Below are 65895 nucleotides of genomic sequence, written 5' to 3' on the forward strand. Positions count from 1 at the left end.
GTGTCACGGTTTAATTAGTTATTTTTTCCTTTTTAGTAGTAGATAAAATAATGATGCATCTTACAATGAATAGCATGTTGAATTTGATGAATTGTGTGCCAAGCACTGCTTGAAATGCTTTATAATATACTCTTCCTCATTCAATCTTCATAACACTTTTATGCAGCTGATGTTACCACCATTTTGAAGGCTCAAAAATGCTAAACAATAGGTTCTAGGACTGCTGTCAAGTAAGTGGCAGAGCAAGAATTTAAAATCAGGTCTGATTTCCAAGATCATGCTCTTATTGTTATCTCAGCACTTACCGTGGGTGATACAAAGGTGAATAAAAACCTATCCTTGTCTGAACTGCTCAAATCAAGGTCTAGCTCAAATATGATCTTTTTGAAACCTTTCCAACTCCCCAGGAAGAATACATCTTGTTCTCATTTGTACCCCCTCAACATTTTAAGAATACTTCTATAATACCTATAATCTTATTATATTACATAATCTCCCTGGGCCCTTGGAAGTCAGGAATATTCTCTTAACCATCCTTTTGACCCTACAGTGCCTACCACTGTTCTTGACATATAGTAGAAGCTCAATAATGTTTCTTAGAAAGGAGACAGGGTCTCTGCTGCTAAGTCTAGGAGACAAGAAATGCACATAAAGCTAAAAAAGATCAAAAGTAGTGTTTAGGAGAATTATATATTTAAGTGCAGGAGAGTTTAAAAGAACCAATGAGCCGGGCATGGTGGCTCCCACCTGTATTTCCAGCACTTTGGGAGGCTGAGGTGGGTGGATCTGAGGTCAGGAGTTCAAGACCAGCCTGGCCAACATGGCAAAACCCCGTCTCTACTAAAAATACAAAAAATTAGCTAGGCATGGGGGCGGGCACCTGTAATCCTAGCTACTCAGGAAGCTGTGGCAGGAGAATGGCTTGAACCCGGAGGCAGAGGTTGCAGTGAGTCGAGATTGCGCCATTGCACTCCACCTGGGCAACATGAGTGAAACTCCATCTCAAAAAAACAAACAAATAAAAAAACACCAATGATAGGAAGTACAAGAGGATACAGCTCAGCCAGCTTCCAGGTTTTCACACACACACACACACACACACACACACACACACACACACACACCAGTGTGAAAAAGCTGAAACCGTCTACAATGGCTTAAACCACGCTGCTGAGGCATTTTTGAATTTTAACTAGTTACCAACATTTATAAATTAAGTTTCACATAAAACCCAGGATTTCTGGATTTTCCTGAGAAACGAAGACATCTCAGAAACTGGGTGCTCATTCTCCTAGAGAAATGGGTTGGATTTGGGTATCAAATTCTCCTTTCAGATGAACTTAATGCTCCCTTATCCATCATAGTACCTTCCACCATTTTTTAAGGCTGACCTTGCATAAGGTAATTTATATTCTCTCGCCAGTCTAGGCATCTGGGTTTATGATAAGGTAATTTATATTCTCTCGCCAGTCTAGGCATCTGGGTTTATGACCCCTTCTCTATACATTACTCACTGCACTATCACACCATGAATTTTCAGGTATCCGTGCTTTGACTTCCACTTTGCCTAGAAAGTCCTTTGCTTTCTCCAAAAGCACTCCTACTCCCCTAAGGCACTGCTTCAATTCCTTTCATTAGCTTTTTCTGACCACCCTCTCAACCGTGTCACGCAGCACTGTGGTAATACCTCTATTAAAACCCTTATCAAAGCGTACGCACAAGCTTCTCCTCTTCGCGCTGACTTTCGCTCCTTGAGGCCAGCGGCCCACAACTAACTCATTTCGCGGCCCCAGCTTCACGTCCATGCCCTGGCACCTACACCCAGGCGTTCAGTACGTTTGCGGAAGTCAGTCTTCCTACTTCACGGCAAACCGAAGCTAAACTAATATTACGACCACAGAAGTGGGGCTGAGGTAGAAGCCAAGACTATCCCAATAACTGGATTCTGGCCGAAAAAAAGGCGCGCGCCAGCACCCGAGTCAGTAAAAACTACCGGTCAAAGTTCGCAGCCGCCACTATCCTGCTCTGAGTCTGAAATAGCTCCAATTCTCGCGAGATTCGGCCTGAGTACCAGCCCTTCAGCTCCAGTGACTTGGGGGTTGGTTTCCTCTAGATTCTCGTGGCCACACCATTCTCCGACACGAGCCTTTCCGGTGCTGTGCCCCGGAAGCGGAAGTGCGATCTTCGGGCTGTCAGAGTTGGTCTGTTACTCGGTGGTGGCGGAGTCTACGGAAGCCGTTTTCGCTTCACTTTTCTTGGCTCTAGAGCGCTTTCCCCCTGGCGGGTGGGAGTGCAGGGACGAAGGTGCGAGATGAGCACTATGTTCGCGGACACTCTCCTCATCGTTTTTATCTCTGTGTGCACGGCTCTGCTCGCAGAGGGTGAGAGCGGGTATTTCTCAGACGTTTGATCAGTCCCCGGGAGGAAGGGCCCCGGGGTCCCTTGTGCCACCAGGGGAAAGATCGTGAGCCTTACTTGCTTGAGAGGCTCATCTACTCTACACCAGGGAATCTCTGGGCAACTCGTGAACAGGAGCAGGAGGGGAGTGTGGAGTCCATTGCCGAGTTTTCTTTGGTCTCAGGTAGATTTCACTTGCTTATTTGTGGAGACACTTTCACAACATGTTACTGTTGTTTTAGCTGAAGAGTCAGTTGTATTAGCCTTTGAAAAAAGTTAACTATGGGTAAATACAAAGCGAAAAGTTGAAATCCCTCCTTCTCCAACAGTAACCACTTTGTTTGTTGTGATCGTTCCAGTCATTTCTCTATTAACACGTTGCTTTTAATGTTTTAGGTATAACCTGGGTCCTGGTTTACAGGACAGACAAGTACAAGAGACTGAAGGCAGAAGTGGAAAAACAGAGCAAAAAATGTGAGTATGGCAACACATTAGAAATAATTTCAACACGTCAAGCTCATTAAGTCCATGTTCACAGTAAATATTTTAAGAACACCAACTGATACAAAGATGAATCTGACTTGAAGCCTATTTAGGAATAGAAGACTTTTATGCAAAATGTGTACTACCAACTAGAGGGAAGTGAGGGACGTAGCAGATATATGTTGTGTGCTGTGGTGGTTCTAAAGAATAGGTTCAGCCTGGCGCAGTGGCTTACTCCTGTTAATCCCAGCACTTTGGAAGGCTGAGGCAGGACTGAACTTAGGGGTTTGAAACCAACCTGGGCAACATAGGGAGACCTTGTCTTTATAGAAAAAATTAGCTGGGTATGGTGGTACACACCTATAGTCCCAGCTATTTGGGAGACTGAGGCATGAGGATCCCTTGAGCCCAGGAGGTTGAGGCTACAGTGGGCCACGATGGTGTCACTACACTGCCTCCTGGGCAATAGAGTGAGACTAGTGTTTAAAAAAAAAAAGAAGGAGAAGAGGTTTCATTCAGTTGTGAGGAACCATGGTAGCCTTCATAATGCTGATGGCCTTGCAGTTGCTTGTGGATAGTTAGAATTTGGATAGAAAATGAAATGGGGAAAGGAAATTCCAAGTAAAGGAAATAACATATGAGCAAAAATATGGAAATCTTGACATATAAGGCATGTTTGGAGGATAATAGGTCATTATGACTGGTGTCAAGGTAAGTGGTGTCTTCAGAGATAAACCAAGTTTCAGTTGGGTTAGTAAGTTGAAGAGGTGTTTGAGGAAAAGATTAAAAACAAGAAGGGTTTGTTACCTTTGAAATAAAGCAGGAATTCCACAGGACTCAGCTAAAGGTACAAGGTGAATGGTTCCTTATAGGCCTGATTTAGTTTTCTCTGTTCTTTTCTTCCTTATAAAGATTAAATATAACTTTTGTTTCTTAGAATTCCTACAACTTTCTGTGTTCTGTGACTTTTTCTTATATCTTCATAGGGGTTTGAAGTTTTTTTCTTAAATTACCACATTTGATCTACACAGCAACCATTTGTGGTCACTCGTATAAATATTACCTCCATGTCATAGGAAAGAAAATTGAGCCTCAGGATGATAATGACAACTTACGTCACAGAGCAAACAAAGAATTAGAGACCAGACTCAGGCTTTTAAAATTACAGCTTACTGTTTCTTAATTTACTCAGTGTTGATTATGTACCTCAGCATATCTGAGCCAAACACGTTATCTTTACCTTCGCAAACATGATATTCTTCCAGGATTTCCCTATCTTGGTGATGGGTAGCTCCATGCTTCCAATAGTGTAAGCCAGAAACCTTGATATGCTTTATTAATTTGGCTCCAGGACACCATACTTTCGGTTTTGCTGCTCTCCATCTGACTAGTCATCCTTTTTTTATTTTTTACTTATTTATTTATTTATTTATTTTTTGAGACAGGATCTCACTCTGTCAGCCCCAGAGCTTATTGCAGCCTGGACCTCCCAGGCTTAAGCGATCCTCCTGCCTCAGACTCCTGAGTAGCTGGGACTACAGATGCACACCACCATGACTGGCTAATATTTTGGAGAGGTGAGGTCTTGCTCTGTTTGCTAGGGCTGATCTCAGACTCCTGGGCTCAAGCGATCCTCCCGGCTAGGCCTCCCAAGTGCTGGGATTACAGGCATGAACCACAGTGCCCAGCCCTTACTGATCATTCTTCTGCAGTTTACTTGTTGGTTTCATTTCTTGACCTCCTGTTGTTGGAGGTGACACAAAATTTAGTTTTTTTCTCTACATTCACTTCCTTGGTGAACTTATCTTTTGGCTGTATTGGCCAGTGACTCCCAAATTTATGTCTGTAGCCCTCTCTCCTTAATGCAAGATTCATATATCCACACATCAATTTGTTATCTCAACTAGAATGTTTGGTGGACAGCTCAATCCCAACACATCCCAAATTGAATACGTGTTCCTCATGTCTAAGCCTGTGTCATTTGTAGCCTTCTTTATCTTGGTCAATGGCATTTCTGTCCTTCCACTTGCTCAGGCCATAATTCTTGTGCAGTTATCTTTTACTCTCCTTACAACCCACATCTAGTCTGTCTGCAGATACTGTTGGGTTTCCTTTTAGAAGAAACACCCCAAACCAGTAAAAGTTCAGAGAGCTTCCGATATCCAGAATCTGACCACTTTTCATTAGCTCCAGTGTTAACCACTGTGGTCTAAGCACCATGATCTTTTGCATGGATTATTGCAATAGTCTCCAACAAGTGTTCCTGTCTCCCTGAAGTCTGTTCTCAAGATGACAGCCAGAATAATCTTTTTAAAAGCCTATTTGATCGTGTCCCTTTCACTCAGCAGAAAAGCCAGCATCCTACAGATGCTTCCTTTTTACCACTCTGATATTCTTTCTTCTCACTTATCCTGCTTCACCCACACTGTCCAGCTTGCTGTTCTTTACGCATACTAGCCATACTCTTGTACTGGGACCTTTCTAGCGGTGATTCCTTCTGCTTAGAAATGTTCTTCCCTACAGTATGTCCTGGGCTAACCCTATTACCTTCTTCAAATCTTTGTTCCAACATCACCTCTGACGCTTAAGTTGATCACTCTGTTTAAAACTGCAAGGCCTGGTGCGGTGGCTCATGCCTGTAATCCCAGCACTTTGGGAGGCTGAGGTGGGTGGATCACGAGGTCAGGCGTTCGAGACCAGCCTGACTAACATAGTGAAACCCAGTCTGTACTAAAAATACAAAAATTAGCTGGGCGTGGTGGCACATGCCTGTAATCCCAGGTACCTGGGAGGCTGAGGCAGGAGAATTGCTTCAGCCTAGGAGGTGGAGGTTGCAGTGAGTCGAGATTGCACCACTGCACTCCAGCTTGGCCAACAGTGCAAGACTCTGTCTCAAAAAAAATAAAAATAAAATAAAATAAAACTGCAACCTGCAACCTGCCCATCTCCCCTACTCCTAATATTCCTTACCCTGTTCTATTTTTTTCTGTTGCTTTTATTACTTTCTAATATACTATATGATTTACTTATTTATCATGTTATTGTTTATTGTATATTTCTACCTGCTAGAATGAAAACTCCACTAGGGCACGGTTCTTTGTTGTTGTTTACCTATGTATCCTGTTTACCTGGAACACTGACTGGCACACAGTAAATGTTTAATAAACATTTGTTGACTTGAATGCTTTCTTCTTTTGCCCCATATATGCAGTCCATTACCAAGCCCTATTGTTGTTTTCCTGAATAGTTTTCAGATCATTTCACATCTCTCCATTTCTCCCACCACTACCTAGTCTAAACTTCTATTATATTTCATTTAATCTGCTGCAGTAACCTCTTCTCTGGTCCACCTGCAGCCACTCAAATTTGTCCCCTATCATTATAGGGGATTCATCTACGGTAATTTTTTAAAACACAAATCTGATTATGTTACTTGTCTTTATTAAAACCTTTCAATTTCTTCACATTGCTTTAGGATAAACATGTGGCCTGTAAGGTCCAGCACGGTACAGTACCACCCTCCCGTCTCCTGGCTACATCTTGTATCATATTCTCTCTTGCTCCCTGTTCTCTATTCATTCATGCCTTTTTTCTGTCCTCTGGGCTAGTCTTATGGTTTCCTACTACAGGCACTTTGTATCTGTTGTTCCTCCTACCTGGAATAATTTTCCCTTCTCATTTTGTTTAGTAAACTCCTACTCATTCTTCAGATCTTAAAGCCTTATCCAGTCTCCCAGACAGGGCCAAATCTTCCTATCATAGTTTATGATTTATCCACATACATCTCCTTAGAGTGGTTGTCACAATTGCGGTTTTACCTATATATGATTATGGTCATCAGGGTAATGTCTCTCTCCTCAACAAAACTGTAATTTCTATGAGGACAAAGACCATTGTATCCACAGTACCCAATGCAGTGCCTGGCACATATTAGATACTTGATAAATGTGTATTGAACAAATTATCTGTGTAGCATAACATCACATATATTCTTTGTGAAAAATTGTTCTACTATGATCCTATGCTAGTTGGCAGCATGCAATGGCATCCTTGTATACATTTCTTCATGTCATTTATATCATTGAGTAGTTTTATGAAATACAAAACAAATCTGGCTTCATATTTGTTTGAATATTCTCATACATTAACTATTTGTATAATATGGATTTGCCCTATAGATTTTGAGCTTCACTGGTATCTACAATATTGCCTTGTCTTTAATTATTTACATTATAGAGATAAATGAAAAGTCTCCTTCACTGTACACTGCAATTCAAAGTAATACAGTTGAGGCCAGGTGCAGTGGCTTACGCCTGTAATCCCAACACTTTGGGAGGCTGAGGTGGGTAGATTGCTTGAGTTCAGGAATTCAAGACCAGCCTAGGCAACATGGCAAAACCCCATCTCTACAAAACGTACAAAAAATTAGCCTGATGTGGTGGCATGCGCCTGTGGTCCCAACTACTTGGGAGGCTGAGGTGGGAGGATTGCTTGACCTCAGGAGGCGGGGTTTACAGTGAGCAGAGATGGGAGATTGGGCCACTGCATTCCAGCCTAGGTGACAGAGTGAGACCCAATCTCGAACAAAAACAAAGTAAAGTAATACATTTGCCAGTTTACATGTCTATAGTTGGAATTTTACTATAATTTCTTCATATGCTTCCTTTGAAGGTAAGTATGAGGTAGGTTGATGATTGGAGTGACTCATGGCATTTCTTGTGGTCTTAGGTCCTCTACTCCAGATAATCTACCAAAACTCAGTAAGCATGTATTATTTTTATTTATATGATCAATTGACATATTTGATTGCTTGCTATGTGTTGAGTTTACCATAGTAAGTACAATATGAAATGAGCAGCCACAAATTCTGTCTGCTGGAATGTATAATCAAATGCACAGCTATTATATTTAGCATGAGGAATATTAAAAAGGAAAAATATAAGGTAAATTTCCTCTTTGAACAAATATCTTAATTGCAAATACAGAATTCCTTCTGATACTTTGTATTCAGAACGTAGTATGAATTTAAGTAGGGGAAGTTTGTAGGGTTTTTGAAGAATATAAAAATATATAAAGAGGTTTGAATCAGAATTTGTTAGAGGTTACTTTGCTTGTGCTGATCTGGTCCTTGGCATTTTTAAAAGAATACTGGTATCCAAAAAGCAGTCCTACTGAGCTGCTTTTAACAAAAGAAAATGCTTTCTTAAAGGTAGTGAGTTGGTTGACTCAGGTGGTCACTGGGCTTATAGAAGTATTCTAAATATCAGTAGGTCTCCTTTTATTGTGTTACTATTATAATATATACTGAGAGGATACTTCAATAAATGAGAAAGATTAAAGTACAGTATATATAACTTGATTCTTGTAACACAATTGTTTATTTGAGAGCATTTACTAAGTATAAATTGCTGTGAAGTAGGAGGTATTTCTGTTGTTTACGGTAAAATAGGATAAATCTTTTAGAATAATTTATAAACTGTTTGGTAGAACTCTGGAATTCAGAATGCAGGAATACCAGATCGTGGACAGAAATGTGTTTCATAGTAGACATCTTTTATTTTTGTCAACTCTGACATTTCTACTTCTTGTTTTCAGGTGAGATTCTGATGAATAAATAACCACACACCAAGGTTTCATCACAACCTTATGAAGTTTGAAAAACATTAGATTAATTTATCCCTAAAAACAATTTATCTAGTCTCAGTCTGGTCTGCTGGAAGACCAGACTAATGTTTATGGAATTGTCTTATGTTTCTATTCTCTAGCCTTCTGTCTTTTTATTGCCCTGTTTTCTATGCAGTCATGGTTAAATGCCAAGTAGTTGTGTTATAGTCCTTCTCGGGTGGAAAGAAATACTTTTATTTCTTTGTTTAATAACAATGATAAACAACAAAACATTAAGTGTTTTCTGTCCATTTTGTCTTTTAAAATGTTATCCTTATAACATTTTAATAAAAATGTTTATTTTTTATTTATTTATTTTTTTGAGACAGGGTTTCACTCTGTCACCCAGGTTGGAGTGCAGTGGCCCAATCATGGCTCACTGCAGTCTTGACTTCCTGGGCTTCCGTGATCCTCTCATCTCGGCCTCCTGAGTAGCTGGGACCACAGGAGTGCACCACCATGGCCGGCTGATTTTTGTAGTTTTGGTAGAGACGAGGTTTCGCCATGTTGCCCATGCTGATCTCGAACTCCTGAACTGAAATGATCTTCCCATCTTGGCCTCTCAAAGTGCTGGGCTTACACACCTGAGCCACTGCACCCAACATAAAATGTTATTTTTATAACATTTTAAAATGTGAAATTTGACATTTTTCTTTTATTATCTCTCACTAGTATGTTCATTCAAAATCTCTCTCTCTTTCCATATACATGATGTTTTATTTTATTTTGGCAACAAAGTCTCGCATAGGCTGGAGTGCAGTGAAGTGAACACAGCTCACTGTAGCCTCAAGCTTCTGGGCTCAGGAGCTCCTCCTGCCTCAGCCTCCTGAGTAGCTGGGACTATAGGCATGTGCCACCACACTCGGCTAATTTTTAAATTTTTTATAGAGATAGTCTTGCCATGTTGCCCAGGCTGATCCCAAACTCCTGGGCTCAAGCAGTCTTCCTGCTTCAGCCTCCCAAAGTGCTGGGATTACAGGTGTGAGCCACCATGCCTGGCCTATATCTTACCTTTCTATTTACCTAGAACAGTATCTGTTACTCAGTCTCCCAGAACATACATATACTACACACACACACACACACACACACACACATACACACATACACAAAACACATATTTTATTTTGGCCAGCCCTTTAAATTTCATTTGCAATATTGGAGTCAAATTGAATTTTGCAATTCTTGGATAAAGCAGTGATACCAATTTTGCTTTTAGAATTCAGGGACAAACTTCATGTACTAAGGGAAAGAGTTCTACCTGCTAATTCTCTTTAATGTAGGTTTTAGAAATTATACCTATACCGTACTGTTTGCTATTAGTATGCTAAGATAATATGGGTAACAGATAATATAAATAAACTAAGTAAAGGTAATTTTTGACATATCCCTAGTCCATTTACAGGTGATTAAAGATAGTAAATATAATATAAATACATTACAGTATTTCTTTTTCTTTTCTTTTTTTTTTTGTTGAGATGGGGTCTCGCTCTGTCGCCAGGCTGGAGTGCAGTGGCGAGATCTCAGCTCACTGCAACTTCTGCCTTCCGGGTTCAAGCGATTCTCTTGCCTCTGCCTCCCAAGTAGCTGGGACTACAGGCACGTGCCACCATGCTCAGCTAAATTTTGTATTTTTAGCAGAGATGGGTTTTCACCATGTTGGCCAGGGTGGTCTCGATTTCTTGACCTCATGATCCGCCCGCCTCGGCCTTCCAAAGTGCTGGAATTACAGGTGTGAGCCACTGCACCCGGACCACTATTTCTTTTTCAAAAGCTTATTGTTATGTAATGATGAGAGTAATTGAAATGCATCAGAAAAAATGGTCTTTTTTTTTTTTGAGAGACAGAGTCTCGCACTGCTGCCCAGACTGGAGTAGAGTGGTGCGATCTAAACTCACTGCAACTTCCACCTCCTGGGTTCAAGTGATTCTCCTGCCTTAGCTTCCCAAGTAGCTGGAATTATAGGCATATGCCACTACGCCCAGCTAACTTTTATATTTTTTTAGTAGAGACGGGGTTTCACTATATGTTGACCAGGCTGGTCTCAAACTCCTGACCTCAGGTGATCTGCCCGCCTAGGCCTCCCAAAGTGCTGGGGTTATAGGTGTGAGCCACTGCGTCTGGCTGGTCTTGGCTTTTTTGGCTCTCCTGATTTTCCTGCAGTGTGCATATATCTATCTTGTCACATTACTGTAATTGTCATTTGATTATCTCCCCGACTAGATTATTCTTTAGAAGGTAGGGATCATATTCTTTTTCATCTGCTTAGAGTTATTTAGGCAGCCAATAACTGAGTGAATAAATTTCTACCTTCTATCATAAGAGAATGGAATTACAATTAACCCTAGTTATCTGAGAGAACAGAAATTTGAAAATTGTGCTTTGAAACCAGCTAAGGTAATCATCCTCAGCTGATGGTCTGTTTTCATTATGATTCTATCAATACAATTCTTTATGGGTATTTGATTAATGATGCTTATAATTGTTGTTTCATTCTTAGAATATTGTATCTACCTTTTACATCAGTAGCTGTGAGAGCGGACCAGTTAACTTAATCATGACCATAATCAGTCAGTGTGTAACTTTCTTGCAAGCTTCTTTCATTGGTTCAGCGTGATAAAGCATCCTTTGTTTCTTTAGTATAATCCAGTTAATTTTTACTGTGTTACTATGTTGTTGACAGTGGAAAAGAAGAAGGAAACAATAACAGAGTCAGCTGGTCGACAACAGAAAAAGAAAATAGGTAAGATGAGATATTAGTCAAAATGAAATTTGGGTTTTCTTAAAAAATTAATTCTTAGATAATGAAAATATAATAAAATTATTAATAGTGATAACTCACATTTCTATGATTTTATGGTTTATAAAGCACATGCATACTTTATCTCACTTGATTCTTACCCATTTTGTGAGGTGTACAGGACAAATTTAAGCAGTTCCTCTATTTTTGCTCTTAGCTTTGGAATTTGAGTTTTGTAAAATGACAGTTGTGGCTTTTGAACTTGGGTGAGGGTTTTTGGCATAGTTTGTAAAACCATATTGTTTTTTATATCTGAGATGATTATTTCCACTTAAGTCTTACTTGTATTCATTGTTTCCATGGTTTCCTTACTGAGTATTGACTAGTGATGGAAATCCACCAAGGGGTAGGAAATTTTCTGAGTAATTTTGATATACTTGGAGAAATAATGACCATATTGTATGTTTTTAGTTTTTTAGTATAACTTAGAATTTAAGTAATTCTGTTTCCAAAAGACAATTCGTAAAGGATTGTATATGATTTGTTTTTATACGTTATGACATTTCTTGATTCTGAAATTAGGAAAAAAATTATTATGAGATTGTGTATTTGTTTCAGAAACTGTGTCTGTATACCTAGGTCACTGCTGTTACAACCCAGGGGAGAATTCCATGCAATTAGACTATGTCAATTCCTGTTCTGATTAAAGTTTTTCAGTTAGTATAGCGATCCTGGATGTTTTTTAAGTGGTCTGTTCACTTAATTCCATGAGAAAATGCTATTGAACATTTACTCTGTTATGTGTCAGTTACTCCTAACAGCATTGGAGAAACAAAGTAGAAAAAGATTCTATTTTTATTAGCTCTGTTTAGACAGGGAAAATAGGCCAGAAAATAAATGATTATTATGCAGGATGATAAGTACTTTTTTGTTTGTTTGCTTGTTTTGTTTTTGTCTTTTTTTTTTTTTTTTTGAGACAGCGTTTCACTCTTGTTTCCCAGGCTGTAGTGCAGTGGTGTGATCTTGGCTCGCTGCAATCTCTGCCTCTCGGGTTCAAGCGATTTTCCTGCCTCAGCCTCACGAGTAGCTGGGACTATAGGCATGCACCACCACACCTAGCTAATTTTTGTATTTTTTGTAGAGACGGGATTTCACCATGTTAGCCAGGCTGGTCTCGAACTCCTGACCTCAGGTGATCCACCCGCCTCAACCTCTCCAAGTGTTGGGCTTGTAGACATGAGCCACTATGCCGGCCAAGAGTCTTGAGGAACAGAAATTTAAGGAACAACAGAAGAAGTAAAGTTCTGAAAAAGTATTGCCAGATAAGTTGGAAAGTAGTAGTGTCACAGAAGTTGAGAGGAGGGTGTCAGAGAGGAGGAAGGGCCTGATGATGATGGTAAATGTCTAAGAAATGGAGGTTATTAGTGCTTTTAGCAAAAATGATTTGAGTGGCATGATCGGGGACAGAAGCCAGATCGTATAGATGAAGGAGAGAATGCAGACAGTGAGAAAATGAAGACGTTGAACATGGACAACTCTTTCAAGTACCTTTGCTATAAAGAATAGGAACGATATAAGAATGGAAGGCAGATTATCCTCTGTCCTTAAATTGGCAACACAGAGTATCTGAATTCAAGTGATCTTAACATGGAGTGCAACCCTGAATTGTTTGCTCACCCCAAAAAAAATCTCATCAGAAGTTATAAGAAATAATATTTATTGCCAGGCATGGTGGCTCACGCTTGTAATCCCAGCACTTTGGGAGACCAAGACGGGTGGGTCACCTGAGGTCAGGAGTTCAAGACTAGCCTGACCAACATGGCGAAACCCCATCTCTACTAAAAGTACAAAAATTAACCAGGCGTGGTGGTGCATGCCTGTAATCCCAGCTACTTGGGAGGCTGAGGCAGGAGAATCCACTTGAATCTGGGAGGTGGAGGTTGCAGTGCACCGAGATCGCGCCATTGTACTTCAGACTGGGCAACAAGAGCAAAACTTTGTCGCAAAAAAGGAAGTAGTGTTTATGAAGAGTTGCTTATCAAAATCTTATTAGAAATTATGAGATGTAATATTTATGAGGAATTGCTTGAAAGATGATCTATCCGTTCTCTAGATTTGTACATTTTAATCTTAGATTAAGCCAGACTATCAGAAATCTGTAAACCTAAACTGGATTATTTTGGACTTCATAAAATGATTTTACCGTATTTCGCCTTGGCATTTGCATTGTTAGGCTTATTATGAAAAATTCAGCCAGGTATAATACAATTTCTTATAGTACTACCATGGAATATATTCAAAAACATCCACAACATTACACAATTGTTTTTTGATAAGAAATTGTGGAAACTGTTTCTATTAGTTTTCAATATCAGGAAAAGTAGCAGTTCTCATAAGTAATTGATTTATTTTATCTTATGGACACCGTGCTTGAACTGATTTTTGTTTTCCTTTGAATTGGCTGCTGATAAGCCTAGAATGAGATTTGCTGTTCATCTCCAGCAACTTTATAGGACCAATTAAATGTATTTTTATGTACTGATCCTATGTAGTTTTATTATTATCTAACCCTTACTTTTTCTTAGCCCAGATTCCTCACTTGAGCTTATTTACAAATATATAGTATCTGGGGAAAAAGGGGGTGTAAAGAGTAAAGCCACTGCACTGAAAGAAGGGAGTTTTCAGTAAGAGGGAAGCAGCCAGCAATATTCAGTGTTCCAGAGAAGCAAAATGTCATTGATTTCACTAGGTGAAGCTCTTTGATAACAATCCTTGAGAGAACCATTAATCTGCAGTGGTAAGTGTCCTTTGCTTTTTAACTGAAGATTTGATGGTCCCGATTCTTAATTTCAGGAGCAAATGTTTTGACTATTTTGCATTTCCCTCTGATAAGAAGAAAAATTAATTTACTTTTGGTATATGAATTTTATATGGTTTGTTTTGTTGCATTTCAAATAAAGAAGTCATAAGGGGCTTATTTGAAGGATACATGTGATGAGAAACTCAGGCAAAGCTGAACTAAGTGGTTACAGGAAGGCAGGAACCATGGTATAGCAAGTCCTGCAAGCAGAGCAAGTCTTGAGAAAAAGCCGGACAGGGATCTTCACTGTAAAACTTCACTAATTTTTTTGGCATTCAGCTTTTGCCTTCACCTAACCTTCCCTGTGTCCTTCCCCACCCCCAACCCCTTAGGAATATCTGCTCCAGATGTTTGTGTCCTGGGGTTCTAGCTCAGTATTTTCATAGTGTCATCTATAGACTACCTACATCAATATTGCTTGAGATACTTGTGAAAAATGAAGGGTGCCAAGTATTACTCCCAGACTTTACTGAATCAGGATCTCTGGATGTGGGACTCAGGAGTCTACTTTTTTCTTTTTTTTTTTTTAGACAAGTTGCCCATATAATTCTTAGGCAAATTAAAGTTTCAGAGCCAGTACCATATTATAACTTTTCTATTTCTGTTCCCATAGTTAATTGATTTATTTTCCCAAAATTTTCTAGCATAAATTCCTGAGAGAGGAATCTAATTGGCCCAGCTGATCTTTTTATGTCATAGGTCATGGGAGAGCCTATGGTTTGGCTGCCTCTTGGGTCAGCAGTAGTAGGACAGAGGGTGTTATAAATCTTCATGAGGCTAACCCTTCACCAAGATATGGTGCCAGTCAGATGTCCCCAGAAGGTGGATGGGAAAGGGAGAGCAGACATTCTGAAGCTTGTCTGAGTGGGCTAAGTATCTCTTTTCTTTTTTTGTCTTTTTTGTTTGTTTGTTTTTGTTTTTGAGGCAAGGTTACCCTCTGTCAGCCCAGGCTGAAGTATATGGCATGTTCATGGCTCACCACAACCCCAACCCCTCTTGCCTCAGCCTCCTTGAATAGCTCAGACTACAGGCATATACCACCATGCCTGGCTAATTTTTAAGATTTTTGTAGAGATGGGGTCTCTCTGTGTTGCCCTTGAACTCCTGGACTCAAGCAATCCTCCTACCTCAGCCTCCCAAAGAGCTGGGATTACAGGTGTGGGCTACCACACCTGGCCTCTTTTCTTCATGACTTGGATTTAAATATGAGAGGAAATTTTTTGAAATTTAATATATTTGGGGTCCTGAATTTATACACTCATTCTAGGCCTTTTTCTATGTTATTTGGATTGGCTGAAGGTCTACTGACTGTGGTCAGAATGGATGTCATCATTGCTACTAGTTTATTCCAATAGCCACAAGAAATGTAGCCTCCATTTTTGGAGTATTCCTTTTCTGAATTTTAATTTTCCCTTTTGCTAGTCACCTTGGAAAAGAAATCATTCTAAATATAAATGTATCTTCTGCATATTTCCAGATTATTCTCTCCATGAAATTTTGTCAAATTTCATAGATGTTGTATTCTAAAAGTTCACTACTTAGAGAATGCGTAGTTTTTTGTTTTTGTTTTTGTTTTCAGACAGAGTCTCACCCTGTCGCCCAGGCTGGAGCACAGTGACGCGTTCATGGCCCACTGCAGCCTCAAACTCCTGGGCTCAAGTAATCCTCCCACTGTAGCCTCCCAAGTAGCTGGGACTACAGGGGCACACCATCATGGTTGGCTAATTTGTAAATTTTTTGTAGAGACAGGGTCTTGCTATGTTGCCCAGGATGGTCTTGAACTCCTGGCCTCAAGTGATCTTCTCACCTCAGCCTCCCAAAGTGCTGGGATTGCCCAGCTAGAACCTGAATTTTAAGTTCATCCTATCAACTGGCTTATAATTTTAGACTATATGCCATTTTAGAGAAATTGAAAAAAGGGAGAAAATTTAAGAGAAGGATAACTAATTTGAGACATTTAAGTACAATCATTATGTTATACTTACAGATTAACTGATTGGCAATTCCCTTTGGTGTAACATAAGCATATATATATTAATGTACAGAGTTAAGACATTTAATACCAGAGGTAATTTCAAAAAAACGCTGAAGATTTATTTATTTAAATTGAAATATTTTGGTGCTCTGCTGCATTTGAATCTCCTGAGTACAAAATGTGTACTATCCCAGGTGTTTTCATCATCTTATTAAATGATATTGAGATAGAGTGCTTTTGTAATCACCAATCAGTGACAGTTTATTTAACAGCTGCTTTGTGCTTAGCATTGTATGTATTAACCATCTCATTAATTCTTTGCAGAGAGACAAGAAGAGAAACTGAAGAATAATAACAGAGATCTATCAATGGTAAGAGACCTAACTATAACTTCATGGTTAACCACATAATGTTTTTAGCAAAAGACTGATTTGCATCAAGTGCATTGCACTCACCTTTTCAGAAATTTATCACCTGCGAAGGCTATAAATAATATCATGGGTGTTCCTGGACCAAATGGAAGTGAAAATATGCTCCTGCTCTTAAACTTCATTTTAATACTATAAATAGCTTTTTTAGGCTGTCTCAGAGGTCATAATTTGTCCTCTTCACACAGTTCTTAGTTCCCTCTTATGTTTTCAAATGAAGTAGTTTATTTTCTTTTTCTTCCCTATGTTAATGCTGAATCTTTGGTTTTATGGTGATGTGTGTAATCCCAATATAGGAGTTGGAACATTATAAATGGCTTTTATTACTGTCTTGTGTTCTTTTTTCTTTTTTAGAGACAGGATCTTGCTTTGTCACCCAGGCTGGAATGCAGTAGCACGATCAGAGCTCACTGCCACTATGAATTCTTGGGCTCTAGGGACCCTCCTGTCTCAGCCTCCCAAGTAGCTGGGACTACAGGAGTACACCACGCCCGGCTAATTTTTAAGTTTTTTTTGTAGAGATGAGGTCTTGCTATCTTGCCCACACTGATCTTGAATTCCTGGGCTCAAGTGATGGATCCTCCAGCCCCAGCCACCCAGAGTGTTGGGATTATAGGCGTGAGCCACTGCACCCTGCCGAGTCTTTGTGTTTTTTTTTTTTGAGACAGAGTCGTGCTCTATTACCAAGGTTGGAGTGCAGTGGCTCTATCTTGACGGATTGCAACCTCTGCCACCTGGGCTTGTGCGCTCCTCCTACCTCAGCCTCCCAAGTAGCTGGGATTACAGGCGTGTGTCACCATACCTGGCTTGTTATTGTATTTTTTGTAGAGATGGGGTCTTGCTATGTTGCCCAGGCTGGTCTTGAACTCCTGAGCTCAAGCCATCCACCTGCTTCGGCCTCCCAAAATGCTGGGATTACAGGTGTGAGCTACCGTGCCTGGCTCTTTTGTTCTTTCAGAGACCTTTTGTTCTCAGTATCTGGCATACCATGAAGTATAAGGAAAAGTGATTTCACTACCAATTTCCTCATTATTTATTAAGAGTAGGCTTTATTTGAGCATATCTTCCTAAAGCATAGATAGGCTAATTATATAGCTTGATTAATTTTTCACTTAACTTCTATATATTTAACACAGGACACCTGAACTGTGCAATAGTTCTCTTTTACTTACTGAGAGACCTTTTGCCAGTACTTATTAACTCATTGGCCAGAATTGGGCCACAGTCACCCCAATATTCTTCCTTACTGGGTGGCAAGAAGAGGAATTGGAGGTGAAGGGCGGGTTACCCAACATACAGCTATAGCTTTTTGCTAAGGAGTACTTTTTTTTTTTGAGACGGAGTCTCACTCTGTCGCCTGGGGCAGGAGTGCAGTGGCACAATCTCGGCTCACTGCAACCTCCGCCTCTCGGATTCAAGTGATTTTCCTGCCTCAGCCTCCCGAGTAGCTGGGATTACAGGCACCCGCCGCTACGCCTGGCTAATTTTTTGTATTTTTAGTAGAGATGGGGTTTCACCATGTTGGCCAGGCTAGTCTTGAAGTGCTAAGGAGATTTTTTTAAAAAATGACATGAGGCTGGGCACGGTGGCTCATGCCTGTAATCCCAGCACTTTGGGAGGCCAAGGCGGGCGGATCACAAGGTCAGGGGATTGAGACCATCCTGGCTAACACTGTGAAACCCCATCTCTACAAAAAATCAGCCAGGCGTGGTGGCGGGTGCCTGTAGTCCCAGCTACTCGGGAGGCTGAGGCAAGGGAATGGCGTGAACCCTGGGGGACGGAGCTTGCAGTGAGCCGAGATTGCACCACTGCACTCCAGCCTAGGAGACAGAGCAAGACTCCGCCTCAAAAAACAAAAAAAATGACATGAAACCAAAACTTTTGAGATACGCTTTAGATGTGTTTTTTTAGTGTAAAATGACAATTTGTTTGTCTCATTACAGGTTCGAATGAAATCCATGTTTGCGATTGGCTTTTGTTTTACTGCCCTAATGGGAATGTTCAATTCCATGTGAGTGTCCTTTTATAAGCTTTTGACTAATAACTATTACTCTATATTCGTATGTATGCTAGCATGAACTTTTTGGGTAATATTTTATTTCGACATAATTTCAAACTTAAAGAAAAGTTGCAAGAATAGTATATCCATTACCTACATTCACAATTGTTAATGTTTTGCTTCACTTCTTTTTTTTCTTTTTCTCCCTTTTCTCTATTATATGTGTGCTCATCCATACATTATTTATGTATTTTTCTTAATCATTTGAGAGTATGTTGTAGGCTGTAGGCCCCATTTCCCATAACTACTTCTCTATATATTTCCTAAGGACATTTTCTTATATAACTTCAAAACAATTATCAAAATCAAGGGAATTTTTGTTTTTTGGGTCTTTTTTTTTTTTTTTTTTTGAGACGGGGTCTTGCTCTGTCACCTGGGCTGGAGTGCAGTGGTGCAATCTTGGCTCACTGCAACCTCTGTCTTCCTGCATTCAAGCGATTCTCCTATCTCAGCCTCCCGAGTAGCTGGTACTACAGGCATGCACCACCATGCCCAGCTAATTTTTGTATTTTTAGTAGAGACAGAGTTTTGCCATGTTGATCAGGCTGGTCTCAGACTCCTAACCTCAGGTGATTCACCTGCCTGGACTCCCAAAGTGCTGGGATTACAGGCGTGAGCCACCGCGCCCAGCCAGAATTAAATTTTTATAAAATACAATTACACAATAACCTTTTTACCCTTTTAATATTGAGGGTGTTTTATGTGTAAGACATAGGCTTAGGCATTATGGGTTCTTTATAGAGAATTTAATATGTTCCCTCTGTTTTTCAGTTGCTTACTAACATGCTGCTTCAAAATGAAAATAGTCATAAAAAGATCTTTTCCCTCTTAAAATAGAGTCTTAATAACTATAATCTTGTTTAATGATAAGGTAAATTACTGTTGTCTAAACCAGCATATAGCAGACCAGAGTAATTACGGAACTGAGTTTGACAGAAAATATCCAACGATGATAGTAATTTATTATCTTTTTGTTGTTGTTGTTCAGGACAGAGTCTCGCTCTGTCACCCAGGCTGGAGTGCAGTGGCGCGATCTCAGCTCACTGCAACCTCTGCCTCCTGGGTTCAAGCGATTCTCCTGCCTCAGCCTCCCGAGTAGCTGGGACTACAGGTGTGCGCCACCATGCCTGGCTACTTTTTGTATTTTTGGTAGAGACGGGTTTCACCATGTTGGCCAGGCTGGTCTCAAATTCCTGACCTCAAGTGATCTCCCACCCAGGCCTCCCAAAGTGCTGAGATTACAGGTGTGAGCCACCACGCCTGGCCCAGGCTCATTTTTAAACAGTTTTTTGTAGAGACGAGGTCTCACTATATTGCCCAGGCTGAATATAAACTTTAATACAGAAGAATGGTTGTTTTGTAACCTGCTATAATTTTGTCCACACAAAAATCTGTGGGCAATTTTTAAAACATGATATATGTATTAATTTCTGTAACTTACTCTTTTTTGAAATGTCTTTATAATGTTCCATTGAATGGATGTACTTTTTTTTTTTTTTTTTGAAGCAGAGTTTTGCTCTTTTTGCCCAGGCTGGAGTGCAATGGCCCAGTCTCAACTCACTGCTATCTCCGCCTCCTGGGTTGAAGCCATTCTCCTGCCTCAGCTTCCTGAGTAGCTGGGATTGCAGGTGCGCACCAGCACGCCCAGCTAATTTTTTGTATTTTTAGTAGAGATGCGGTTTCACCATGTTGGCCAGGCTGGTCTCAAACTCATGACCTCAGATGATTTGCCCGCCTCGGCCTCCCAAAGTGCTGGGATTACAGGTGTGAGCCATTGTGCCTGGCCAGGATGTATGTACTCTGTTAACTAATTTTTTATTAATCATCATATAGAATTTTTAGATAGTATGTATACCAGTGTATACTTATTATTCCCTTAGGGTATATCCTAGTATTTCTTGAGTTAAACTTTGGTATATGTTGCTCCTTAGAGAGATTTTATTAATTTATATCTTTAGATTATTGCCATCAGTACTTGTGAATGGATGTTTCTCCTTATACTTATCATCACTGGAAATTATGATATATCTGCTTAATATTTGCCAATTGAATAGTTGAAAAATAATATTTCTTTCAAATTTTTTCATTTTTTTGAATAACTTGTGTGAGATTTAACATCTTTTCATATACTATGTTTTTCCAGTTTTAAGTTCCTAGTTCATTCCCTCCACTTGCTCCCTGCCTTCTTTTTTTTGCTGTTTATTTTTTATGTTTTTATTTACAACAGTTTTTTACATATAGAGGCTATTAAACTCTTTTTTTGGAAAATATTTTTTGTTGTTAAGGCTGTTACTCTTTTCCATTATGTAAGTAATGCGTTCCTCATATCAGATTATAGAAAAAAAATTTTCCTGTTTTTTTCTATTTTCTTATTTATTTATTTAGAGACACATTTTTACTCCGTTACCCAGGCCAGAGTGCAGTGGTGCAGTCATTGCCCACTGCAGCCTTGAACTCCTGGGCCCCAGTGATCCCCACCTCTGGCCTCCCAGAGTGTTGGGGTTACAGGCATGAGCCACTGCACCTAGCCTACTTGTTATATTTAAATATTTGTTTCGTCTACAATTTATTTTGGTATTTTGTTTCCAATTTTACTAAGTTTTTAACCATTGTCAGTATCACATAGTTGAATAAATCATCTTTTCCCTGATGATTTGAAACGACTTGTTTGTTATGTATCAGTAGCTTCCCAAAACTTAGGCAGTGGATCTTAACCAGGAGTGTGCATCAGAATCATATATGGGGAAAAAAATCATATATGGAGTTTTACAAAATAATTTTCTTATATGAGTAATATATAAAACTTATTTCTAAAAAATTCAAACACTTATATAGAATAAAAAGTGAAAGTGAACCCAAATAGATTGAAAACTTAGATCCACACAAAAACCTGTACACAGATGTTTATAGCAGTTTTATTCATAATTGCCAGAAGTTGGAAGGAATCAAGATGTCTTTTCGGTAGGTGAAAGGATAAACAAACTGTGGTACAACTAGACAATGAAATATTATTCAGTGCTAAAAAGAAGTGAGCTAGTAAGCCATGAAAAGACATGGAGAAGTCTTAAATGCATAATTTTAAGTTAATAAGCTCTTCCAAAAAGGCTATACACTGTACGATTCCTGCTGTATGAAAAAGGCAAAACTATGGAGACAGTAAAAAGATGAATGGTTGCCAGGAGTTAGGAGGAAGGCAAGGATGGCTAGGCAGAGAACAGAGGATTCTTTAGGGCAATGAGATTATTCTTTATGATACTATAATGGTGGATAACATGTTATTATATATTTGTCCAAACCCATAGAATGTACAACACCAAGAATGAACCCTAATGTCAACCATGGACTTTGAAACTCACTTGGAACCAATTGTGTTCCCTGTGAAAGCAGCACTCTCATCCATATGTTTTAGTGGTACTCAATTCTAATCACCAGGAATTCAAACCTTTTTTGTTTCCCTTCCTCTCCCTCTTTTCACTAGACATTACTCCATATCTGTCCTTTCCCAAATTTAATGATATGTACTGGATTAAATCTGACCCTTTCAACCTTCTCTTCCTCTCAGTTAACAGCCCATGTTTTCTGTCTGTGCAGTCATCCATTCATCCCTCCCTCCTCTCTTCTCATTCATCCTAGCACCAGCTCCCATCCTAGTTTCAATGATTATTTCCTTTTTTCTCCTTCGCTATTACTTTTTGCTTGGTATCACAATAGCCTGCTTTCACTCCCTCAGGTGTCTCCTCTCTATCCAACATTGTTAAGTTAGCCATCCTCAGAAGCCTGTTACTCATTGCCTAATAACATTATCTGCTACTGATTAAGCAGTAACCTATGTTGGGGACTGTACTGAACTCTTTATATATGTTACTCTTTTACTGTTTTTTGTTTTTTGAAATGGGGTCTTGCTGTGTCACCCAGGCTGAAGTGCAGTGGTGTGATCTGGGCTCACTGTAACCTCCACCTCCCGGGTTCAAGTGATTCTCCTGCCTCAGCTTCCCGAGTTGCTGAGATTACAGGGACTCGCCCCTACACCGAGCTGATTTTTGTATTTTTACTAGACATGGGGTTTCACCATGTTGGCAAGGCTGGTCTTGAATTCCTGACCTCAGGTGATCCACCTGCCTCGGCCTCCCAAAGTGCTGGTATTACAGGTGTGAGCCACCACGCCCTGCCTTCCCTTTTACTTTTAACAGTCTTCTAAGATAAGAATTCTAATCTTTTACAGCTGAGGACATGAGACTCTAAGTTACTTAACTTGCTCAAGGTCTCCAAGCTAGTAAATGTTGAGCTGGGGTTTAACCCTGTCTGTCAGACTCTAAAGTCCACACTTATCACCATGCAACCCTTACTACTGATTTTAGTCCGACTCCTTACCCTGGCTCTCATGACATTCCATGCTTTGGCCCCAGCCTGTTTTTCAAACTAGTTTCTTTTTTTTTTTTTTTCTGAGACGGAGTCTCGCTCTGTCGCCCGGGCTGGAGTGCAGTGGCGCGATCTCGGCTCACTGCAAGCTCTGCCTCCCGGGTTCACGCCATTCTCCTGCCTCAGCCTCCGGAGTAGCTGGGACTACAGGCGCCCGCCACCACGCCCAGCTAATTTTTTGTATTTTTAGTAGAGACGGGGTTTCACCATGGTCTCGATCTCCTGACCTCGTGATCCGCCCGCCTTGGCCTCCCAAAGTGCTGGGATTACAGGCGTGAGCCACCGCGCCCGGCCCAAACTAGTTTCTTATCATTGCCTGCTACCTACTCTGTTTTAACTGTATTGTTCACTGTTCCTGGGGCACTTATTCTTTCAAATGAATTTTAGAATCAATCAATTGTCAGCTTCCTTTAAAATAATCCCTTCTGAGTTTTTTCTGAAATTTTATTAAATTTGTGCATTAATTTTGAGGTATTAAATACCTTTATAATTTTTAGTATTCCCATCCAGAAACATGGTATTTCTGCCAAGTCTATTTTATATACTTTCTGTAGTTCCTTCCCAAATAAGTATAAGTAATATTTCATATTTTCTAGTTTGCTACTACTGTATATAAGTAGGTTATCAATTTTTTTTTTTTGAGACAAAGTCTCACTCTGTTCTCTGTTGCCCAGGCTAGAGTGCAGTGGCACGATCTTGGCTCATTGCAGCCTCTACCTCCCGGGTTCAAGTGATTCTCCTGCCTCATCCTCCCGAGTAGTTGGGATTACAGGCATGCGTCACTACGCCTGGCTTATTTTTGTATTTTTAGTAGAGATGGGGTTTCACCATGTTTGCCAGGCTAGTCTTGAGCTCCTGACCTCAAGTGATCCACCTACCTCAGCCTCCCAAAGCTGGGATTACAGGCGTTAGCCACCATGCCCAGCAGGTTATCAATTTTTGTGATTTTATTTTCTAATTGGACATCTTCCTGAACTCCCATAGCTTTTAATTTGATTCTCTAGCTTTCTAGATAGATAATCATATGATCAGACAAATAATATTGTCATCTTTTCCAAATTCTCTTTTCCCTCCCTCCCTTTCTCTCCATCGCTGTTCTCTAGTTCTATTGTGCAATGAATTAGAACAACCAGAAGAGGGTTAAATACTTGAAGGTAAAATACCAACAATACTGCAGTAAAGATGGGAACAAGATGAAGAGAATGCCCATATCACTGCTATGATATTTATGAAATTTTTAAAGAATGGAGGTTTTCAAAGCTATATGCAAGCATATGTGATACGTTATCCCTAATAGAGTTAATAATATAATAAGCACTTATCAAATATTTGGTGATTAAGTTATTAGACCTTGGACCAGTATTGAAATGCCAGATTATTTTTGCAGTTCATCAACATAAAATACTAGATGCTGTGTGTGTGTGTGTGTGTGTGTGTGTGTGTGTGTGAGATATAGGTCTTCCAAGCTATAGAAGTCAAAGAAGTCAAGTAGAGTATCTTCAAGGAGGAAAATTATATGAAAGTTTCATTATAATCAAGTTTCTTATAAAAGGATATGTTGGCAGGAAAGAAGGCTATTTTTTTTTTTTTTTGAGATGGAGTCTAGCTGTGTCGCCCAGGCTGGAGTGCAGTGGCACAATCTCGGCTCACTACAACCTCTGCCTCCCGCATTCAAGCAATTCTTCTGCCTCAGCCTCCCAAGTAGCTGGGACTACAGGCACGCACCACCACACCTGGCTAATTTTCTTATCATTGCCTACTACCTACTCTGTTTTGTATTGTTAGTACGGAGGGGGTTCCACCATATTGGCCAGGCTGGTTTCGAACTCCTGACCTCGTGATCCACCCACCTCAGCCTCCCAAAGTGCTGGGATTACAGGCGTGAGCCACCGTTCCCGGCCTTATTTTTTTGTTTTTATGTATATTATTTTCAGCAACTTTCTTATTCAGAACACTGGCAAACAATAGCTTTTTATTTGCTTGTTTTGTTTTCCCAAACTAGTGGAGGTTCGCATAATACATTTTACCAATATTAGTGCTGTATTCATGTTTTTGTTCTGGTCTTTGTACCCTGTACATTTAAAAAAATACTGTGTCTTAGATTGCCAGCACCTAGAAGTTAAAGGCTGTATATCTATTTTTATAAACTGGCATATGAAATTAAAAGTCTAATACATGTTTTGATTATATTGAACAAAAGTTATTCAGTCTTTAACATAATTTCTCCAAGTTTAACTTTGATCATCTGTTTTTGAGACCAGATCTTGCTCTGTCACCCAGGCTGGAGTACAGTGGTGTTGATCACTATTCACTGCAGCCTCAACCTGCTGGGCTCAAGTGATCCCCCCACCTCAGCCTCCTGAGTAGCTGGGACTATAGACATGCACCACAACAGCTGGCTAATTTTTTTTTTTTTGGTAGTGATAGGATTTCGCCATGTTGCCCAGGCTGGTCTTGAACTCATGGCTTCAAGTGATCCTCCCACCTCGGCCTCTCAGAGTGCTGGGATTATGAGACATGAGCCACCACGCCTGGCCAAGACAATAAGGGATACTAAAAGATTGTGTAAGCCAGGAGTGGTGGCTCATTCCTATAATCCCAGCAATTTGGGAGGCTGAGGCAGGAAGATCACTTGAAGCCAGGAGTTTGAGACCTGCCTGAGCAACATAGGAAGACCACAGCTCTACAGAAAAAAAAAAAAAAAAAATTAGCCAGGCATGGTGATATACCTCTGTAATCTCACCTTCCTGGGAGGCTGAGGCAGGAGGATTCTTTGAGCCCAGGAGGTCAAGGCTACAGTGAGCCATGATTGCACCACTGCATTCCAGCCTGAATGACAGAGCGAGACCCTGTGTGAAACAAACAAAAATAATATCCCTTACACTCTTAAAATTTGTTAACAGCTGGCAGATGCTTTAAGGAAAAAAATCTAAGGTTAGACTAAGAAGGGAAGGACTTGAACTCCCAGATTGCCAGAAAAAGAACTAGATATAGCTACTTACTTCTCTTTGTTCTTTTTGGCATCTCTTCCTGAATCATTTACATAAAGTTGAAATAACAGGATTTTAGAATTGAAAGAGATTTTTTTTTTTCTTTGAGACGGAGTTTTGCTCTTGTTGCCCAGGATAGAGTGCAATGGCACGATCTTGGCTCACCACAACCTCTGCCTCCCAGGTTCAAGTGATTCTCCTGCCTCAGCCTCCCGAGTAGCTGCAATTACAGGCATGCGCCACCATGCCCGGCTAATTTTGTATTTTTAGTAGAGACAGGGTTTCTCCTTGTTGGTCAGCTGGTCTCGAACTCCTGACTTCAGGTGATCCGCCTGCCTCGGCCTCCCAAAGTGCTGGAATTACAGGTGTGAGCCACCGCGCTCAGCCTGAAAGAGATCTTAAAAGTCATTTAACACATAACTTCTCTCCTAATACAGAAATCACTAATGTCTTTAGCAGATAATTTATCATCCTTTATTTCCAACAATGAGGAGCTTAGTGGTTTCTGAGATAACTAGTACTTTTATTGAGTAGTTTTTAGAGTTTGAAAATAATTCCTTTTACTGGGCCAAAATATGCTTCCCTATATCTTGTGAGCAGTGGTCCTGCCCTGTGGAGTCACAGAGTAAGTGCACTTAAAGAAATAATCCACCTATTGTAAATCATCTCTCTCTTTGCACCTTCCTTCTTCTCTTCCCAATTTTTTTCTTTGTTATGCTAGACACCAATTTCTGTTCCTTGTAACAAGCTTCTATTCCTGTAGCACTTTGGGAGGCTGAGGCGGGCGGTTCATGAGGTCAAGACATTGAGACCATCAAGGCCAACATCGTGAAACCCTGTCTGTACTAAAAATACAAAAATTAGCTGGGTGTGGTGGTGCACACCTGTAATCCCAGCTACTCGGGAGGCTGAGGCAGGAGAATCGCTTGAATCAGGAGGCAGAGGTTGCAGTGCGCTGAGATGGCGCCACTGCACTCTGGCCTGGGTGACAGAGCGAGACTCCATCTCAAAAAAAAATAAAGGAATTATCAGAAGTTTTTTTCAGATTTGTTGCTGGTTTAAGGTCTCATGCATGTTCAACTTCATATAATTAAATAACTTATATATAAAGATATAAACGATTTTATATCGCTTGAACCCGGGAGGCGAAGGTTGCAATGAGCCGAGATTGTGCCACTGCACTCCAGCCTGGGCGACACAGCAAGACTCCGTCTCAAAAAAATAAATATTAAACATTTCTCATTTTTAATTTCTAATACAGTAAATATTAATAACTATAAGCTACATAAACACAAAGTTTTTAGGGTCCTAAATAATTTGTCTGTATATAAAGGGGTCTTGATACCAAAAGAATTGAGAACGACTAATTTAGGAAAAGATTGATGAGAATAATCTAGGCTCTTCCTTACATCACAGTACATCAGGTTCATGTGTATTTTTAGCATGTCACCCTCTCTTTATTTTTCAGAGATCAGAGACTTAAAGCTCTATTTCTGTCCCAGATTCTTCTTTGGAAGTAAGAAAGTTGTCAGTCTTCCAAAGATAACAATTCTTTGTATTTTTTTTTTCTTTTAGATTTGATGGTAGAGTGGTGGCAAAGCTTCCTTTTACCCCTCTTTCTTACATCCAAGGACTGTCTCATCGAAATCTGCTGGGAGATGACACCACAGACTGTTCCTTCATTTTCCTGTATATTCTCTGTACTATGTCGATTCGACAGGTGAGTGATCACATCTACCATTTAATATGTATATTTTTCCTTGCTGTCATACCAATTAGCTTTTACTTTTATAATACTAGAAATGTTTCCCATTGTTCCTGAGTTCTTTCAGTTGCTCATTTTAGAATTTCAGTGTATCTTCCAAAAGCCATTTTAAATGGCTGTAGGTCTAGATGACTGATCCTTAGGGATGAGAAGTAGTAATAAAACCAAACATGGATTCCACATCCCATTCTTAGAGCTCTTAGGCTCCTTCTTTATTACAACTGCCTAAAGCTACAAAAGTAGAGAGTGGGTTTGGTTCTTCCCAGTACCATTTCTTCATTATATACCAGCACCATTTAGCGGCTCAGGAGCACAAGTAAGTTTAACATGTGGTAATTTTAGGTTATTCACAGTTGAGATAAAGTTTAGGTTATAGAATTTACATTTGGCCAACTTGGTGATTTGACATTCATAGTGAAAAAGAGTGAGAACTAAGGAGTAAAAGGGTTATGAAGGCCCAGAAGAGAGGTATAACATTCGATTAGTGGGGAAAGGTTCAGGCAGAAAGGTTTAGAGAATGAAGTGGCTTTCGAGATGGGACTATGAAAGTGAAAAGGTGGCTGGGTGCCGTGGCTCATGCCTGTAATTCCAGCAATTTGGTAGGCTGAGGCGTGAGGATCACCTGAGCTGGGGAATTTGAGACCAGCCTAGGCAACATTGTGAGATTCCATCTCTACAAAAAATTTAAAAATTAGCTGGGTATGGTGGCATGTGCCTGTAGTCCCAGCTACCCTAGAGGCCAAGGTGGGAACGTCACAAAAGCCTGGGAATTTGAGCTTGCAGTGAGACTTGATTACATCACTGGACTTTAGCCTGGGCAGCAGAGCGAGACCCTGTCTCCAAAAAAAAAAAAAAAAAGGTGGGGGGTATAATTAAGGTCTCTGGCTGAACAATTCTTTATTTTAGGGCATTATTCAGTTTCTGAACATACTGCTGTTTGGCAGGCTTTGTAGTGGAAAGGTTTGCACATGCAGTAAATAGGAACATAAAATTTTCAGTATTTGTTACAGAAATGATTCTCTTTTTCTCCCCTCCTTCTGAATACTGTCTGTGGCAGAAGATTTTTGGTTGCCCTGTATATTAGTTTGTTCTTGCATTGCTATAAAGAAATACCTGAGACTGGGTAATTTATAAAGAGGTTTAATTGGCTTATGGCTCTGTAGGTTGTACAGGAAGCATGATGCTAGCATCTGCTCAACTTCTGGGGAGTCCTCAGGAAACTTAGAATCATGGCAGAATGCAGAAGGGGAGCAGACATGTCACATGGCCAGAGTAGGAACAAGAGAGAGAGGTGAGAGGTATTACACGCTTTTAAACAACCAGATCTCGTGAGAACTCACTCACTATCACAAGAACAGTACCAAGGGGGATGGTGCTAAACCACACAATTTGACATGAGATTTGGATGGGGACACAGATTGAAACCATTATCATCCTGGAATGTGAGAATCAATGGGAAATCAAATTATAGTTCATGGCTCACCAAGATCTTTGTCATTGTATTGCTTAATATTTTTTCCCAATTCATATCCCATCACATCCCCATAAATACAGCACTTTTCCCATTCTGGCTTGCTTAATAGTTTTCATGTTAAACTCGCTCAGATGTACCTTTTGCTTCTGTTTTTCCTTATTTCTGAATGCCTCCCTCTTCTTCCTTTTAAATGCAATCAAGTTTCAAGACTTCCTTTTCTGGCACATATTTTCTGGCACTTACTGCATTGTGAAGGTTAGCTGTAAGAGGAGCATGACTAAAATACAGAAACATCAAAAGACTATTATAATAGTCTAGCAAAAAATCATTATGTTATAAACTATAACAGTGAAAAGAGGGATGAAAAGAATGGGACAAGATTGAGAAATAAATAGAAGGGGAAACCAGCTGAACTTAGTTATTGATTTAATGTGAAGGAGAAAGGAAAAACTAAGATGACTTTCAGGCTTTTTATTTTGGTGACCAAATGGGGACTAGTTTCACTAAGAGGCTGGGAATAGAAGAAAGAAGAGTATGTTGGTTGGAAGACACGTTGAGTTTGAGGTGTTTGTTGAATAGCTAAATGATTATGTCCACCAATAAGTTGTACTCTTGCTTAGCTGAGGTATATACTTAAATTTTTGAAATGGTCTCTGTAATAGAGCTTCCTTAGCCCATTTTCTGTTGCTGTAACAGTATACCACAGCCTGGCTAATTTATAAAGACAATTTAGCTCACAGTTCTGCAGGAAGGCCAAGAGCATGGTGCTGGCATCTACTGAGGGCCTTCCTGCTACATCATAACGTGGTGGAGGACATCACGTGGTGAGAGGGCAAGAGCGAGAACCAGAGAGAACTCACTTATAGCAAAGCGTCGTGATAAGGAACCCACTCCCGTGATAATGACATTAATCTATTCATGAGGGCAGAGGGATTACATTTCCACCACATGAACTTTTTGGGGACACATTCAAACCATAGCAGGAGTTTATCCTAGTGAAAGCTAAGGTAATGACAACACAGATCTCTTTTGGTTTAGCACAGATCCTTTGATCTCTGTGGAATGTTGGTCTTTAATTTGTTAAGTCTGAAATTTTAAAATTGTGGCTTGGGTTGACATCTTAATAAAACATGACATAACGGGCCAGGCGCAGTGGCTCACGCCTGTAATCCCAGCACTTTGGGAGGCCGAGGCGGGCGGATCCTGAGGTCAGGAGATCGAAACCATCCTGGCTAACACAGTGAAACTCCGTCTCTGCTTAAAAAATACAAAAACAATTAGTTGGGCGTGGTGGTGGGCACCTGTAGTCCCAGCTACTCGGGAGACTGAGGCAGAAGAATGGTGTGAACCTGGAGGCGGAGATTGCAGGGAGCCAAGATCACGCCACTGCACTCCAGCCTGGGCAACAGAGTGAGACTCTGTCTCAAAAAAATAAATAAGTAAAAAATAAAAACCACGATGTATATATTTCACTTTAAGCAACAAAGAGCAACTCTGAGTTTGTTGTTGTTTTTGTTGTTGTTATTTTGAGACAGAATCTCGCTCTGTCACCCAGGCTGGAGTGCAGTAGCTCGATCTTGGCTCACTGCAACCTCCACCTCCTAGGTTCAAGTGATTCTCCTGCCTCAGCCTCCCAAGAAGCTGGGATTACAGGCACCCACCACCATGCCTGGCTAACCTTTTATATTTTTAATAGAGGCAGGGTTTCGCCGTGTTGGCCAGGCTGGTCTCGAATTCCTGACCTCAGGTGATCCACCCACCTGGGCCTCCCAAATTTCTGGGATTACAGGCATGAGCCACCATGCCCGGCCCCATTCTGTTTTAATTTCAGGCAGATTTTGTTACTTTACTTGTGATGGATCAATAGTAATTTTAGATGCACCGAAAAGTCACCATCTAAAACTGTTAGAGTTTTCAAAATGAAATAAATGTTATTAAGAATTATCATTTAGAGCCAGGGACAGTGGCTCACACCTGTAATCCCAGCACTTTGGGAAGCCAAGGCGAACAGATAGCTTGAGCCCAGGAGTTCAAGACCAGCCTGGGAAACATGGTGAAACCCCATCTCTACAAAAAATGCAAAAATTTAACTGGGTTTAGTGGTGCATGCCTGTAGTCCCAGCTACTTGGGAGTCTGAGGTGGGAAGATTGCTTGAGCCCGGGAGGTGGAGGTTGCGGTGGGCCGAGATTGCACTCCAGGCTGGGCAATAGAGCCAGACCCTGTCTCAAAAAAAAAAAAAAATTATTTAGGAAGTTCAACTCAAGCTGGTCTTTACACTCCTTTTAATTATTTCTAAAAATGTGATGAGTTGTGTATCAGTTGATTTTATCAGGAATGCAAAGCTCATTTTCAGTGCGGATCTGCAAACTGTTTCTGTAAAAGTCTAGATAGCAAATATTTTAGGCTTTGTGGAGAACTGAAGTGTACGGTATATGCTATTAAGTTAAAATAAGAAAATCTGCAGATCCTAGACTGGTACAGCCTACTGAAGCATGCTTGTTGAATACAAAAAAGAGGAAGAGGTGGGCAGCAAAAAACACAAAAAAATTTCATGTGTTTGTTTTCAGTTAAGGAGGATATATACTTATACTTTTTATTTCCACTTGTCCAGGTCTATGCAAATTCAGTGTCTAGTGAGGGCCTGTTTCCTGCCTGGTTCATAGAGAGTACCTTCTCTCTGCATGATACGCATGAGAAAAAAAGTCTATAAGGACTATAGTATTGCATAGCTAATGTAAAACTGTTGTATTTGAAGGATCTATTCTTTTGTATATAGTTGTCTTCCCCAAGATCCCAGTTGAATTCTAACTACTTATTGCAGCATCCTGAGTGATAGTCATCTTGGGCAGATAATTTTATTACTTAAATTCTGAAAACAAAAATAGTCTGAAATACTTAGAGCTTGGAAAAATCACAGAAGTCACCTACTTTTATACTTTTTGTTTTATTAATTGTAAATTGTTTCTCTACCTATTACTCACTGTTAGCTTATGCACGAGAGAATTATGAACATATTAATATATCCAGTCTGAAATGCCTTAACAGCATTTGAAGTGTTACCATGGAATATATGCTTCTTCCTTTGAACTAAAATCCTTATTAGCCTGCTATTTCCACATGTTGTTGTTTTATTTGCTTTTTAAGATCTTAGGTTACATGTTGTTGTTTTATTTGCTTTTTAAGATCTTAGTAGGTTACATAAGAATTGACTCTGTGGATGCCTGTGAAATGAATAGTCAGAATATGAGGCTTTCAGAAACTCAAATTGTAGACTGTACCATGATTTTCCCATGAATGCCATTGGCAAAGAAATAGGCCTGGTTTTTCGGCTGTTTTGTTGTTGTTTGTTTGTTTTGGAGACAGAGTCTCGTTCTTTTGCTCCGGCTGGAATGCAGTGATGCAATCACGGCTGACTGCAACCTTCACCTCCCAGGTTCAAGCAATTCTCCCACCTCGGTTTCCTGAGTAGCTGGGATTACAGGTGCATGCCACCACACCCAGCTAATTTTTGTATTTTTAGTAGAGACAGGGTTTCACCATGTTGGCCAGGCTTGTCTCAAACTCCTGGCCTCAAGTGATCTGCCCACCGTGGCCTCCCAAAGTGCTGAATGCCTGGCAGCTTTCCAATCTTAAGTGTTCTTGGCATAGGAAACATGGAGGCATGAACATTTGTAATGGATATAGGGACTACTGAATCTAGAGCTGTTGGTGGGCTGTAACAGGAAGTGAAGCTTGTCACTGAGAAGGATTGCCTGAATCTTTACCTCACAGTATAGCATTAAGGAATTTCATTTTTCTTTCTTGTGCCTCTTATAGTGCAAGTCTGCTGGTGACAAATTCTCTTAATCTTCATTTATCTGAAAATATCTTTATTTTATCTTCATTCTTGAAGGATATTTTCATTGGACATAGAATTCTGGTTTGGCTTTTTTGTTTGTTTTAACCTTTAAGCATTTTAAATGCCTTTCCACTATTTTCTGGCCTCCATTGTTTCTGAAAAGTTCTTCATGTCTTTGTGTCCTCGTAAGTAATGTCACTTTTCTCTAGCTACTTTCAGATTTTCTCTTTGAGACTGGTTCTCAGAAATTTGACTATGATGTGCCTAGAGTATATATTTTTTTTTTTCAGTTTTTCCTGCTAGGACTTATGGTTTTCATTAAATGTAGGGAAATTTCAATCATTATTTCTTTAACTGTTTTCTGCCTCATTCTCTCTCTCTTCTTCTTCTGGAACACCAGTTGCTTATGTATTAGTTGTTTTGGGTATTGTCCAACAGGACACTGAAGCTACGTTGAATTTTTTTTAATCTTTTTTTTTCTGTTCTTCAGATGGGATAATTTTTGTTGATCTGTCTTCAAGTTCACAGACTCTTCTAATCTGTGTTAACCCTAAGCCTACCCAATGATTTTTGAATTTTAGGTATTATATTTTTCAGTTTCAGAATTTTTGCTTTATTTGGCATCCTTCCTGAGATTTCTTGTTTGTTAATATATTATGAGCCATATTTTATGTCCATAATTATTTAGCTGCTTTAAAAACCTTGTCTGCTGGGCTGGTGTGGTGGCTCATGCCTGTTCAGCATTTAGGAAGCTGAGGCAGGAGTTCAAGACCAAGAGCCCAAGAGTTCAAGACCAGCCTGGATAACAGGGCAAAATCTCGTCTCTACAAAAAATACAAAAATTAGGCGGGCACAGTGGCATGTACCTGTAGTCCCAGCTTCTGGGTTATGGGGGCTTAAGTGGGAGGATTGCTTGAGCCCTGGAGGTCAGGTTTGAGGCAAGCTGTGATCGTGCCTTTGCATTCATGCCTGGGTGGCAGAGCGAGACTCTGTCTCAAAAACAAAACAAAAAAACCTTGTGTGCTAATTCCAACATTTGGAATTTGGACTCCATTGCCTGTTCTCTTTTTTTGTTTTTTGTTTTTTGTTTTTGAGATGGAGTCTTGCTCTTATCGCCCAGGCTGTAGTGCAGTGGCATGATCTCAGCTCACTGCAACCTCCACCTCCCAGTTCAAGTGATTCTCCTGTCTCAGCCTTCTGAGTAGCTGAGATTACAAGTGCCTGCTACCATGCCTGGCTAATTTTGTATTTTTAGTAGAGACCAAGTTTCACCATGTTGGTCAGGCTGGCTGGTCTCAAACACCTGACCTCGGGTGATCCACCTGCCTCGGCCTCCCAAAGTGTTGGGATTACAGGCGTGAGCCCCCGCGCCCAGCCTGTTCTCTTAAGTAACAGTATATTTTCCAGTTTCTTGATGTATCTAGTAATTTTGAATCATATCCTGGATAATGTAAATGATAGGTTGAAGATATTCTGGATTCTTTTATTCTTTGGAAGAAGTGTTGATATTTTTGTTTAGGCAGGCAGTTAACCTGGCGTTTGTCTTAGTCCATTGGGGCTACTATAACAAAATACCATATACAATAGAAATTTATTTCTTACTCTTCCAGAGGCTGAGAAGTCCAAAATCAAGGCAAATTCAGTGTCTAGTGAGGGCCTGCTTCCTGCCTGGTTCATAGAGAGTGCACTCTGTCTGCATCCTCACATGGTGGAAGGCACAGGGCAGCTCTTCGGGACCTTTTTTTTAAAAGGACAATCCCATTAAAGAGGGCAGAGCCCTCATGACCTAATCAACTCCCAAAGTTCCCACCTTCTAACACCTTGGTAGTTTGGATTCAACATATGAATTTGTAAGGGACACAAACATTCAGACCATAGCAGCACTCAAACTCCAAACTCTCCTTTGTGGTAGATGGCAGCTGAAGTCTCAGGTCAGTTATTTTAGTCTTAACTGGGCCGCTTATAGGCTGCCTTGCACGTAGTTTAAGAATTAAGCAGACCCAGGTGCGGTGGCTCATGCCTGTAATCCCAGCATTTTGGGAGGCCAAGGCGGGTAGATCACTTGAGGTCAAGAGTTCGAGACCAACCTTGCCAACATGGTGACACCCCCGTCTCTACTAAAAATGCAAAAATTAGCCAGGCATGGTGGTGCACGTCTATAATCCCAGCTACTCAGGAGGCTGAGGCATGAGAATCACTTGAACCTGGGAGGCGGAGGTTGCAGTGAGCTAAGACTGTGCCACCGCACTCCAGCCTGGGTGACAGGGCAAGATTCTGTCTCAAAAAAAAAAAAAAAAAAAAAAATAAGCAGAGATTTGGGGGCAGAGTTTATATGCAAAATTTGAGACTCCTTTTTTGTTGTCTCTCTGTTTTCCAGGATTCTTTCTCTATATTCAGTAGCTGTGGTTTTCCTGAACCTTGCTTTTTGGTTCTTCAAACCAGTAAGATTGTAGTTTATTCTGAGTTTTAGACACTCTTCACAGTGTGACTGGGGTTATGCCCTCCATTATGAGATTTTCAAAAAATAAAACATTTTGTCTTTCTGCACTAAGCTAAAATTCAGAATATTCTCCTTGACTGATCCTCAGAGAAGGAGCTAAAAGAGATCTAGGGACATTTTCATTGGAAAGATACAGGAGAAAGAGATTGTCACTTAATCCCCTGACCCCAGCATAAAAGACCTTTATTACAAAGAGGGCCTTTGATCAACCTAAGACAGAAAATATTCATTCATCATTACAAAGGAAGTGACATTACTCTAGTGCAGATTTGATGTGCTTATCTTTCAGAATTTTAATTTCCACTTTAGAAGATATGTGTTAAGAAGGATCCAGAAGGGAGCTTCAGTTTTCTACCCTATTTTATTTGTTTTCTGTATTGGGCTTTTATACGTCACATTTTATTTTTCAAAAGGCTTCTGTTAATCTCTGTGAATTGTGTGCAAAAAAAAAAAAAAAAACCAAAAAACAAAAAACGATGGGCCGAGCGCGGTGGCTCACACCTGTAATCCCAGGACTTTGGGAGGCCAAGGCAGGTGGATCATGAGGTCAGAAGTTCAAGACCAGCCTGGCCAAGATGGTGAAACCCTGTCTCTACTAAAAATACAAAATTATCCAGGCATGGTGGCAGGTGCCTGTAATCCCAGCTACTTGGGAGGCTAAGGAAGAGAATTGCTTGAACTCGGGAGGTGGTGGAGGTTGCAGTGAGCTGAGACCACACCACTGCACTCCAGCCTGGATGACAGAGTAAGACTCTGTCTCAAAAAAAAAAAAAAAGAATAGAAATTTATTTTAAAAATTAAAAAATAAGAGTTATTAAAGGCTTTAAGGGTCTGAAAATGATTGCTCTAGTCAACCCTCTTTTTCTAACAGTAAGGAAATTGAGATTTGGTAAAATGAAAAGATAGTCCTATTGTTTTATTGTCCAGTTTGTCAGCACTGTAACCCAAATTTTCTGATTGCTAACCCAATAATATTTCAGTGATACCAAGCTTGTACCGTCAGGTTTTTTTAGTAAATATTTAATCTCTACATTATTTTTCCCAAATAGTCTAGTCAGATATAATGTGAGAGCCCCGGTAATATTGGAAAGGGTCGTTTTGAAGTGATTAGATTTTATATACATCTTTGTTGATAGAGTAAAGATTACATTGTGGGAATTAATGAGATATTGCGATTAATTGGAAGTGAAGACTGGTTGCCAGATGTCAGAGAAACTAACAGAGTGAACTGAGGATTGCCATAGGTGTGTTATTTTAGCTAAATGACTAAGGAATAAAATTCAGCAGAATGTGTTTATCGCCATTGACCTGGGTCTTCCCAAAATATCCAGTTAGCAACCAACAACTTCCTTTTCTTGATCACTGGTTTTTAATCTTGGTAAAGAGGAAAGAACACAAATCCTGTGGTTGTATTTTTCTGGTTTTCCTGCCAATAGAAGACACAATTATGGGAAAATGTTTTTCCTTTGTTTTTCTTTTCTGGGTATACACTCTTCATTTGTTACCCTGTTACACAGGACTGGACAGGAATTCAAAATAATTGTTTTTCATTTTTCCAAAACTTGATTGCATCTTACTATATTTTGCATTTGTATTTTCTTTCATAGCATCTTTATTATATATTAAAACTCCTATCTTTTAGCTAAATGCATATTTCTTTCTTTTTTTTGTTTTTTTTGAGATGGAGTCTTGCTCTGTCACCCAGGTTGGAGTGCAGCTGCATGATCTCCTACAACCTCTGCCTCGGGTTTCAAATGATTCTCCTGCCTCAGCCTCCCAAGTAGCTAGGATTACAGGTGCGTGTAGAGACAGGTTTCACCATGTTGGCCAGGCTGGTCTCGAACTCCTGACCTCAGATGATCCACCCACCTTGGCCTCCCAAAGTGCTGGGATTACAGGTGTGAGCCACCACTCCTGGCCTAAATGCATATTTCGAAACTAAATCTTGCTAATTAACAAGGCCTGAAAACTTGACCTCAAGAAACAAAGAAAAATTGAGAGATTATAGGAAAGCAGTCAGGTTAAGTTTAATGGATGAGATTGTTGAAAGATGTAATGAGATAATATATACAAAAGTGCCTGCTGTACAGTGTGGTATTCAGTATTTATTGAATTACAGCCTGACCATTGGTATCTTATTTTTCTTATCTGCATGCAAGGATAATAATGTCCACTTCATTAAGTTGTGAGGATTTAAATGAGGACATACATATAAAGTGCTTAGAACAATGCCTTGCAGAGTGTAAGTACTCAGTAACTGTTAACCATTATTATTGTTGTTATTCTTTTTTTTAGCTTCATACTATGACCTTCACTTTAAAATAGCACCCACAGGAATATTTTCCTTTATTTTAAAAGTATTCCATTTAGCAGTATTTCAAAAAGTTGGGGAAGGCAAGGTATGAGAAAAAGTATACAACTATTATTAATACAACTATTATCTTACTATATATTCTTAAATACTTTATATTCCCTTTTATAGACCTTATTTTTTAGAACAGTTTTAGGTTCACAGCAAAATTGAGTGGAAGGTACAGAGATTTCATATATATACCTTGCCCCCACATATGCATAGCACACCCCTCTATCAACTTTCTCCACCAGAGTGGTACATTTGTTACAATTTAATCTACACTGACATGTAATTATTACCCCCAAATCTATAGTTTATGTTAGGGTCCATTCTTTGCATTGTACATTCTATGGGTTTTTTGCATAGCAACTATATTTTATATGTGTATGTTTATATATATATATAGAGAGAGAGAGAGAAAGAGAGAGAGGAAACCATTTGCTCATTTAACAACATAATTGTGATTTTTTTAAAAATCGGCCTGTTACACGATTTTTTATTCCTTTTTTTTTTTTTTTTTTACTTCTTTATGTCATTTTTTTATTCCTAAGATAACAGTCTGTTACAGAGAGGTGGCTTAATGAAGGAAAACTGCACTTTGAGTTATATCAGTTCACTTTCTGACTTGTAACCTCTCCCTACATCAACTTTCTCGTCTCAACAGCAGAGATAACTAAGGACTCTATCTAGTCCTTAGAACTGTTTGCAAACTTTAAAGTGTGTAGAAATGTATGATGTTACTACTGTAGAGATATTAGTGACGTCTGGTCCTTTTACCTGTGGCTCTTGCATCTTGAGACCATCACTTAGTTCCTACATGGGTTTTAGGGGAAAAGATTTCACTGATGGGAAAGCAGGGGAAATCTATCTGAGAAAAACAGAAGACCTAGGTTTCACCCGTGAGACTATAGGAATTTAAACAGATTAGTTTAGAATTTCACTAAAGGATAAAATTGCATGCAGTAAATGCAGAGCGTTTGTGTTAAAATACAAATACTTGTGTAATGTAACACCAATACATTTAATTTAGTGTTCCCAAAACGGGTCTGTGGCAAGAGCCACAAGGAAAGAAAAGTATAGAGTAAAGGAAAGTATAGAGTTGCCTGGATTTCCATGTACTTTGGCTGTGGCTACTGAAGTGTCTCATTTTTAACACTTTTTTATTGCTGCTATTGCTATTTGAGATATTCCCGTCTAGAGCAGTGGCTTACCCTCAGTAGTCATTTAAATATTTTGAGTTAGTAAATGAAATTCAACAGACTACCAGTTCAGTTTCTCATTTCTTCAAAATATTATTTATTTTTTATTTTTTCAATCATCTTCTTTAAATCGCGGTAAACCTATAAAGGGCATCCAACATTTTTACATTGGTTTTTAATCTCTAAAATGATAAGGACTCATCTATTTGACCCTTCAGAATAACTGAGCAAGAATCCCTTGTGTATTTTGTCTAGGCCATATTACTGTATTTGTTAACTAGACAAATACGTTTATCAGCAGCTAATTCTGTATGTCTTACTGTTTCAAATTTTATCTTTAAAGCAATTTCCCTTAATGCCTAGCTTAGTGCTAAATACATTGTAGGTCCTCAGGAAATATTAATTAAATAAAGAAATTGCAAACTAGTGACATCATTTGGTCTTTTTACTGCTTTGTGTAATGGGTTTTTTAGAGGCGAGCTTTAAGGAGCTATTTTTATTGTAAAAGTAATGCAGGCCGGGTAAGGTGGCGCACGCCTGTAATCCCAGCACTTTGGGAGGCCAAGGCGGGCAGATCACGAAGTCAAGAGATCGAGACCATCCTGGCCAACATGGTGAAACCCCGTCTCTACTAAAAATACAAAAAATTAGCTGGGCATGGTGGTGCGCCCCTGTAGTCCCTGCTACTCGGAAGGCTGAGGCAGGGGGATCGCTTGAACCCAGGAGGCAGAGGTTTCAGTGAGCCAAGATTGCACCACTGCACTCCAGCCTGGCGACAGAGCAAGACTCTGTCTCAAAAAAAAAAAAAAAAAAAAAAAGTATTGCAAAGTAGGCCGGGCATGGTGGCTCACCCCTATAATCCTAGCACTTTGGGAGGCTGAGGTGAGCGGATCACTGGAGTCCAAGAGTTTGAGACCAGCGTGGCCAACATGGCAAAACCCAGACTCTACTAAAAATACAAAAATTAGCTGGGCATGGTGGCATGCCTGTAGTCCCAGCTCCTCGGGAGGCTGAGGTGGGAAGAATGCTTGAGCCCCGGAAGTGGAGGTTGCAATGAACTGTGATCACACCACTGCACTCCAGCCTCGGTGACAGAGCAAGACCACGTCTCAGAAAAAGAAATACAAAGTCCGATCATTCTCCATCTTTACTAAGGAGAAGTATCCTAATGTACTAACGATTGATTTTTTCTTCACCCATTTCAGATGTCTTCTTAAAGCATGAGCTATAGTATTGTGGCATGTATGTACTGAAATATTCTATGGTAAATATAATTTAGATGAGTCCTTAAAGTTATGTCCTCCATATTTAAACATTCTCTTGTATTCTAACACTTACCTCAATGTACACTCTTATCCATAGTAGTCATCATTCTTCATGATGAAGGATTGAGGGTGTGTATGCTTGTAGAGAAGCCTGGTTATGGATATTCTTATAGTATCTTATATCCAGTAGTACTCAGTAACTACTGGATGAATAGTTTAATGCATGCAAACCTGCCTACCACAGAATGGAGTTTGTTCTGAAGAGCAGAACTTTAACATAGAAACTACTGTGTAAAAGAATCCATTAGATTAAGGGTCAAAACACAATAGGTTTAAATTCTAACTGTGCTCTTAATTTAGCTTTGTAATTCTGGATAAGCCATCCATCATACCTTTCTGAGTTTTAGTTTCTTCAAATATAAAATGAAGGAATTGGGCAAGAATAATCAGGATTTCTAAGGTTTTTTTCCTCTTATAAAATGCTACATTGGCTGGGCGCAGTGGCTCATGCCTGTAATCCCAGCACTTTGGGAGGCTGAGGTGGGCGGATCACCTGAGGTCAGGAGTTCAAGACCAGCCTGGCCAACATGGTGAAACTAAAATTAGTGGGGTGGTAGGGCCTGTAATCTCTATCAGAGGTGAGGCGGGAGATCGTTGACCAGAGGGAGTTATGTGCAAAAAGAGAACAAAATATGTTTTTAAAAACTGAATAAAAGTGTAAAAGTGAGTTTCTTAAAAAATTGCATTAGATGTAGGTGAAACAATGGAAAAAGATGACAGGGTGCTGAAAATTTAGGAGAATTCTGAACTCAGTGCTTTGCAGGTTTCTGAGTACTTTCAACCCTGTAAAGAAATTGAAACTGATTTTTTTTTTTTTTTTTTTTTTTTAAGACAGAATCTCACTCTTTTGCCCAGGCTGGAGTGCAGTGGTGCAGTCTTGGCTCATGCAGCCTCTGCCTCCTGGGTTCAAGGGACTCTCATGCCTCACCCTCCCACGTAGCTGGGACTACAGGCATATGCCACAATGCCCAGCTAATTTTTGTATTTTTAGTAGAGATGGGGTTTTACCATGTTGTCCAAGCTCGTCTTGAACTCCTAGCCTCAAGTGATCTACCCACCTCGGCCTCCCAAAGTGCTGGGATTACAGGTGTGAGCCACCACACCCGGCCGAAACTGAAAATTATAGACAGTGCAGTAATGACAAATCCAGCCAGCAGACCCGTACTCAAAGAAAATGCCCATAAGAAATAGCTAATGAATATTCTTCATATGCTTCTCGTTAAAAAGATTATCTTCTTTTATGATTCTCTACTTGAAAAAAATCAACCACTTTCATTAGTAGACCAAGGTCTCATCAGGTAAGGAAGGCTTTTACTGTTCTATGATTTTCATTACATTGTAGGCCTTTTTAAAAGTAATATAGTGATTGCCGGGCGCGGTGACACACTCCTGTAATCCCAGCACTTTGGGAGGCTGAGGTGGGCAGATCACGATGTCAGGAGATCGAGACCATCCTGGCTAACACGGTGAAACCCCGTCTTTACTAAATATACAAAAAATTAGCTGGATGTGGTGGCGGGCGCCTGTAGTCCCAGCTACTCGGGAGGCTGAGGCAGGAGAATGGTGTGAACCCAGGAGGCAAAGCTTGTAGTGAGCCAAGATTGCTCCACTGCACTCCAGCCTGGGTGACAGAGCGAGACTCAGTCTCAAAAAAACAAAAACATAGTGATAATCATCCTATTGCAGGTCATAATGGTTCCTTTAATCTATATGAGTTCCCTTTGCCTGAGAGCTACATGAAACACATCTTCTGTATATTTGATATTAAAACCCAATCCTTTCTATGTTTTCTTCACAGAACATTCAGAAGATTCTCGGCCTTGCCCCTTCACGAGCCGCCACCAAGCAGGCAGGTGGATTTCTTGGCCCACCACCTCCTTCTGGGAAGTTCTCTTGAACTCAAGCAGAACTCTTTATTTTCTATCATTCTTTCTAGACACACACACATCAGACTGGCAACTGTTTTTTAGCAAGAGCCATAGGTAGCCTTACTACTTGGGCCTCTTTCTAGTTTTGAATTATTTCTAGGCCTTTTGGGTATGATTAGAGTGAAAATGGCAGCCAGCAAACTTGATAGTGCTTTTGGTCCTAGATGATTTTTATCAAATAAGTGGATTGATTAGTTAAGTTCAGGTGATGTTTATGTAATGAAAAACAAATAGCATCCTTCTTGTTTCATTTACGTAAGTATTTTCTGTGGGACCGACTCTCAAGGCCCTGTGTATGCCCTGCAAGTTGGCTCTCTATGAGCATTTAGAGATTTAGAAGAAAAATTTAGTTTGTATAACGCTTAATTGTAACTGTTTGTTTTGTTGTTTTTTCAAGCCAAATATATGACATAAGATCAATAAAGAGGCCAAATTTTTAGCCATTTTATGTACAAGGAGAGATCTGTTTCATTTTGTTTTGCCGTATTTCTAGATACAAGTTTTAGCATGGGCCAGGAAGGACTAAAATAAAAGTTTTTAAGGTACTGTACTTTTTGCCATACTTGACTCATATACTCAAAATACAGAGTTGTCCTGGTGTAGGAATTGGAAAGCAAGAGTGGAAAGGAACATAATAACTCGTTGGAGTTTAAAAATAAGGGTCTTGGCAAGTAACACTGATGTCTGAAAAAAAATTAAATATAAATAAATAAATAAATAAATAAATAAATAAATAAATAAATAAAATGAGGGTCCTCAGCTGTTCTCTTCATATCCTATTACAGTCTCTCAGATTCTTGTGGGGGCACTCTTAGATCTCCCTTGGAGACAAGGTTATAGTTATATGTTGTTAATCTTGCAGAGCTTCCTTTTAGTCACAATAGCCTTCATTTTCTGCCATGCCCCTTCATAAGGGAGAAGGATGTTTGTACCATGATCCTCCCCCCATAATCTATGGAGTTAGGAGCTCTGTGTGGAGTCTTATCAACAAATATGCACATTCATCAAATGTCTACTTAAATGTGAGTATTTTACCAGTGAGAAAAAAACACATAATTTTCAAAGTAATCATTGTTAAACCAACAGCAAACTTCTTTCTTATCAGCACCATAAAGTCCAGAAGACAGTGGAAAAGTATCTTTAAAGTGCTGAGGAAAATAAGTATCAACTTGGAATTTTATGTACAATATTGGAGGCAAAATAAAGACATGTTTAGACATATAAAACTAAGAGAATTGAATTATTAAAGGTTATATTTCAAGGACAAAAAAGAAGATCTGCCCAAGGTGAAGGTAGGGCATATAAGAAACAATGGTCAACAGAGAAATAAAATATACGGATGAATATATGGATAAATTTGAGTGTTTTATGTATTATCTAATTTAAGGATTATCCCAAGACAACCCTACAAGGTAATTACTGTTCTTACCTTCATTTAACAGATGAGGAAACTGGGGCAGGGGAGGTTAGTAACTTACTGTGCATCACAGAGCTATTGAGTGGCAGTCAGGATTTGAATTCAACCAGTGTAAAGCCTAATAGTCCAGGCTGTTAAGCTCTATATTACAGCCTCCTCATGGGTATGTGGTGATTCTCTTCTCATCACATCTCCTCAGCTAGAGTGTGTGAGCTCTCTGAAGTTGGACTTTGTCTTTTTTTTTGTTCTCCTTATTACAAAGTAGTCAACGTGGGTGGAAACACAGCAGGAGCTCAATAAAAGCAGATGAAAGGGAACAGAAGTCCCTATTTTGAGACTACTTTTATCAGAAGGATGTCTGATAATGGATGGTAATGACTTTTAATGGTCTTTTCTCCATATCATTGACCACTCTAAGCAAAATAATAATTTGAATGATAATGAAGAAAATGATGCTCATGGTAACAATAATGACAAATATCAAATGGCTAAAATAAAACATGAAACCATCCTCAAAATTCTGCCATCACCTTTTTAAAGTGAGAATGTATAGCACACTCTATCACTCATACCCTGAGGCTTTTAAGTTGGTGCTCTCTAATCAGACTTCTTATGGACCAGGTTTTCATATACAAATTATGTTTCCATGGTAAAGAATAAATAAGAGGGAGAAGTTAAAAAGGAGAGATTACATCTATTCACCCTATTCATTAAAAATTTTTAAATTTTTTTCCGAACATGTTCTGCTTACGTATATTCACTCTATTCTTAAAAGCACAATAACAAAGATATATTACAGAGGAAATAAAACTATCACAGGAATTAAATTCAAGGAGTTATTAAGGGCTACTGCAGCCTCACAATTAGTTTTTAAAAATTTCTTGTCCTGAAGAAATTTCAAGAGTAGTTACTTGGATGACACCCTAGGTCCACAGCATCACCAGATCATTGGAGATGACATTTCAAGACAGGCCTCTGAACATCTCTCATAACATATAATTTGGTTATTTTCCCTATGTAAGATGGATTTTCTCCTGTCTAGGGAAGAAAAACAGCGATTACTAATATCTGCATTAGTCTACTCAGGTTGCAATCATAATATGCTAAAGTAGTAAACTTTTAAAAAATGACAGTAAACCTGGGTTTATTAACAGGTTACATTCTAAAAGCTAAGCTAGTTTGGAAATTGGAAAGCAAATGTGTGTAGGTATTCATATGCCCTTGATCAGACTGGGCCTCTCTCTTCCCAGGTAAGTCATTCTCTCCAATGGGGCCAGTTACTTAAAATGACATCAGACAATTGATAGAGCTTCTAGATCCCCCTTACTTCTAAAACAAAATCATTCTGCCACAAACTAGGGTGGAGTAGGTTTTTTTCAGACTATTTATACTTATTTTATGTATTTCAGTACTGCCCTTTAAGTAAAACTACTATATACTTTCTCTTTTTTTAGATTAATTCTGCTTAAGTCACAGTCTTTTGTTTTAATTCTAGTTTGAGTTTTTAAAAAATTTTAGAATGAAAAAAATCTCAAAAATATGCTATTATGTATATACACTATTATATATATAATAGAATATATATATATGTACATCTATATAGAGAGAGAATGAATAAAGAACACCTAGGTAACCCATCCTCCACCTTCGACAATTATCAGCTCCTAGCTAATTTGTGTCATTTCAGGGCTTTAAAAAATATGTATAATCTGAATACCATTTTTACACCTAAGAAAATGGACAATTCCTTAATATTATATGTTGTCTATAGATGTCAAAAATTTTTGCAGTTTTTTGGAATTAGGAACCAAATAAGGTACTGAATATTGCAGTTGGCTGATACGCATCCTAAATTTCTTCAATTGTTGTGGTCCTCAAACTAGAGTGTATCAGAATCACTAGAGCCTTGTTAAAACACAAACTGCTGGGCCCCACCCCAAAGTTGGTGATCTGTAAGTCTGCTGTGCAGTGTCGGAATTTGCATCTCTAACAAATTCCCAGGTGATGCTGAAGCTGCAGGTTTGGGGTTCACTCACTTATTGGTTCATTAGCATCTCTCTGCCCTCTTACAACGTATTTGTTGAAGAAGTTGTGTTGTTTACCTTGTAGAGTTTCTCTTAGTTTGGATTTTGGTGATAGCATGCTGGTTTTTTCATACTATTGGTTGTCTCTGTAATGTGAGCAGCTTTTGATCTATTAATTAATGAGGTATTAAAAGTGATGGTATTCTAATTCTAGTATTCCTTCATTTATGATCTAAAATACCTCTAAATAGGAACTTCCTCTCATCTACTTTTTGGGGGAAAGTTAAGAATAAATGCCTAACTCCTTGGTCTTCAAAATAATGAGCTGTTTATTAACATCCTCCAGTAGTGAATAATTAATGTGTATGTCATTAGCAATTCATGCATTTAAACATAGTTGATGTACTTCAGTCCACTGAAGCTATTTCTCTTATGAATGCTCAAATTGTCCCATTTTTGGCCAGCGAGAGCCTCTTTCATTTGGCTCCTGAGTCTATTTGCATGACCCTCATTGTCATTGGCAGCATCCTTGCTAAGTGATATAACAAGATGTTCTAAGGCTCATCTTGTGTATTTCCTGCATGACTTGAAAACAACAATTTCTCCAAAGAGGCTTGTTTCCTCTTTACTGGAAAATGGCATTTGGAGATTGCGATCAGAGCACTAGGAATGGTGAGACTGGGTTTTTAGGTTTCTAGGCCTTTCTGTGGACTAACATTGGTATTATTTGTTGTTGTTTTAATATAAAATACAGCATGAAGTTATACTCAGGGCTACAGAATTTTTACTTAATTTCTTTGGTCTGTGTCTCATTTATCAAACCATACTAAGAACTCCAATTTGCAGCAGCCGGCTGATATAATTAGAATCTTACATAATTATTCATTAGTATAAGCTAAGAATATACACTCAGAAGTCTCAGAATATTAACATAAACATTACCAACAATATAGTTAATGGAAATAGTTTAAGTTTTGTTTTTTTGTGGAGTAAACGACAAGGAGGATTGTGTAAGGTATATCACGCTATGAGTTCACAGTCCAAATGCTGAGATTTCAAGTTATCTGGAATTATTTCTTTAAGGTTATTGCCAACAGAATATAATTTACATTTGTTTGATTTTGTTTCCAACTTATAGAGATTTCTCTTTAATTTTACTTTATATAGTGTTTTGATGGGTTTGCACAAAAAAGCATATTTAAGCTACATAGAGATGGGTACCCATTATCACACTTTTCTTATGGGTTTAAGCCCACTCATAAGCCCCATAATGTGTGAAAAGATGGGCAGGTAAAATTCTTACCAGAAACAATTTAATTTTTAGCTAATAGTGGGGCCGGCAGGGACACTCTCTGCAGTGACATTGCCCCCTTAACACTTCACACTTGGTGGCTAAAGGGAGGAGACCTATTGTGAAGAGAATACCATGTGGGGATGTCACCAACATTGACTCAGATCCTTATCACTGTCCCCTTAATTTTTCTGCAATAGCCTACCAGGTAGTCTCCTTTATTCTAGTTTCCCTGACTCCATTTCACCCTTCATCTTGCTGTGGGATTACTTTTTTTTTTTTTTTTTGAGACGGAGTCTCACCCTGTCGCCCAGGCTGGAGTGCAGTGGCGTTATCTTGACTCACCGCAACCTCCGCCTCTCAGGTTCAAGTGATTCTCCTGCCTCAGCCTCCCGAGTAGCTGGGATTACAGGCGTGCACCACCACGCCTGGCTAATTTTTGTGTTTTTAGTACATACAGGGTTTCACCATGTTGGCCAGGCTGGTCTTGAACTCCTGACCGCAGGTGATCCACCTGCCTCAGCCTTGCAAATTGCTGAGATTACAGGCGTGAGCCACTGCGCCCAGCCTGGCAATGATCTTCGTAAAATATAATATAAATCTGAAGCCGGGCGCAGTGGCTCACGCCTGTAATCTCAGCACTTTGGGAGGCTGAGGCGGGTGGATCACCGGAGGTCAGGGATTCAAGACCAGCCTGGCCAACATAGTGAAACCCCATCTCTACTAAAAATACAAAAAATAAGCTGGGCGTGGTGGCACATGCCTGTAATCCCAGCTACTAGAGAGGCTGAGGCAGGAGAATCACCTGAACCCAGGTGGCGGAGGTTGCAGTGAGCGGAAATCATGCCATTGCACTCCAGCCTGGGCAACAAGAGCGAAACTCCATCTCAAAAATAAAAAAAATAATAATAAATCTGATTGTGTTGCTCCTCGAAGGAAAGTTGTTCGATGGCTCCCAGTAGCTTTTAAGTAAATTTAAACTAGTTAGCACACAAAAGCATCTCAACCTGGATCTCCAGCCTTTTCTTATCTCTATATCCCACTATATCTTTTTTTTTTTTTTTTTTGAAACAGAGTCTTGCTCTGTTGCCCAGGCTGGAGTACAGTGGCACGATCTTGGCTCACTGCAACCTCCACCTCCTTGGTTCAAGTGATTCTTCTGCCTCAGCCTCCTGAGTAGCTGAGACTACAGGCGCCCACCACCACGCGCAGCTAATTTTTGTATTTTTAGTAGAGACGGGGTTTCATCATGATGGCCAGGATGGTCTCGATCTTCTGACCTCATGATCTGCCTGCCTCAGCCACCCAAAGTTCTGGGATTACAGGTGTAAGCCACCACGCCCACCTACCCCACTATATCTTGTCCTCTAGCTAAGCAGATTTCTTAAATAAATTCTGCATTTTTCATGTTCTTTTTTATTTTTATTAAGATAGAGATGAGGTCTCACTATGTTGCTCAGGCTGGTCTTGAACTCCTAGGCTCAAGTGATCCTCCCACTTCGGCCTCCCAAAGTGCTAGGATTACAGGCATGAGCCACAGTGCTCAGCCTTTCATGTTCTTTTTGGACTTTACTACCTTTGTTTTCTCAGCCTAGAATGTTCTCTTATTTGCCTGATTTTTCTTCTCTTACTTTTCCTACTTAGCATCACCTTTTACATGGTTGGGTTAGATTTCTCTTCCTTGTATTTCTGTTAGAGCCTTTCATATATGAGTCATTCACTTAAAAATGGACAATTAACTTTCTAAGCTTCAATAGCCTTGTCTGGAAAATGGAGTTAATAACTCAGTCAAAGCTCCCTTATCTGATTTCCACTTACCTGAGTCTTCAGATGGATCCTCCCAGTTCCCTGTGAAAAGCTTGATGACCAGCATCCACATCACGCTGAATGCTCTCAACCATGCTTGTGCACAACTCCTGCCAGTCAATTGTGCAACATAATTTATCTTACTTGTTATTGTAATTAAATACATGGACTAAATAAGTTATGAAATATGAATACAAAAGAAGGATTACTTCTGTGAAAAGCTGAATGACTTGGAATAACAATAAAAAAAGTTGCTAAAAATAATTGCTGTTGGTGAAATAACAAAGACTAAAAAAAGTAACGAAAAATTTAGAAAGATTCAGCACTATTTCTTAGTGTTTTAATTCATGCTCCACTCCAAAAACCAAAACTGGAAATCGGAGGTGATGGGTTTGGTTTATGCAGAAAAAAAAACGGTACTTCAATCAGTAGACTCATAAGGAAAAGGCCTTGGCCCTACATAAAAAGCGAACAAGTATATATTTGTATGTTTTAAGTTAAAATAAACATGTCTAAAGTATGTATATATGTATTTTTCATAACTGTAATTAAATTTTTAGATTAACCTACAAATCACTGGTTCTAGTCATATCAGATAAATAGGTTTTTACCTCATAGTGTTCTTGATGGATTCTGTAAAGCAATTGATACTATGCCTGGCATATTGAAGGCATTTGCTTTTCAAACACAGGAATCCTATGAGGGAGATAGGATATCTTTTTATTATTTCCATTTTATGGGTGACAAATTATGATTTATCCAAGATCATACACCAGTAAGTAACAGAACCAGGAAGAACCCAGATCCTTAGTTTTCAGGGTCCACGCTCTTTCTACTGCAGCACCCAGTAGGGCTGTCTCCATTGGGGCTACAATATGAAACTGCTTAACTTGAATCCCATCTGGACCTGTTACCCTACATGCAAAAGATCTTCAAAATGTCTTTACATAAGACAAATTGGGGTCTTCAGAGTATCATTTAGGTGATTATCACTGTCTCTATTCCATTATTTTACAAAGCTTTCCCACATTACTCTCATTGTCTAAATAGTATATTTTAACAAGAATTTTTGAATATTAGAAGAAATTTAAAAATTATTCCACCATCACCAGATGAGTCAGGAAGAGGATAAACCTAAGTCTACTTAAGCCTACAAAGAGATGATATTTCAAGTTTCAAATGGCCTTCTGCAGATGGAGGCTAAGCACATTTTAAAACCCAGAAACTTACATTTGGCTCCAGAATTCATCTGGCTGCTCAGGAATCCTTCAATATAATTTTTTTTCTTTTCTTTTTCTTTTCTTTTTTTTTTTTTTTTCTGAGATGGAGTCTCGCTCTGTTGCCCAGGCTGGAGTGCAATGGCACGATCTCGGCTCACTGCAAGCTCTCCTCCTAGGTTCACGCCATTCTCCTGCCTCAGTCTCCCAAGTAGCTGGGACTACAGGTGCCTGCCACAACACCTGGCTAATTTTTTGTATTTTTAGTAGAGACGGGGTTTCACCGTGTTAGCCAGGATGGTCTCGATCTCCTGACCACCCGCCTTGGCCTCCCAATGTGCTGAGATTACAGGCGTGAGCCAACGCGCCCGGCCAATATAATTTTTATTAATACAAAAATGATTTTGGGGTTTATAGCTATTTCAGCCATTTGCTGAACAGTCAATTGGATCTTAAACGGAGGTCATACATATCAAGAAAGTAGAAAAAGTCTGAAAGCTTGATCTGGTGACAAATGGTTCCATTCTAGAGAAAATTTTACATTTTTAATCAAAATGTGGCAATACTTTAGTGCAGTGGTCTTCAAACTTTTTTGACCACAACCCCACAGTAAGAAATACATTTTTATTATTGCATCCCAGATATAGAAGTCCCATTAAACAATACTTACCTCTTATATGCACTTTGATATTTTATTTCATTCTTCAAAAAATGTGGTCATAATCCATTATTTTACCACTCACTAATGGGTTGCACCAGGCAGCAACCCATTGGAAAAAAATAAAGTTCTTTTTGGAACTTGAAGAATAAGGAAATTTGGGTGAAGTCAAGTTTGGAACACTAAAGACCACTTTAAATTAGATGTGGTGGACTTATTTAAGATTTTGACTATATTATAATAATGAATAACTCAGTGAAAATAATCAAGAACAACCAATTTTCCAGAAAGGCATTAGCCAAGAGTGTGACTTCTTTTCTCAGATATACTTTCTGGAAGACCAGAAAGTGCAAGAACCTGACATTTGTATCATGATATAATTGCATACATTCGTTCACCCATTCACCAAGCACATTTAAAGCACGACCTCTGTGCAAGACCCTGTGCTACGGGCGTTGTGGACACAAAGGTGAGTTGAGTAGAAATCTGCTCAGAAATCTTACAACTGGTAGCTACTGTGAGTGTCAGTTTCCTTATCTAACAAAAGAGGACAATAATTCCTGCAGTGGCCTGCATACTCATAAAGTTGTTACAAAAATGAAATGAGAATAATATATGAAAGATCCTTTGTAAATTATAAGGGAACATTACTAAAAACAGTTGAATAGTGAAGTGTCCAAAAAATTTAGATTCATATCCTTTCTGTATATACTAAGAAATCATTTGACAATTTGTTTTTCTCTTTTCCCCTGTAATCATTAATTTATAATGACTCTAGATTGGAGTTAGATTATTTTTCTTAAGATTATTTTCATTTGTCTGAAAGCTTTAACTTTATCAAGTAAAATCTTGCTGATAAAGCACTAGACTTGTGGATGAACACACTTCATTTTCCTCTAGTCTTGGCTGTGCTTCATGTTCACATAATTTAAGGTGATCCCACTGGATAATTTAAGGTGATCCTGGCACTCCAGCCTGGGCGACAGAGCAAAACTGTCTCAAAAAGAAAAAAAAACTGGGGGGGAATGACTTTTGGATAATATAAAAATACTAAAGAATATGCACAATGATTTAGAGAGGCCATTCAAGATAGAAGTGGGCTGCCCAAAAGGGTGATTAAGCCCTTAGTTCCTTTGGCTTGTTGGCTTCTCTTAGTCCATATTTTGTTTTTTGCTGCCACCTGGTTCAGGGATAGTTCTTTCTATCCGACCAAGTACCCAGCCTGAAGTTGTGGGGCACCAAAAAAAGCAAGTTGGTGATAAAGTTTCAAAAAGGCAATTTAAATACGTTTACCTCATTCTTGAAGTTCCTTCTTTGTTGTTGAATGGGTTTGCTTTTTCTAGTTTTCCTTCATCTTTTCTGCAACTTAGCTCACTGCTTATATGCGCATGCCACCTAGTGACAAAAATTGGCCTTGCCTGCCTTTTGGGGAAATGAAGTATTTTGTATCCACTGTTTAGGGGAAGGGAGACAGGTAGAGTAGATTACACACTGAGGAAACTTTAGAATGGGTCCTCTGGGCTGAGTGCGGTAGCTTACACCTGTAATACTAGAACTTTGGGAGGCCGAGGTGGGCAGATTGCTTGAGCCCAGGAGTTTGAGACCAGCCTGGGCAATATGGTGAAACCCCGTCTCTATAAAAAAATACAACAATTAGCCGAGTATGGTGGTAGGTGCCTATAGTTCCACCTACTCAGGAGGCTGAGGTGGGAGGATCACCTGAGCCCAGGGAGGTCGAGGCTGCAGTGAGCCGAGACCATGCCACTGCACTCCAGCCTGGTAAACAGAATGAGAACCTGTCTCAAAAATAAATAAATAAGAATGGGTCCTCTAATGGGGCCAACAGGAGGCTCCCTGTGGTTGAACATGAAGACACAGACCTGGTAAATGCATAGCAAGTATTATTACATTTTTTTATTCCTAGACTCTCCTGCCACTCCTCAAGCTTCTCAATATACTTCCATGTATAAACAAAACAACAAAAAACAATAAAAGGCTTTGTTTCCCCCTCGACAAGGTGAGAAATCTTAAAAATAGGAGAGAAAGAGAGCAGGTAAATCTGGGAGGGTCTCTCTGGCATGCCTTTTGACTCCCTTGTTCCTCTTCTCCTGGGACCATTGTCTTTCTTATCGCATGTCTCCAGTCTGCCAAGGCCTTCCTCCATCCTGGCTCATGTTTGCTCTGTGTTTAATTTTCAATGTGTCCTCTGCAGTCCCTGTTCTTTGCTGAGACTTTGCTAGATTCTCCATTTTATCATAGAATACTCCTGCCACTTGAACTAAAAACCTAACTTTCTTATGAGGGAAATGTCAATGTAATTACACAAATATATCTGATAATCCATGATAATTCACAACCCTTTTGAGCAGACGCTGCTGTTTCTCTTCTCCTCTTGTCTGAGGACCAAGAGGCAGGGTCGATGTGCTCCTAGCTACCCATTGCCTCATCCTCTTTTTCAAAAAGCCTTTTTTTGGCTGGGTGCGGTGGCTCATGCCTGTAATCTCAGCACTTTGAGAAGCCAAGGCGGGTGGATCACCTGAGGTCAGGAGTTCGAGACTAGCCTGGCCAACATTGCGAAACCCTATCTCTACTAAAAATATAAAAATCAGCTGGGTGTGGTGGCGAGCGCCTGTAATCCCAGCTTCTTGGGAGGCTGAGACAGGAGAATCGCTTGAACCCAGGAGGCGGAGGTTGCAGTGAGCCGAGATTGCACCACTGCACTCCAAACTGAGCAACAGAGAGACTCTGTCACAAAAAAAAAAAAGATAAAAGAAAAAAAAAAGGCCTTTTTTCTTTTCAGGCTCACATGTTCAATCCACAAAGTTCTGTCTTTCTTATTAAAAATAACAATTTTAAAAAAGAAAGCAATATACACATTTGGTACGAATACAAATATCTGTGAAGGTATAAAATGAAAAGCAAAAATCTGTGCCTCTCTTCCCTATGCTGTCCTCATGCACCTTCCCTTACTTTGGATTCCAAAAGGTAACCATTGTCAATATTTGGTTATCTGTGATGGTCAACTTTGTGTCAATTTGGCTAGGCTACGGGACCTAGCTATTTGGTCAAACACCAGCCCAGATGTTGCTGTGCTGTTATTTTTTAGATGTGATAAACACAATCAGTAGACTTTGAGTAACACATATTACATTCCATAACATGTATAGGCCTCATCCAATCAACTGAAGGCCTCACAAGCAAAGACTGAGGTCTCCTAAAGAAGAAATTCTCAAGATTGCAATGTAGAAACCTTAACTTAGTTTCCAAATTGCTGCCCTGTGGAATTCGACTCAAGACTGCAACTTAACTCTTATTCTGAATCTCCAGTGTGCTAGCCTGCCCTACTAATTTCAGACTTGCCAGCCCCACAGTCACATGAGCCAGATCCTTAAAATCTCTCTCCTTGTCTTTTTATCCTATTATTTCTTTTTCTCTGGAGAACTCTGACTGATACAGTGCCTGTATTAATGATGGAGATGGACCTCTGTCTTGCCAAATCCATTCTTCATTCTCATAGTTTCCCTTGCAGTTCACTGTGGTCATTCAACTAAGTTCTCTCCACTGGTATGGGAAGAGAAGTGATGTGAACCACTTCATGCCTTACCAGTGAAGACTTCTTGCGGTTTTTCTTCTCTGGATGACTGGGAGGGTCATGCTGAGAGTGTCCTTGGAAACTATGTGTTGAAGATGGCATCCTGAGTCCTTCAGAACCACGTGGAGCTGAGTCCCCTCTTCTCCAACTCTGCTCCTACAGATTTTGAATATTTTACTTAGATGCCTCTGGACTGTTAGGTAAATTGCAAAAAAATTTATATGGTGTGTAAACTATTACATTTTGGATCTGTTTAATAAACTAGCTTAACATGCCCTAATTTAGAAATCCAACACCTAAAACATAGGGATTGGCTTAGTAGATGCACAGCAGGAGGTTAGGAACTGATATCACTGACTGAAAGACGGAGCCTCTTCCTATGCCATGGCAAAATATTTGGTAAAACTGTTGCTGTGGTAACTTGACAGGCAGACACAATTCTTATGGTACCGGTACTTCTAGGGAAGGTAGATGGAATGAGCCAGAATGTAACTGTGAGTTGGCTGCTGCTGGCTGTTTTTGGCTAGGTATGTTCAAAAAAGAGATGAGCTCAGACTAGAATCTACTGGTTTGCAAGTGAAAGAAGGGAATAGAGTCCAGAAGCTTGGAGACTTAAAGCTTTCTAAAAGCCAGCTGCTTCAATACCGTAATAGCCGAGATAAGACTTGTAGCTCAGAGGACTGTCATTGAGACATTTCAGTCAGACGAAGATCTTCTTTCAATCTTGCCCAATTGTGTCAGATAGTTTCAAGACAACTGACACTAAATTGAGAAAAGAGGGTTTGGGGCAGGGAAGAAAAGAGATAAAATAGGCTTAAGGACTCTGTCTAGAAAAGAATCCTGGCTGTGGCTATTGGCACATGGTACTGAATAGAAGCAGCAAACAGATTAAATGTCTTGTAAGCTTTTTTTTTTTTTAAGACGTAGTCTTGCTCTGTCACCCAAGCTAGAGTGCAGTGGGGCTATCTCAGCTCACTGCAACCTCCGCCTCCCAGGTTCAAGCCATTCTCCAGCCTCAGCCTCCCAAGTGACTGGGACTACGGGTGCCCGCCACCACACCCGGCTGTTTTTTCGCATTTTTAGTAGAGACAGGGTTTCACCATTTTGGCCAGGCTGGTCTCAAACTCCTGACCTCAGGTGATCCACCCACCTCAGCCTCCCAAAGTGCTGGGATTACAGGCGTGAGCCACCGCACCCAGCCTGTCTTGTAACCTTTTTTTTTTTTTTGAGACAGAATCTCACTCTGTTGCCCAGGCTGGAGTGCAGTGGCACAGCCTCAGCTCACTGCAATCTCCGCCTCCTGGGTTCAAGCAATTCTCCTGCCTCAGCCTCCCGAGTAGCTGGAATTACAGGGCCCGCCATCAGGCTCGGCTACTTTTTGTATTTTTAGTAGACACGGGGTTTCACCATAGTGGCCAGGCTGGTCTCAAACTCCTGACTTTGTGATCCACCCGCCTCGGCCTCCCAAAGTGCTGGGATTACAGGCATGAGCCATGATGCCCGGCCGTCTTGTAAGCTTTTGAAGCATAAGTATTGCTGAAGAAACCTCAGGAAGCCTGGCCTAAAAAGTTTTTGTTAAAGCAAATCTTGTGCTCTCAAACTTGCAGAAAGTCGAATAATCTTTGAAGAAGGCATATTCCTCACCACCTCCTTTAGAATTTTTTATTTTCACAGCTTTTGGGTCTTTTGATTAGGATGTGTTCTTTTTTTTTTTTTTTTTTTTTTTCAGATGGAGTCTTGCTCTGTCACCCAAGCTGGAGTGCAGTGGTGCAGTTTTGGCTCACTGCAACCTCTGCCACCCAGGTTCAAGTGATCTCCTGTCTCAGGCTCCTGAGTAGTATCTGGGATTACAAGCACGTGCCATCCCATTTGACTAATTTTTGTCTTTTTGGTAGAGACGGAGTTTCACCATGTTGGCCAGGCTGGTCTCGACCCCCCAACCTCAGGTGATCAGCCTGCCTCGGCTTCTCAAAGTGCTGGGATTACAGATGTGAGCCACTGTGCCTGGCCCAGTGTCATTTCCTTAATGTTTCTTTTGCTTGAAGTTCATTGAACTTCTTGGGCCAGAAAGCTTGTAGTTTCAATCAAATTTGGAAAAATTATTTTAAATTTTTAAATTTGTTTTTATTTTTAGAGACAGGAGTTCTCACTATGTTACCCATGCTGGTAACAAACTCCTGAGTTCAAGTGATCTTCTTGCCTCGGCCTCACAAAGTGCTGGAATTATAGTCATGAGCCACCATGCCTGGCCAAATGTGGAAAAATTTTTGATCATTATTTCTTCCAGCATTTTTTCTTTCTACCTCCCAATTGCTGTATCTTCTGAGACTCTAATTACATATATGTTCAATGACTAGATACTACCCCACAGCTCACTAATTCACTTTTTCTCAGTCTCTTTTTCTCTGTGTTTCATCTGTAGTTTCTATAAAATGATTGCTATGTCTTCAAATCCACTGATATTTTCTTCTGTAGTATCTACCTGTTCATGTCATTCAGTTTATTTTTAATTTCCAATACTGAATTTTTCATCTCTACACCCATCTTGATATGGGTCTTTTATATATCTTCCATTTTCCTATTCATCATGTTTATACTTTACCTTTTAAGCATAGGAAGTATATGTGTAATAACTGTTTTAACATCTTTGTCTAATAATTCCATCATCTGTGTGTTTTCTGGGTCTGTTTCTTTTGACTGGTTTTCCTCCTGATCATGAGTTGTCTTTTCCTGCTTCTTTGCATGCGTGATAATTTTTTATTGGCTCCTGGACATGGTGGATTTTACTTTATTAGGTGATAGACTTTGTTGTATTACTTTGAATATTTCAAGAGTTTTGTTCTGGGACAAGATAAGTTATTTGGAATTGGTTTGATTCTTCTGAGGCTTGCTTTTATTTATTTAATTTATTTATTTTGAGACGGAGTTCCCGTCTGTCGCCCAGGCTGGAGTGCAGAGGCGCGAGAGGCTTGCTTTTAAGCTTTGTTATGGCAGGCCCAGAGCAGCCACTAGCCTAGGGCTAATCTGACCTCATTATTGAGGCAATAGCCTTCTGAGGACCCTACACAATGCCCTATATTATAAGATCTTTCCGCGCTGGCTGCTGGGAACCCAAACCATTCCCAGTCCGATATGAGGTCAAGGGATTTTTCCTGCCTACTCCTTTCTGGTGGTTTTCCCCCTGGCCCTGGGTAGTTTCCTTATTGCTGAATACTGCAGATGAGTACTCAGCCTTCAAATCAAGGGGACTCTGCAAGTAGAATGATGTTTCCAGGAGCTGAGAGGGAGAGAAATGGGGAGATGCTGGTCATAAAGTACAAAGTTCCAGTTATGCAGGATGAATAAATTCTGGGTATCTAATTGTATAGTATAGTTCCCATAGTTAATAATACAGTATTGCATACTTGACATTTGCTAGGAGAGTAGATCTTAAATGTTCTTATCACACACACAAGAAAATGGTAACCATGTGAGGTAATCGATGTGTTAATTAGCTTGATCACGGTAATCATTTTACTTTATATATATGTATATCAAAACATCACAATGTACACCTTACATACATACAGTTTTTACTTGTCAGTTATACTTCAATAAAGCTGGGGGGAAATAGAGGGAGGAATCTCTTCAAATATCCATAATTCTCTTTTTAATAGTTCCCTTCTTTCTGGCACTGCCCCACAAATTCTAGCTGCTTTGATCTTCCTAAACTCTGAATTCTCAGTTTAGGGAAACATCTGTGTTCTATTTGTTTTTCCTGTTTTTAGGTAGAAAGCTGGGAAACTTGGAAGAGCTTACTTTGTTTCCCTTCTCTCAGAGATGACCGCCTATGCTACCTGTTGTCTGATGTTTATAAATCATTGTTTCCTACATTTTGTCCAGTTTTCTAGTTGTTTAAGGCAGGAAGGAAAGTCTGGTTCCAGTTATTTCATCATGGTTGGAAGCAGAAGTTTCAATACCCACTTAAGATGAGAGTATGGAGGACAGAGGAGAAGAGAATACCTCCCAGAAGGTACTGCCAGGGACTTAACATCGTCTGGGTTTTCTCAAATCTCGATACTCTCCTTTAGCAACTTACAAGTCAGGCCCTCAGATTTGTTGAGGATTAAACACACAGCTTAATCTTTTCCTTTATATCCTTTTTTCTTTTAAAAAATTATTTTTTTTGAGACAGGGCCTCACTATGTTGCCAAGGCTGGCGATCCTCCTGCCTTAGCCCCCTGAGCAGCTGGGATTACTGGTGCATGTCACCATGCCCAGCTCCTTTCTATTCTCTTTTTTGCCATAATTCCAGGTGTCTATGACATCCTTATAGTCGACCAATCCAGTAATAGCAGCTCCTACTTATTAAGCCCACTGTGGCAGATATTTTACACATGTTGTCTTTTTTTTTTTTTTTTTTTTTTGAGATGGAGTCTTGCTCTGTCACCCGGGCTGGAGTACAGTGAGGCAATCTTGGCTCACTGCAACCTCTGCCTTCCAGGTTCAATCAATTCTCCTGCCTCAGCCTCTGGGGTAGCTGGGATTACAGGCACCCGCCACCACCCCTGGCTAATTTTTGTAGTTTTAGTAGAGCCAGGGTTTCACCATGTTGGCCAGACTGGTCTCAAACTCCTGACCTCAAATGATCCATCTGCCTCAGCCTCCCAAAGTGCTTGGATTACAAGCATGAGCCACCATGCCTGGCCTACATGTGTTGTCTTCTTACATTGCTCCTACCATTAGTTATAATTTTCTCCTTTTAAAAAAAAATAAATAAGAAAACAGACACTGAGAAGGTTTAGCAACTTGTTCAAATTCATTTGTTGTTAAGGGACAAAGCCAAGATTTAAAAGTAGCCATTGCTCATCATATACCTTGTTAACTAGCTTTGCAATTCCTAGACATCCTTTACTGCAGCAGACTTCCCCTCCACTCCAACAATTCATTCCCACGAATTAATGTAATCACCACCTAAAGCTCTGAAATATTGAACAGAGAAATCTCTTTGAACACACATATCTTAGATGCTTCCACAACCTTAACTTTTCCCCATTCTTCTCTTTTTCTTTCGTTTTGAGATGGAGTTTCACTCTTGTTGCCCAGGCTGGAGTGCAGTGGCATAATCTCGGCTCACTGCAACCTCCACCTCCCGGGTTCAAGTGATTCTCCTGCCTCAGCCTCCCAAGTAGCTGGGATTACAGGCATGTGCCACCACATCTGGCTAATTTTTTGTATTTAGTAGAGACAGGATTTCACCACGTTGGTCACACTGGTCTCGAACTCCTGACCTCAGGTGATCCACCCATCTCGGCCTCCCAAAGTGCTGGGATTACATGTGTGAGGCACCGCTCCCGGCCTTTTTTTCTTTTATTGAAAACAAAGTTATCATTCAATGTCACAAGGGCCTTCAGGTCCTTTGTTCCTCTTTTTCTGCCCCATTACCCCATTAATCCTCAACCCTAGATGAATCTGAGCACCTGCTTGTTCTCCTCCTGGACCACTGAGTGAGGATGGAAAAAAATCTGTCAACTCAGCATGGAGTACTGCTCAATAACATTTTACTAATTCTTAGTTAGCAAAGTTTGTTATTTCCCAGAAGTGCTGTTCCAAAACTTTATCTTCCTTTTTCTTTTCTCCTTATTTTCAGCAGGTGATTTTTCTTCCTACTTCACAGAGAAAACCAGCTCTCTTCCAGCCGTGCTCCTTCACTTCCAAACATGTATCTGTACTCATCTTTTCACCTTTTCTCTTTTTTGAGGAAAGAAAAACAGTATTTCTTCTCTTTATATTTTTACTTGTCCTCTTGACCCCACTCTTTCTTGCTGCCTTTGGGACTTTGCATCAGTTATTTCTTATTTCTTTTTTTTTCTCCAGAAACTTTAGTTTCCAAATATGTTGAGCAAAAATATGTAATCCAAACAGCAACTCTTTCTCCTAAGTTATATATATCTAGGGAAAGGGACATAAAGGTGAGAGGGTGGAGGATTTTGGGGTACATCCCGAACTTCCCCTAAAACTAAACACTGTTTGTTCTCTGCACTAACAACACAGGGATCCCCTGATCTCCTCCTACATGTTTTGAGGGGCTGAAGGCTCTGCTGTTCTTCCTTGAATGAGAGCCTGGGTCCATACCTCTCTATAGGGGATGTCCAGAGGAAGAAGCGCCTACTACTCCTACAGGAATCCTGGCCAGTCCCTGCAGCCCATTTTAGAGGTTCCCTGGGGGGTGGTGAGACATGAGAGGAAAGCACCTCTGGAGGCACGAGGGGAAGGCATCCATATCCAAGGTATCTAAGAGGGAGTTTATGCCTCAGTGGTGGCTCATGCTGAGGTGATGACCACGCTCTTCTGATTTTCCAGCCTCTTCTTCTGAAGCCTTCTAGCCATGAAGAAAATGGCCAGCAGAAGTCAGAGAGAGCCAACCAAGATTCCTACACCGAGGCTCAGCATTTCACCTGCAGGATACAAGGATCCCATCTGGATGAAAAAAGCAAAGGTCATTGTTGGTTGAGAGGCTGAGGGGCTCAGTAGTTCTGTACCAGGACTGGAGGGCCCCTCTTCTGTGGATAACAATGTCTCCTGAAGCTTTTCCAGCTGTTCCATTGAAATCTGGGCCCTTGCACTGAAAACTGTCCAGGGCACCCTCTACTAGCAAGGGGAAGTTGTGAGCAAGCTAGTGTAAAGGAAGAACTGCCCTAGCTGTCGGGGGAGCAGCTCTCTCACTGAGGTCTTCTGATCTTTATGCTTGATTTCATGCAAGTGATCCAGAATGTGTTCATAAGCTATGTTCTCTCTCTTTTTTTTTAGTCTCGCTCTGTTGCCCAGGCTGGAGTACAGTGGTGCAATCTCAGCTCACTGCAACCTCCGCCTCCCGGGTTCAAGCGATTCTCGTCCTACCTCAGCCTTTCGGGTAAGCTGGGATTACAGGCGCCCACTACCAGTCCGGCTAAGTTTTGTATTTTTAATAGAGATAGGGTTTCACCATATTGGCCAGGCTGGCATAAGCTATATTCTTAGTCTCACTCACCTCAATTAGGATGCCCAGGACAGTCAGGCCCTGAGGCCTCTGAGTGGCCTCACTCAAGCTATCACAGGAATCAGAGTCGTAATGTATGATGTGGAGCTCGGCAACTGTGGCTTCACTGTTGATCTGGTGTTCTGAGCCCCCTGGGGATCATCCTGACCCCAGTGCAGGTGTAGCTGGGTAGCTACATATTTTCTGGAAAGTCCACCTAGATACAGGGTAGAGGGCAGAGACAGTTGCACTGTGTAGCTATTCTTGTGCAGGTCTAAAGACTCAGTGCCAGGCCGGTCATATCCATGGGGCTGTAGAGCAGTCATCTAAGGGTCCATTGTCACACTGTCTGTCTGGATATCGAAGGGGGACTGTGTATTGTTTCCACACTCAGGGTAAAAGGCTGGCCGCAGTGGTCCTGACTATGTGGGCACTCATATGTCCAGTGTTGACCCTCGTCTGCAGCCAGGATCCAAATCGCCTCTAGCAGGAGGATGAAGAACAACATGGTATCCCAGGAAGGGGCACGGGGGACTGGGAGTTTGGAGACTAGATGACTAGGGCAGGCAGAGAGAGAGAGATGGGGAGAGAGGCAGAGAGAGAGGTGAGTTCCTGGTGTTGAGTGTCTTTATCCCTTTTTTTGTTGCTGTCTCTGTGTCTCTGTGGGTTTCCAAGGGATTTGATTTTCAGTAGGGTACCGTGGCTTTCTGGGTCCCCAGAACAAATCTCTTGCTGCTTCTCTCAGCCCTCTCTCTTCATCTCCCTCTGCAGTCTCCATTCCACTTGATGACCCAGTTATTTCTTATTCCTCTTGGATTTCCAAGTTCTCCCTCTTCCTGGCTCCCTTTTGCTTCCAGAAACTGTATTGCACCTTTCTTTCACTATCCTTTTGGAAAATATAGTTGTACGTTCAATGTATGCATTGCACCTCTGGTTCATTCCATAACTTATTATAGCCTGGCTTCTTCTCACCCTTCAACTGAAATTGCTCTATTTAAAGATACTAAAGATCCCTTACTGGCTAACTTTAATGATCTCTTCCCCATTTTACCCAATCTGATTCTTAAACAGCATTTCCTACAGAGTTTAATAAGTCACCTGAAAAAACAATGCTGAGCTCAAATAAGATTGAGAAACATCAGGTTGTATAGCATTGAGCAGATTTCTTTACTGCAGCAATTATTTAAGTTCAAAATATGCTAATAATCATTGTGATTTCCAAAATGGGGATATGTTAAGTACAGTTTTCCAAACTTATTTATCAACAGAATCCTTTTTATATGGAGCATCTTGCAAAATTAGTGTTCTGAGAGTCATAACATGGGAAACAATGCTTAATTGTTTTGAATGTGGTCCAAGGACGCTTGCATCAGAATCATTTTGGATGCTGATTATTGATATAAAAAATCATCACCACGTCTTGCTATGTCAGAAGCTCTTCTACCAGAAGCTGAAAGAGAACAGCCTTTCAAGGAACATGGAGAAGTTAACATGTGAGGAGGTCAGAACAAGAACACAGAGGGTGCCTTGGTCCCTAATACTTTGGGGGCCACCATATTATCCCTGGACTGCTTAGCATGGACCGTTATATAACAGAGAAATACATTTATTTCCTGTATATGTCATTGCTACTTTTGCCTTCGATAATGCAGCTGATCTGAAAACTAATTAATTCAGAGATAAAAAGAGAATGTACGTTCTGACTAATCATGGTGAGTAGTCTCTGTTCTGTTCTTTATAATAAAGCATGGATTTCTCTGTTGTGATTTCTTCCTATTTAAGGTAAAAAGATAAGGTCTTCTTTTTTATTTTTTTAAATTTCAATATCTTTTGACGTACAAGTGGTTTTTGGTTACATGGATGAGGTCTATAGCGGTGAATTCTGAGATTTTAGTGTACCCATTACCCAAGCAGTGTACACTGTACCCAATATGTAGTCTTTTATCCCTCACCCCTCTCCCAACCTTCCCTCTGGGTCCCCAAAGTCCATTATATCACTCTGTGTATCTTTGCATCCTCATAGCTTAGCTGAATCAAGATATATTTTAAAGGTAAAAATGTTAACACTTGATAATGGATTGGATATGCGGCATTTAGAGATTGGATAGGTTGGAATTTTTTAAACGTTCTGAATTGTTATTTATGTTAGAAATTTTTCAAAGCACTTTCATTAAACTTCTGATTTCTCTACTGTGTTTTTCTGCGACTCAAGGTAAAGAAAAAATAAGGAAACTGGCTACATAATACAACAGCTACTTATTAAGTTCTTACCATGTGCCTGTGTGTTCAGGTTTGTATACTCCTAACATCTAATTCAGTGCCTGGTGCAGAATGGGTTCTCAAAAAACATTGGCAAGGCAGATGAAAAACTGCCTACAAATTAGATTTCTCAATAGCAATTATAAACTAGAAGATAATGGAATATTACATTCAAAATTCTAAAAGAATGTTGTTTTCAACTTGAATACTATACTTATCTATGCACATCTAGATCATCAATCATATGTGAGAGAATGAATATTTTTCATTTGGGTAGTCTCAAATGATTTACCTTCCTTGTGCCCTTTCTCAGGAAGCTACTACTAGAAGATGTCTCTGTTAAAATCAGGGAGTATACCAAGAAAGAGGAAGACATGGAAACAGAGGATATTGGCAGGGCAGAGGCAAAGGGAATGCTTAGGATGACAGCAAAGACAAGTCCCAGGGCAAGAGTAGGGGAGCAGGTGGAGAGAACAAGCAATCCAGAGTAGATGAGGAGGTTGGAAAACTCCAGTACAGGTATCTCCAAGGAAAACAAAACAAAAAGCCACATAAATTATCTCATAGGTTTGGCCATATAGAAATTATATATTGACTTTGTTTTACAGAGCTGTCAGAGGGTGTGGAAGGACTTAGGCAAGTATTCATAAGAAAATTAGAAGCAATTGTGAACTGGAAAAATAAAAAAAATTGTGCAAAAAAGAAAATATAATTAAAATAGACGACTTGGCTTAATGGTGATTAATATTTACAGAGTCACATAATAAAAAAACTCCCTGCATATCATGAATGAAGTAATTACATACCTTTGTCAAAATTTGTTGTACTGTCCCCTTAATATGAGTGCATTTTATTAATTGTAAACTATACCTCAAGACCTCTAGCCAAAAAAAGGCTGCCTGCTCTGTTGGACAAGACTTTTTTTTTTTTTTTTTTGGAGATAGAGTCTCTCACTCTGTCGTGCCCAGGCTGGAGTGCAGCGGCGCGACTTCGGCCCACTGCAAACTCCACCTCCCGCGTTCAAGCGATTCTCCTGCCTCAGCCTCCCAAGTAGCTGGGATTACAGGTGCCCACCACCACGCTCAGCTAATTTATTGTATTTTTAGTAGAGATGGGATTTTACTATATTGGCCAGGCTTGTCTCCAACTCCCAACCTCAGGTGATCCACCCGCTTCAGCTTCCCAGTGTGCTGGGATTACAGGCATGAGCCACTGCACCTGGCTTATTTTTTTTTTTTTTTTTTTTTGAGACGGAGTCTCGCTCTGTCGCCCAGGCTGGAGTGCAGTGGTGCAATCTCGGCTCACTGCAAGCTCTGCCTCCCAGGTTCACGCCATTCTCCTGCCTCAGCCTCTCCGAGTAGCTGGGACTACAGGCGCCCGCCACCACGCCTGGCTAATTTTTTGTATTTTTAGTAGAGATGGGGTTTCACCGTGGTCTCGATTTCCTGACCTCGTGATCCGCCCGCCTCGGCCTCCCAAAGTGCTGGGATTACAAGCGTGAGCCACCGCGCCTGCCACCTATTTTTTTTTTTTTAAGGCTACTTGCAAACTGGTATCAAAAAGTTTAAAAACAATTGTATCTTTAGACCTAGCAATTCCACTTCTAGGATTCTGTCCTAAGAAAACAAGCCATATGGGCAAATTCAGCTTGTAGGGGCGGCAAAACTCCACCTCTGTTCTCTTAGACTCCTGATTGGGCTGGAGAATTAAAATGACATAAAACAGATTAACAGGAGAAAGCATCCGAATCTTTTTGGTGTGTGTGTGCTGTTTCTTTTCTTTTTTCTTTTTTCTTTTTTTTTTTTGGTACAGAGTCTTACTCTGTCACCAGGCTGGAGTGCAGTGGCTCGATCTCAGCTTACTGCAACCTCTGCCTCCTGGGTTCAAGCGATTCTCCTGCCTCAGCCTCCCAAGTAGCTGCAATTACAGGTGCACACCACCAAGCCCGGCTAATTTTTGTATTTTTAGTAGAGACGGGATTTCACCATGTTGATCAGGCTGGTCTTGAACTCCTGACCTCAGGTGATCCACCCGCCTGGGCCTCCCAAAGTTCTGGGATTACAGGCATGAGCCGCCGCGCCGGGCACGAATGTACTTAATGCAGGTTTTAGGTGGCACACAAGAAAAGAAGCAGTTTGAGTCAGTTCCTTATATACTGAATTGGACAAAGAGTGCTAAGTTATGATGAAGCAACTAAATTATGTGGAAGGACTTAAAAGGTAAGAGTTATTTTAAC

At 40.1% G+C, this 65895-nt stretch overlaps 1 protein-coding gene and 1 pseudogene across 1 annotated transcript; one reads left to right on the plus strand and one right to left on the minus strand.

The window, feature by feature from the left end:
- The first annotated feature begins 1528 nt into the window (after positions 1-1528).
- TMCO1 (transmembrane and coiled-coil domains 1) lies at positions 1529-42948 on the plus strand. Its single transcript, XM_032161110.2, has 8 exons — positions 1529-1540; positions 2114-2381; positions 2794-2871; positions 11228-11287; positions 16444-16490; positions 18491-18558; positions 27591-27735; positions 42269-42948. Exons 1-8 carry the CDS (start codon positions 1529-1531, stop codon positions 42365-42367), a joined length of 777 nt encoding a protein of 258 aa, XP_032017001.2. The 3' UTR covers positions 42368-42948.
- A 17740-nt stretch (positions 42949-60688) lies between these two features.
- On the minus strand, positions 60689-62595 carry LOC116473298 (carbonic anhydrase 14-like; annotated as a pseudogene).
- Between the last annotated feature and the right edge of the window lie 3300 nt (positions 62596-65895).

This window comes from Hylobates moloch, unplaced genomic scaffold (assembly GCF_009828535.3).
Source record: "Hylobates moloch isolate HMO894 unplaced genomic scaffold, HMol_V3 SCAFFOLD_8, whole genome shotgun sequence".
NCBI lineage: Eukaryota > Metazoa > Chordata > Mammalia > Primates > Hylobatidae > Hylobates > Hylobates moloch.

What these genes read in the sequence shown, in the direction of transcription:
- TMCO1 (XM_032161110.2), top strand. An exon ending in ACAACAGAAAAAGAAAATAG is followed by an intron (nt 11,288 to 16,443) that starts GTAAGATGAGAT and finishes AATTCTTTGCAG; the next exon opens with AGAGACAAGAAGAGAAACTG. An exon ending in ATAACAGAGATCTATCAATG is followed by an intron (nt 16,491 to 18,490) that starts GTAAGAGACCTA and finishes GTCTCATTACAG; the next exon opens with GTTCGAATGAAATCCATGTT.